Source organism: Hipposideros armiger, unplaced genomic scaffold (assembly GCF_001890085.2).
Source record: "Hipposideros armiger isolate ML-2016 unplaced genomic scaffold, ASM189008v1 scaffold_117, whole genome shotgun sequence".
In the NCBI taxonomy this organism is placed as follows: domain Eukaryota; kingdom Metazoa; phylum Chordata; class Mammalia; order Chiroptera; family Hipposideridae; genus Hipposideros; species Hipposideros armiger.
In genome coordinates this window covers 358,464-430,218 of record NW_017731467.1, presented here as the reverse complement: position 1 = coordinate 430,218, position 71,755 = coordinate 358,464, and the positions used below count along the sequence as shown (strand labels likewise).

At 41.3% G+C, this 71,755-nt stretch overlaps 2 protein-coding genes and 1 long non-coding RNA gene across 4 annotated transcripts in view; 1 reads left to right on the top strand and 2 right to left on the bottom strand.

The window, feature by feature from the left end:
* Positions 1-11,858: 11,858 nt before the first annotated feature.
* Positions 11,859-52,867, bottom strand: AGXT2 (alanine--glyoxylate aminotransferase 2). 2 transcript variants are annotated; one of them, XM_019647886.1, is made up of 14 exons: positions 52,699-52,867; positions 40,230-40,315; positions 38,572-38,756; positions 35,601-35,724; positions 34,225-34,319; positions 32,497-32,590; positions 31,753-31,846; positions 27,832-27,932; positions 27,166-27,258; positions 22,696-22,828; positions 21,090-21,181; positions 19,377-19,526; positions 17,525-17,623; positions 11,859-13,362 (listed from the first exon to the last, which is right to left on the bottom strand). In XM_019647886.1, exons 1-14 carry the CDS (start codon positions 52,781-52,783, stop codon positions 13,255-13,257), a joined length of 1,539 nt encoding a protein of 512 aa, XP_019503431.1. In that variant the 5' UTR covers positions 52,784-52,867; the 3' UTR covers positions 11,859-13,254. The 2 variants fall into 2 exon arrangements, with proteins under 2 accessions (XP_019503431.1, XP_019503430.1); XM_019647885.1 differs by having other exon boundaries at positions 40,230-40,318; positions 52,699-52,866.
* An 8,316-nt stretch (positions 52,868-61,183) lies between these two features.
* The window catches only part of PRLR (prolactin receptor), a 22,441-nt gene continuing 11,869 nt past the window's right edge, over positions 61,184-71,755 (bottom strand). The window contains exons 6-7 of the mRNA XM_019647884.1: positions 71,383-71,452; positions 61,184-69,609 (exon numbers count right to left, since the gene is read on the bottom strand). Coding sequence (XP_019503429.1) covers positions 68,587-69,609; positions 71,383-71,452 — 1,093 coding nt within the window. The 3' untranslated portion in view covers positions 61,184-68,586. The remainder of the gene's footprint in view (positions 69,610-71,382; positions 71,453-71,755) is intronic.
* LOC109385511 (uncharacterized) overlaps positions 64,012-71,755 on the top strand; it is a 13,763-nt gene continuing 6,019 nt past the window's right edge. Inside the window, exons 1-2 of the long non-coding RNA XR_002124637.1 lie at positions 64,012-64,101; positions 69,114-69,168. This is a non-coding gene — a long non-coding RNA (uncharacterized LOC109385511). The remainder of the gene's footprint in view (positions 64,102-69,113; positions 69,169-71,755) is intronic.

Below are 71,755 nucleotides of genomic sequence, written 5' to 3'. Positions count from 1 at the left end.
AGCACTGATGTGGACCTCTCAGTTTATCTATCTAGTTCAACTTGCTCATTTTACAGATGAGAGAACTTGCTTCAGGGAGAAGATTCTTCCCCTACTTTGATCATGGCACTCAGTGAGCAGTGAGCCTGGCACCACTGCTGGTGCTTACATTTATTAATATATGCATTGGTACCTTCTCTTGTTCCAAGAAGGATTCAGGACCACTGTCTGGTATCAGGAAACTCATACGTGAAGAAAAGACATGAGTTCTCTGTGCTACAGCAAACATGTTTTTTTTTCTCATCTAGACACGAAGAAATGAGTCTATTTACTTTAAAGCAACTAAATTTCTCCGTCATTACATTCATTTATGCAATCTAAATCTCTATGTTAACTTTTCACTCTGTTCTTGCTGGAAGAAATGCTCCCCATACAGAAGTATATTCTTTTTTTTTTTTTTAAGATTTTTTTTTGGGGGGGAATTGGGGGATGGGAACAGCGCTGGGGAATTGGGGGAAGGGGAATAGACAATTTGCTGTCCTTTTGTTCTTCAGTCTAGTTGTGGAGGACGTTGCTTCACTGGCCCAAGTTGGCACCATCATTGTGCTCTTCCCGGGCGAGGCAGATCAGTCGCCGGCTTCTGGACGGCCGCTCACGGCGGCTGCTGGCCACTCACGCTGGCTGCTGGCTACACACGGTAGCCCATGGCAACCCACTGCAGCAGGGGCTGCAGCCCATGCTGTCGCCGGCGACTCATGGCAGCCCAGCTCCAGGTTGAGCTGTTGTTCAGCATCTTAGCTGTAGAGGGCAGTGTCACTGGCCCTCATATATGGGATCTGAACTGGGGCCTCTGGTGTCCCAATCCAGTCTTAACCAATGCGCCACTTGGCCAGCCCCAGAAGTATATTCTTTAAAAATATTTTAAAATTCTTGTAAAATTTACCATTTTAATCTTTTTTAAGTGTACAATTCAGTATTATTAAGTACATTCACAATGTTGCACAAGTAACACCACTATCCATTTTCAGGACTTTTCCATCATCCCAAATAGAAATTGTGAACCTATTAAACAATAATTTCCCACGTTCTCCCGCCCTCCCTCACCCCCCAGCTTTGGTAACATCTATTCTACTTTCTATCTCTATGAATTTGACTACCTCAGTACGTCATATAAATGGAATCATACAATATTTGTCATTTTGTGACTGGCTTACTTCGCTTATTATAATGTTTCAAGGTTCATCTATGTTTTAGTGTGTGTCAGAATTTCCTTTGTTTTAAAGACCAAATACTATTCCATTGTATGCTGTTCCAATAGTATGTCACATTTTGTTTATCCTTTCATCTAATGATAGCATCTGGGTGGTTTTCACCTTTCGGCTATTCTGAGTTATGTTGCTATGAACACGATTGTACAAATATCTGCTTGAATCCTTGCTTTCAATTCTTTTGGGTATATACACAGAAGTGGAATCACTGGATTATATGGTAATTCTGTTTAACTTCCTGGGGGAGTACCATACTGTTTTCCATAATGAAACCCTAGCAATGCACAAGGGTTCTAATTTCTACATGTCCCCACCAACACTTGTTCTTTTTTTTTTTTTAAATAATAGACATCCTAGTGGTATAATAAATGGTATAAGTATTATCTCATTATGGTTTTGATTCTCATTTCTCTAATGACTTAGTGATGTTGAGCATTTTTTTAATGTGCTTATTGGCATTTATATACATCATTGGGGAAATGTCTATCCAAGTCCTTTGCCCATTTTTTTTAAAGATTTTTATTGGGGAATTGGGGGGATGGGAACAGTGCTGGGGAATTGGGGGAAGGGGAACAGACAAGTTGCTGTCGTTTTTGTTCTTCAATCTAGTTGTGGAGGACGTTGCTTCACTGGCCCAAGTTGACGCCATCATTTGCGCTCTCCCCGGGTGAGGCACATCAGTCACTGGCTTCTGGACGGCCACTCACTGCGGCTACTGGCCGCTCACGCTGGCTGCTGGCCGCTCACGCTGGCTGCTGGCTACACACCGTAGCCCATGGCAACCCACTGCCACAGGGACTGCAGCCTATGCCGTCGCCGGCGACTCAGGGCAGCCCAGCTCCAGGTTGAGCTGTTGTTCAGCATCAGCTGTAGAGGGCAGTGTCACTGGCCCTCATATGTGGGATCCGAATCGGGGCCCTCTGGCGTCCCAAGCGAGTTCCCAACCATCGCGCCACTCGGCCGGCCCTGCCCATTTTTGAATTGGGTTGTTTTTGAGTTTGTAGGAATTCTTTATATATTCTGGATATTTAGCCCTTATCAGATATATGATTTGCAAACACATTATCCCATACTGTGGGCTATCTTTTCACTCTATTGATAGTGCCCTTTGATGCACAAAAGTTTTTAATTTTAAATAGGCCCAATTTATCCGTTTTTTCTGTTGTTGTCATACCCAAGAAATTATTGTCAAATCAGATGTCATGAAGATTTTTACCTATGTTTTTTTCTAAAAGTTTTATAGTTTTAGCTCTTACATTTAAGTCTTTAATCCATTTTGGGTTATTGTTTTATATATGTTGTAAGGGAAAGGTTCAACTTTATTCTTTTGCATATAGATATCCAGTTTTCCGAGCATCTTTTGTTGAAAAGATTATTCTTTCTCCATTGAATGGCCTTGGCATCCTTGTCAAAGATTAATTGACCATATATGTAAGGGTTTATTTCTGGGCTTTCTGTTTCATTCTATCAGCCTATATGTCTGTCCTTATGTTAGAACCACACTGTTTCAATTACTGTAGTTTTGTAGTAAGTGTTTTTTTTTAATTAGTTTCAGGCGTACAAAGCAATATAATAGTTAGACATTTAAACCCCTCATAAAGTGATACCCCACGCCACAAGCTACCAGCCCTTTGACATCTTATATAGCTGTTAAAATACCATTGACTATCTTCACTATGTTGTACTCCATATCCTATGACTATATATATATACCTATATATTTAGTTATAGCTGACATTCAATATTATTCTGCTTCAGCTTCAGGTGTACAGCGCATTGGTCAGGCATCTACACAGTCCATGACATGATCCCCCTGATAAGTCCAGTGCCCATCTGGCAACTTACATGAACTTTACAACATTGTTGATTATATTCTCCATACTATATTTACTACCAATTTGTATTTTTTCATACTTTTGCCTTTTTTACCCTGCCCCCAATCCCATTCCCATCTATCACCCTGATAGATCTAGTACCTATCTGACACCATACCTAGTTATGACAATATTATTGACTGTATTCCTTATGCTTTACCCTACATTCCTGTGACTACTGTGTAACAGCCAATTTGTACTTCTTAATCACTTCCCCTTTCACCCATCCTTATACCCCCTCCCATCTTAAAGAAGTCCCTCTAAAAGTCCTTATAATACTGTTTTGGTGGTGATGAACTCCTTCAGCTTTTTCTTGTCTGGGAAGCTCCTTATCTGTCCTTCAATTCTAAATGACAGCCGTGCTGGGTAGAGCGATCTTGGTTGTATGTCATTGCTTTTCATCACTTGGAATATTTCCTGCTACTCCCTTCTGGCCCTCAAAGTTTCTGTTGAGAAATCAACTGACAGTCTTATGGGGGCTCCCTTGTTGGTAACTAACTGCTTTTCTCTTGCTGCTTTTAAGATTCTCCCTTTGTCTTTAGCCTTTGGCATTTTAATTATGATGTGTCTTGTTGTTGGCCTCTTTGGGTTCGTCTTTTTTGGGACTCTCTGCACTTCCTGGGCTTGTATGTATATTTTCTTCACCAGTTTAGGGATGCTTTCTGTTATTATTTCTTCAAATAGGTTTTCAATTCCTTGCTGTCTCTCTTCTCCTTCTGGTACCCCTATAATGTGAGTGTTGGTATGCTTGGTATTGTCCTGGAGGCTCCTTAAACGCTCCTCAATTTTTTGGATCCTTTTTTCTTTTTGCTGTTCTGATTGGGTGTTTTTTGCTACCTTATCTTCTACATTGCTGGTTGGATCCTGTGCTTCATCTAATCTACTGTTGATTTCCTGTAATATATTCTTCATTTCCATTATTATAGCCTTTATTTCTGACTGGTTCTTTTTCATGGTTTCCATCTCCATTTTCATGCTGCCTATCTCTGTGTTGAAGTTCTCCTTGAGATCATTGAGCATTCTTATAACCAGTGTTTGCAACTTTGCGTCTGATAGATTGCTTATCTCTGTTTCACTTTGTTGTTCTTCTGGAGCTTTATTCTGTTCTTTTATTTCGGACATGTTTCTTTGTCTCCTCATTTTGACTGCCTCCCTGTGTTTGTTTCTGTGTATGAAGTAGGGCTGCTATGTCTTTCCATCTTAGTAGAATGGCCTTATGTAGTAGGTGTGCTGTGGAGCTCAGTGGCATAATCTTTCTGGTCACCTGAGTCTCTTGTGTGGGTTGTGTGAGCCCTCCTCTTGTAGTTGAGCCTTGGTTGAAATTGCACATCAATGGGAGGAACTGACCCTTGGACTCACTGGTTGTGAGGACTGGCCATGACTATAGTTGAAGAGTTGTTGTGCAGGGGCTGACCCTACAGAGCGGGATCTGCCTCAGCAGCACTGTGGTGCCTGCCCAATCTGCCCCTTGAGTGTGTCATACTTAGAGGTGGCTGGATAATGCTCCAGCTCATTTTGAAGCTGGCCACTGGGGGCTCCAGCCCCAGGACCACCTTGGAGGGGGTCTGCTGTAGGTCAAGTTCAGCCACAGCTCATGCCCCACCCAGGGCCACCTGGCAGGAGCCACAAAGAAATCCACAGATGTCTGCCTCCTGTGCTGTGCTTGGAAGTACCTTGAGAGTCCAAGCCATGAACCAAGGCCGGCTGATGCTAGTGCCAGAATTACGGGTGCTCAGCCAGAGGTACAGGACACACTCAAGCCAGATGCTGCTTGTCTGGCTTCCATGAACTTTTTTTTTTTTTTTTAAAGATTTTTATTGGTGAATTGGGGGGATGGGAACAGTGCTGGGGAATTGGGGGAAGGGGGACAGACAAGTTGCTGTCATTTTGTTCTTCAGTCTAGTTGTGGAGGATGTTGCTTCACTGGCCCAAGTTGGCACCATCATTGCGCTCTTCCCGGGTGAGGCAGATCAGTCGCCGGCTTCTGGACGGCCGCTCACTGCGGCTGCTGGCCGCTCACGCTGGCTGCTGGCCGCTCACTCTGACTGCTGGCTACACACGGTAGCCCATGGCAACCCACTGCCACAGGGACTGCAGCCCACGCCGTCGCCGGCGACTCATGGCAGCCCAGCTCCAGGTTGAGCCGTTGTTCAGCATCTTAGCTGTAGAGGGCAGTGTCACTGGCCCTCATATGTGGGATCCGAACCGGGGCCCTCTGGCATCCCAAGCGAGTTCTTAACCATCGCGCCACTCGGCCGGCCCTGGCTTCCATGAACTTTTGAGAGACCCTAGGAAAGTCTGCTACTTGAGCCAAGGCAGGCGGTCTGCATGAGAAAGCCACTGGAAGAGGCCTGGGTGTGACCCAAAGTTGGGCGGGGCCGGGTCTCGAATTGCTATGGTGTGGTGAAGGAATAATGGGGACTCAGATATGTGGGAAGGGGGAGGGTTCAGCAAACAATGGCTTCCACCAGCTCCTCCATCCAAGAGAAAGCTGCCTCTCTAGCTCCCCATCCCTAGCCAGACAACTCAGTTCTCCACCATATGTCCCTGCTGCCTTTCCAGCTGCTGCCCCAGCTCTGGAGCTCAGAGGGAGTGATTCCACTGATGGGTAAATCCCCACACAGTCCCTTTAAGAGGAGAGCCTGGGAGTGCAGCTGCACTGTCTCACTCAGTCACAGTTTCTACTCATTTTCACAGCCATAAATTATGGGGACCTCTCTCTCTGGCACTGAAACCCTGGCTGGGGGTAGGGCTGGGATCTCTCTCTCCTCTGGGAAATGGGGGAGGGTTCTCCCACAGCTGAAATATCCCTCCTGATCTTTAATGGTCACATGCAGGTGTGGGACCAGCCAGTTCTGTGTCTCTGCCCCTCCTACCAGTCTGGAAGTGGCTCCTTTTGCACGTCCTTATCTGAAGGGCTTCAGTTCAGTTTGATTTTAGGCAATTATCAATGATGGTTGTTTTGTAGTTTAGTAGTAATTTTGATGTGGTTGTGACAGAAGGTAAGCACAGCTTCTACCTATTGCACAATCTTGGTTGTCTCCTCCTGTAGTAAATTTTGAAATCAGGAAGTGTGAGTCCTCCAACTTTGTTCTTTTTTTTCAAATATAGTCTTTAAAAATTGTGCATATGACGGCATGCATATCTGAAAGATACCTTTGAGAGTAGCAAAATCATAATTTTCAAAACTTTACTACAGAAACTATTATAAACTCTTTTCTTCCCTTTCTTTGCTGCACTAAAAGGATTGAATGAAAGTACATCCTGCTTCCTTGCACCAAAACTGATCACCTCTGCCCACCATCCCTCTGGGACGGTTAGAGGCATAAGGGAAGAGCTGGTTGTGGGTGTAAAAGTTCTATTTGAAGAAGTGTGAGAAGAGGGGATGGTCAAGGAAGGCAGTGTTCCTGGGAAGGGAAGGAGCTCCCTGCTAAAAAGAGGATGGAGGGTGGGATATTGTTAAAATGCATGAATGAGTGAATGAATGAATAGAAGCAGGGAGTTTACTGGACAGCTCCCAGGGTCTAGGAGTTGATTTCAGGAATGTTACAAATAATTAAGAGGGCCTTCCTGCTCAGGTTGGTAGGAATGCCTGAGGAGCTTGGATCAGGCCTCTGCACCAGATCTTGGTGGGTGGTGGTGCTGAATAGAACTAGCTGGAGACTAGCTCAGCTGGAACACTGGCTTGTAATGACATCTCTGCTAGAGTTCACTTACTATATTGATTTTTCTCACTCCCAGTACCATCACAGGAAGAAAAAAAGATCCTAAAAATATTTTATTTCTAGCATAATTTCCACTTTCTCCTCCTACCTCTTGCTTTTTAAAAATTTGCTTCAAGTAGCAATCAGTGATGCCTGCAAATTGGGGCTTTTAGCTAAGCCAGAGAAAGAGTTAGATAACAACAGACACTGCTTAAGTCTGACATGGATGAGGATGAGGTATTGACTGTCAGTCTGGGCGATGTGACAAGGGAGGAAACAGAACAATAAGCAGGACCATGGAGGCCAAAGTGTGCCAAGAGCGAGCAATGACACTGTCCCAGTCAGCCATGGCAGCCCAAGCTGGGACAGTTAAAGGAGACAGGAAAGCTGTGATCAGTCGGTAAATGGGGCAGCACAAAGGAATGGCAGGGAGGTAAGCGAACATCATGAGTTTGCAAGACTAGTTAGGGTGGGTGGGGGAATTACTGGCATCAGATATGGACAGCAAAGAAGGCAGTTGGCTTAAATACTATCTCCTGAGGCCAGGACAGCAGAGGTGCCCCAAGGAGGAGGAAGGGGATGCAGTAGGTACTGGGGGAAGACGTTCAACGAATTGCTGACAACTGGAGTCTACAAGCCAGGCAGACGTTGCCTTGGAGATATGTTTGGGAATTCTCAGCATCTGCATAGTAAAGCCAACATGGATAATGGATGAAATGTACATATAAAGTATACAGAGAGGAAAAAAGAGGTCAAGGTAAAAACTTCTGGGGCACACCAGCATCAGGGAGCAAACTAAACAAAAACCAATGCACGACATTTCTAAATACGTATTTTTAAATATATTTTTATGTTTTTAATTATATATTATACATGTTTCTAAATATACATATGTATGTGTATATATATATAATACACACACATACATATAAATACACACACACATACATATGAAAGCCATATCAGATGGCTAATTGTTTATTTCAGGGGGGCTAATTTCTGCTTTAAACTGTTGGTAACACTGTAGCACACAGCACCGTTAGGAGTTAGTATTTACCTTTCTGTGAGGAGCCTTGCATTTGGCCTTAAGTATATGAAGATGGAGAAGACAAGGCTACCCTGCCAGTAGTTTAGCGTCTGGTTAGCGAGATGAGAGAGCCAAGCGCCACCTGAGGAAGTTCTGTGTTAAAAGAAAAGTGATGTAAGGAAAGAGTTCATATTAATTGAGCAGGTGCCCATGTATTTTCTTATTTAAATCCTCACAAGGTTTCTATGGGGTTACATTATCCTCTTTTTGGACCCAAGCAAGCTTCAGCTCAGAGAGGTTAATTTGCCCAAAACAAATCACCACGAGAGCTTGTGCAGCCTCCCTCCATTGCATTGTGTTGCCCCATCTAATTAAAAGTTTGTGTTTACATCAGTTGCTCTCTGCAATGACCTCCTCAACAAGTTCCTGATTAAACTGTGTTCCTGACATCTCTTTTCATGGCTGTTCTCAGCATGGATGACTAGCACGACGCCTTCTGTTCTACCAGTCAGACCCAGGTACACCTACTCTATCTTCACTAGACCTGAAAGGATTTGTAGAATTAAGCTTTTGTTTCTGTCTTCACGCCTACTAAGTTAGGCGGGCCTTCTGCTTTTGTTGAGATACTTTGTGTTGTAGGATGCTCTACTCCCGTTTTTAATGGTGGCGAAGCTATGTCATTCTCATTGTTTGTGCCTTAGTTGGAAGTGAGGCTTCAGCCTGCTGCTTTTAAACGAACTTCTGAGCAATGGCTATGATGCTCTGGCACGAACGCTCTGATGATGAAATGGCGAAGGTCGTGATGTTCTCTAGTATTCTTTTGTTGTTCTTAGCAGGAAAGGTGGGATTTAAGTGGGACTTACAGGTGGAAGAAGAATTAAGTCCTCTCATACTTTTTGAGGTTAGCTTGAAGTACTGAAGAGTCGAAAACTATGCTGATGTAAAAGATGGAGCTTCGTAACATAAGAGCATAGTGTATTACTGTATTACCAATTTACGAGTGTTATTTTCCATCTCTTTATAATAATTATTGATGGTGTAACCAAAGCTTGAAGTGAATCTTTTTTAAAAAGTAACTACTTCCTGAGTGGATTGACATTCCAAGGGTTTTCGAATAGTTGCCAACATTTTAATGTTATCTTCTAATCACATGATTAACTGTCAATATGTTCCTTGTGTGGAAAAAAGTTTACTTGAGCTGAGTGTTCATTATCTTTACTTCAGACAGTTTTTACAAGAAAGGAAGTAAAAGAGCTTGGCAAGAGTGTGGGCTCCTTGCCTTATGTCATCTGGCTTACATCCCACCTCCTGTGGGGAGAGCAGAAAATGGAAGGGAGAGAAATGACGGTGCTAAACGCCTGCCCACGGTGCCAAATGGAAACAAGTAGGAAACCATCATGTTTATAGACTAGTGAAAGAAATGAATACACACTCTTGGGCCACCATTTTTTCCCTGGCTGCTCCCTGCCTCTGATGGTTAATGCATCTTAAATCCCCAACTGCTTGTCAGGGGAGAGGAGCAGTTTATCCTGACCAACAAGCACTCGGATAGAGCCATGCAACCTTCATAGTCAAGGAATGAACCCCAGGGCCTGGCTACCTTTCAGAATTCCATTGCTGGCTTTTACTCTTCACTGTTCCCCGGGGTGGGAGACTAACAGGGGATACATACACAAAATCCTGTAAGACTCAGGAAGCCACAAAGATTGTGTTCTATGAATTTATCTGACCGATAAAACCCTTCAGCTCCCTTCCTCCAGGACATGATGACCTGGCACTGGCAGGGGCCTTGGCTTTTTGTTCTGTTTTAAATTTGAGTTTTATTGTTTTCTCTTCCAATTTCAAAATGATTATTATTGATTTATTTTTAATGTCCTTTCATTTTAAGATACAAGAAAAGGAATATTGAAAGTGGGAAGGCCTTGAAGAATAACTAAGAAGTAAGGGTTGGCTTTCTTGTCCAATCTCCCTGACCCCATAGTTTCCACTGACAAAAAGAAAGGGGAGGAACAGTCCAGGTAGAGTGAACTACAGGAGCAAAGAACCAGCATGTGACATGGAAAAAAACATCAGGGGTAAAGCTGGAAAGATTGGTTTGGGGACAAATTGTGAAGGGTCGTAAGTGCCATAATAGTTGGAGTTTGGACTTTGCTCCACAGGCAACAGGGAGCCCTCAAAGGCTTCAAGAGATAAGAGATGTGATCATATTGATCCTTTTAGTAAGTGACTTTTTGGTATTAGTGTAGAAGGGTTAGGAAGGAGTCCAGGATACCAGTTAAGGGACAGATGATGATGGCCCAGAATAAGGCAGAAAAATTATGTTATAGAAAGTATTTATGAGACTTAGTTATATGAAGGGCAAAAAGATAACTTGGAGAAAATTAATGACCTAAAGTTTGAGCCGAAAACAAAATGTGTACAATTAATCAAAAATGGATTCATTGGAGAAGAGATATTTAGTGTGTTTTGTGTTAGAAATGTTTAATTTGAAGTGTCCTTGTGACAGCCAAATGAATGTGCCCAGGTAGTTAGAGTCTTGCGGTTGGGCTCAGAAAAAAGGTTGAGACTGAAGATAAATATTTGGAAGTCAATCAGCATGGGCAAGATAGGTGAAATTTCTGAAGTAGATGAGGTTCCTACAGAGAAGAGAGCATAGCATGGAAGAAGAGATGGCCCAAGACAGAACCTTGTAGAGGAGGGGTTGCCAGGACAGAGAGAGAGAGAGAGAAGGAGCCACCTGAGATATAAGGATCACATTGCAGAAGCCAAGGAAACTTTATTCAAGAAGGGGCAGTTGCTTAGAAAGAACATTCCAAGAAACACTAAGTTTTGACCATAAGGAAGTCTCTAATGGCCTTTTGAGAAGGCAGTTTCCAAGAAATGAGAGGCAGGAATGAGATTTTAGGAGTTGAAACATAGATAAGGAGGCAAGAAAATATAAATGGAGCCCCCAAACTGCTCTTGGGAGATTTTGTAGTGCAGGAAAGAAGAGAAATGTAGCTTTCAGGGGAGATATTGCTATTTGCATAGTTCATTAGTTTGGAGAGCACTTTTTTTAAAGATTTTATTGGGGAATTGGGGGAGGGCAACAGCATTGGGAAATCGGGGAAGGGGAACAGACAAATTGCTGTCCTTTTGTTCTTCAGTCTAATTGGGGAGGACATCACTTCATTTGCTCATGTTGATGTTATCATTGCACTCTTCCCAGGTGAGGCAGTTGCTCACCAGCCATTGGACGGCTGCTCACTGGGGCTCACAGCAGCTCATGCCCACTGCCGCCCAGCCCCACTGCAGCCTACGCCGTCGCTGGCGACTCACGGAAGCCCAGCTCTAGGTCGAGCTATTGTTCACCATCTTAGCTGTAGAGGGTGCAGCGTCACTGACCCTCATGTGGGATCCAAACCGGGGCCCTGCTGCTCAGAGCTGGCATCCCAAGCCAACTCCTAACCAATGCTCCACTCGGCCGGCCCTGCAAAACACTTTATATCCATTACCTTACTCAATTCCCAAGACAAGTCAGCAGGTAGGAAGGGCAAGTATTGATGTATCTGGGAACAAAATGAAGTTCAAAAGCGGTTAAAGCTTGCCCAAGATTGTCTATAGCAAATGAGTGGAAGAACTGACTTTAGAATTCAGATCATTTTGCTCTTAATCCAATGACCTTTCCACTGCGCCAAAACAGAGCATTCCAAAGTGTTTGCAATCTTTGTTTTGTTTTTGCTTTATTTTATTTATTTGTTTACTCATTTGTTTGTTTTTTATTAGTTTCAGGTGTACAAAACAACCTAATGATTAGACATTTACATCCCTCACAAAGTGATAACCCCAACAAGTCTACTCCCCATCTGACACCATACATAGTTATTGCAATACCATTGACGATATTCCCTATGCTGTACTTTACATCCCATGACTATATCTATATCTGTATCTATATCTATATCTAACTATATCTATATCTACATCATCTATATCTATATATCTATATTTTAAAAAAAATTACAGTTGACATTCAGTATTATTTTACATTAGTTTCAGGTATACACAGTGGTTAGGCATTTACATAAATTACAAAATGATAAATCTAGTGGTTCGCTGTATTTGGACATTGGACACTGGAGGACATGGACGTCTTATCCACAGAACAATGGGGAGCAACTGGAAGGCTTTTTGCAAAGGAATGTCATGTTTAAGTCAACGCTTGAGGGTGACAAACCTGGCAGTGACGTATAGGATGTGTTAGTGGAAACAGTCACCTCAGGGAGTAGACCTTTAGGACATGGCTTCAAATAGGGACAGCTTAAATTACCATCGCATTGCATGCTGAGAAAATGATTTTCCTTTCAGTGCTGTGGGCCCTCTTTGTTTGTGTTAAGGAGAGGGTCGCACTTTGCCAGTATCTTTTAGCAACATCCCCCAAATACTCTCTCATTTCCCTTTAGGACAAAGAGAGAATTAGCCTCAGGCTGAGAACAGCTGCAAGCTACCTACTCTCACTAGAACTGAGTTACATTGCTTTGCATTCACTCTATTTTCATGATTACTTTCTAATTCTGACAAGTAGTACTGATTTCTCATTTATTATAATTATGGAAAGGTTTTGATCAAACACATTCAAGTGAACAAAGTCAAATTAAGGACAAATATTAAGTCAATTCTAGGACAGGTGATATACACATGGGCGGAGCGGGGGCGGGGAGGGAACCCATGATGAATGTGCATTCTAATGACTGAATTTTGGGAAATTCTCATATCAGAGACAACTGCAATAGGAATAATGAGGGTTTAGTCCATAGTGGGATGATGACAGTGGAAATGGAGAAGTCTCTGATAGGCATTTTAAGAGAGTTAAAGGATTTTGGGTGTTTTCTACATCATTTCTCAGGATGCTTATGGCTGCAATGACAGAAAACTTAAATCAAAAAGACTTGTGCAATACAGTGAATTTATCATCTCATATACCAAACAGCCCCCAGACAAGGCTGATGTGGTTGGAGCAGTCCCATCATGACATATGATGCTTCAGTGCAAGGAGAAAACATTTCTTGTGGAGATGAAGAGCGAAGGATGAAGAAACCTTTCCTTGAAGCCACCTCCACCAAAAGGTTTTCCTTCAGGATTTATTGTCCTATAATACATCACATATCATGCATAAACCAATCGCCACAAAGGGACATCAAATTACCATAACTAACCTAGACTAATTAGGATTTATTCTCTGCACTAGTGATAGATTTCCTGAAGGATGGATTTCTCAACATAATAGAGGCTCTGTTAACAAGTATGGCTTGTAGGCAGTCACCTTTTACAACTTATACCAGCGATTCTGAAATTCCTCAAATTAGCTCCTGAACATAAGTGGGACGTTCTTGAGGCTTATGGTTTTATAATTTTTTAAAATTTTATTTGGCTCTTCTCTCCATGTGTTGAATTAACGCAGAACGAAATACTTCCACTGCAAAATCAACTTCTGGTTTAGTGATGCACATCGGGGGCGCAATGCGGAATGTCTGAGGAGACAAAGGGAAATAGAACAACGATCATCAGAGACTCAAATGGAACTTCAAGGAAATGCACTAAACTAAGAACCCCAAACCTTGCTTTTATGACATGTCTTATATTTCCCTCATGATGTCCTTTCTCCCTAATGCTGTACCCAGGCCATTTAACCTCCTGTCTCCTAAAAGTTCTGGTACCATCAGGTTCTGCTCCTTTGCCTTTTTGTCACCTGCACGGTCCTTCCACTGTCTTCACTGAGGTCTTAGGTACCCACCTACACTCCGTTTCCGCCATCACTGAGGGTGACCTCAATGTCTGTGTGTACAACCCAACAATCTAGCTTCTCGGTTTCTTGATGGCCACAGCTCCCAGAACCTTCATCTCCTCTCCTCTTCATCTGCTCACACCCAAGGCCAGCGCCATGAGCCTCCTCTCCACTAGGAATAATTCAATTTCTGATTCCCATTACGTCTGCCCTTTTCATGAAAACTTTAGTCCCTTCACCCCTCCATTAGCTTCAGATCTATCACCCCACTCAGCCCTCTTCCTTTCTTTTCTGCCCAGCTTGGAGCACATGAGTGATGGAACTGCTCTCTCACCTACCCCCTCACTTTGCTTGCATCTCCACCCGTCTGCTTCTGCGCCCACATGCCACGTCCCAGCCCTGATCGAGGCTATAATTGAACAGCTTTGCGCCAACATAGGTAGTTGAGAAATGTTAAAGAAAGGCGAGCTGCTGGGCAGACTGACACCACCAGATATGCAGGCTCTCTAACTTCTGCTGCTCCCCTACATTTTTCTAGTTCCCTGTCAGCTTCCTTTCCCATTCTAAACCTTTATGATTCTCAATGTCCTTGCTCGACGCCTACGCGCCTGACTCTATTTCATAGACAGTCTTTCCTCGTGCTTCTCAGAAACTGTCACGCCATATTTTTCTATAAACCTCTTGTTCCTACATCAGTGCTTGTTTCCTGGCCTGAAGGTTCAGAGAATGAGGCGTCTCTACTATGCAACTCCAAAATTTTCACCTGTGCTCTTGGACCTTGACACTCCCATCACCTTGACTCTGGGAGCCATCCCTGTGTTCTCTTGCATCTTCAAATTTTCTTTGACTGCCCCTCCCTCAGCCTATAAACAAGCAGGCTTAAGCTCTCATCACCACCAACATCCAAATTACACCAAATAAAAATCTGTTGACTCCCCCTGGCCCCTTCTCACTACCATACAAATGCTATCCTCTTCTTTTATCCAAACTGACTAAAAAGACCGGTGGATGCTTCTTGGCCATCATTTTTCACTCTGCCTTCCCTCTGTTCAGTCTTGACCTACTGAGGCCTGGTTTCTGCCCCTAGCCCTTCTGACACCACTCTAGCTAGAGATACCAGTGATCTGCTTAGTGATAGAATCCAATGGCATGTTTCTATCTTTGTCCTTCTTGGGCTTCTCTGCTGCACTTGGCACTTCGGTCCCTCCCTCTTCCTGAACCTCCCCACAGTCTTGCATCCATGACTGCACACTCTCCTAGCTCTTGTTACACCTCTCCACCCTAGGTTTTGTCACCACCTAGGAACATTTTCCTCCCCCTGCCCTTTCAAGGTTGGTGTACAGGTTTCTAGCCTCATCTCACTGCATTTTTCATCTAGACACAACCCCCAGGGGATGTCTTCATGTCACCACTTGTATGCTGATGACTCCCAAATCGTGATCTTCACTGCAGCCCTTTCCTCCGAGCCACAGACTTGTCTGTAGAAACGGATGCCCATAAACCCCTGAAATGGAGCATGTTGAAAGCTGAACTAATCCTCACCCTTCCTAAGGCAAGTTAGATGTGAAAGATTCGTCCTTGACTCTACTACATTCTTCACATCCAGGTCCTGTGCATTTTTAAAAAAGTTTTATTTATTTATTTATTTATTTATTTATTTATTTTTATTGGGGAACAGTGTGTTTTTCCAAGACCCATCAGCTCCAAGTCAAGTAGTTGTGGAGGGCGCATCTCAGTCAAGTAGTTGTTTCATCCCATTGTGGAGGGCATATCGCAGTGGCCCATGTGGGAATCGAACCGGCAACCTTTGGTGTTATAAGCACTGTGCTCTAACCAACTGAGCCGACTGGCTGCCCCCCAGGTCCTGTGCATTTATTGCACTTCCAGGGTTGTTTTCAGAGCATCTCCTCTATTACTACCACTACTGCTCAAGTTCAAACATCATCAGCAGCCGCCCCCTGGACTTCCTGTCTCCAGCCTTGACTCCTCAGGCTTATCCTCCTCAGAAGACAGATTCGGATATCAGACTGCCTGAGTTTGGATCCTAGTTCTGCCACTTACTAGCTGTGTGACTTGGGCAATTTACTTAACCTCTCTGTGTCTCTTTTTCTTCATTTGTAAAATAAGGATAACAACATACTTACTTTTTAGGCTTGTTGAACACATTAAATGAGCCAGTACATGAATACTGTTTAGAACAGTGCCTGACAAGCAGTGAGGCTGCTTATTATTACCACTCACTGCCTCAAGCCGTATGCTCCAGTCACACTCGTGTGTGTGTAGCTCTTTGCCATATTTCTACATGTCCTCTGAGTGTTTATCTCATTGCTTAAGTCTCAGCTTAGTCAGAAAGGCTGGCCTAGGAGTCCCTTCTTGTTCCCTCTATAATACTCCTTTTTATAGCTATGGATGAGTTTACTATGTTGTATTGTAATTTTCTGTTTATATGTCTGTCTCCTGCCAGCTCCATGAAGTGTGTGTGTGTGTGTGTGTGTGTGTGTGTGTGTGTGGCACCAGATCTTATTTACCATTGCAGCTTGAGTACCCAGCATAGCAAATGCTGATCAGCTCTTAAGTGTTTGCCAGATTACTAAGGAATAACTAAGCAAGTAAACTAATCATTGTTTTATGTCTTTATAAGTTGCACATCTTAGGATTTTTTAATCATTATGTTGTCTGATTTGTACAGAAAGATTTTGCAATCAGGATGAGAAAAAAATTCACCAAGCGTGTCCTAGCGTTCATTTCGGTTTTGTGGGTACAGCTTGGTCTGGGCCGAGAGAGCATTAAGCCTATTTGTTTACAGGCTGAGGAGGAGTTGAGGAAAAGTTGCAGATACAAGAGAACACAGTGATGTTTCCTTGAGTGGGGGTGCAGGGAGTGTTGAGGGTCAAGAGCATGGGTAGAAAAATCTAGATCTGAGCAGGAATGACACCTCATTGTCTGAAACTTCAGGAAAGGAGGCAAGAAATGGATGTGGGGACAGGTGAGTTTATATAGAGATCTTGCCTAACAGCTTCCATTTTCTCTGAGAAGTATGAGGCAAGAGTAGTCTCCAAAGTAGAGCGAGACACAGGAATGGAGCAGGGAAGAATGACTGACATTTCAATTGGGAACAAAAGATGACTAAGAACAAGAACAAATTAGTGGAGAAGCAGAAATTACCCTAAATCTTAAATCTCTGCCCCAGAACCAATCCCTGGTGAGGGGTCTAGGGGCTGATTACTTTCCCAACATTAGCAGCAACCCATGCTCACAGGCAGGGCAGCACCATCGCCCCGGCTTGGCTTTCAGTGGAACTGTTCTTGGCTCCCAGCAGGGGAGCGCGGAGAGCTTGGTCTCTGCATCTCCCAGCCTGAGGGTGAAGGGCCCTGGGAGTGACTGATTTTGAGCTCTGCATCAGGGACCGGGCCAAGGTAGTCCCTCAAGTCTCCTGCAGGGTCACCTGGGCCTGCCAGCCCTGTTAGGTTGTGCCAGGCCACGGTGCCACTCAGCCTTAGCAGGTTCAGGGATCACAGGGTCAGAGCCCAGGGCTCAGACAAGAGCACTAGGGTTGCTCTTACAGGAGTTAGAATTAATTCACACATGGGACAAATTACTCCGTGACTGTTGTGACCCTATTATGACCTCTACTGTAAATCCTCTGGTTTGTACATCTCGTGTATGCCTCATTAGCCTCTCCTCTGTATCTAGTCCCCACAGAACCGCGAAAACCAAACCGTTTGAACACAGCGCCCCCTCGTGGCCCAAAGGCCTCACTGACACTTTCTTTTGAAAATGTCAGAACTATGCCTTAGGGGAACTGGGGCTTGGGTCCTTTAGCATAGTCGTAAAGGAAAGTGACCAGCATTGGGACATCAGGGAGATGCCTACAAAAAGTGGTAGGTAAAGGCCAGCCTTTCTCTTACCTGGGAAAAAATGCCACCTCTGCCAATTAGAAGCCCCATGCGTTTGCAGTCCTCGTGGATCTGATTTACTTCTTCACGGGGAAGAGGCTGGCGACTCATCTGTAAATACATTTAAAAATATTCTTATTTGGTGTTTGAATAGTTAAAGACATTTTCAAGAGAAAAAGAAAAGCAACTCAAACAATCCATGCTCCCCTCTTGCTCTTAACCTCTTTCTCCCTCTATAATTGAATAAAGCTATTAATTGCTGGACTGGATTTTTTGGGGGCATGCTATTAAATATTAATAATATTTATTATTGATAATATTCAGTATTTGTTTTAATCCCAATTCACCCCAAATTCCCAAAGACAAAATGAAGTTGAATCAGACAGCTGGTGAATCTTGGCTTTGCTAAGGCTGACCTGGGAGCTTGGTTCTTTAATGGCGGAATTTGGAGTCTGTGTCATTTATGTGGAAATTCTCCTCAACTCTTCACTTTGTTTTGTTCACGTGGAGAGCTTATTTCAAAGTCCAGGAAATGGGTCAGAAGTTGTACAAGGTACAATAGCCAACTTTCCCCTGAGCCACAACATGGCCTGGGCAGCTGGGGTGGGCCCATTTGTCCTGACATTCCCTGCATATGGAATTTGTTTTCTCCCCCAAGACTCAGTCCCCCAGGGTTAGGAAAAGCAAGGGCTTTGGGAGCTAAGAGGCTGTTTCAGGTCACTAGACATCTGAAGTTTGTCTCTCCCTGTGGGTCCAGACATGCCAGCACCCCTGACATTGGTCTGGGGGCTTGTGGGCTTTTTGTGTGTCTCCTGTATTCTGAGTCTGTGAGTACATGCTCCTTGCTCTAGCTTAGTGGTTTCAGGTCTGATTGTGTGTCTACATTACCTGGAAGCCTTTTCAGACTACAGATATTTGTGCCCCACGCCAGGCTTATCGGTTTAGAATATTTGCAGCAGGGCTTAGGCATCTGTATTTGTAAAATGCTGCTCAGGTAGCTGGGCTGAGAACTACTGCTATGATCCTATCTTGAGTGCCCAGTGCTGTTGCCGCCACTGGTTTGTCTCCTGTAGCACAGCTACTGTTGCTCTCCTCAGAGGATCTAGGCTTTGCTTTTATGGAGGGGAGGGACAATTTCCTACAGACATAGAAGTAAGGATCCCAGTAGAAACAAAGGGAAGGATTTGAGAGACATGGCAAAGAGACCATCAACAGCACTGGACATTAGAAATAAGGGGAAGAGAAGCAATCATAGGTTATTTTGTGGTGTTGAGGGTGGGTAATTGGGAGAACAGTGGAGGGTAGAAACAGAAGCAGTGAACTTGGGAGGAAGAACTGGTGTGGGGGGTAATGCTAAGTTCAATTGTTGTTGTGTTGAGTTTGAGGTCACGGTGGGGACTGTCATCAGAAAGTCACATTCCTCCCTGTTTACTTGGGAGATTGAAATCCATAAACAAACAAACAAACAAAAACCACAAAACCCTATAGATCTTTAACATCCTCACCCCAAACCATCACCATAACCTTTTCCTGGCTCTTCTCCTTTATTTCTACTTGCTCTTTGGGCCACCATCTCTCTCCCTAATTAATTTCCTCTCTTCTCTATATTTGTAATTCTAAATCTTCAGTCATCACTGATGTTCTTTGCCTCGTCTGGCAAGAATAATACTGGTTCCCTTTTCCAAATGACCTCCCTCACCCCTCTAGATAACTTTTGACGACCTGCTAGCATTTTGTTCATGTTCAACACTCTTGCTGTCCTGTGTGCTCTCTCCCTGAGAATGAATGCGATGAGCTTGCACAGATGCTTCCTACTTTAACCATCGCTGTCCCACAAACCCACAGAAAGGGCAGCAGAACCTACCTTATCCTTCACCATTTCTATTCCTATCATGAGGCCTTTGCCGCGGACATCCCCGACAATTTCAAATTCATCCCGCAGTTTAGCAAGCTTCAGCAACATATAGGTGCCGACTTCTTGACTGTTTTTCTGTAGATTTTCTTCTTTAATCACCTGTTGAGAGAAAGACACCCCCGCCCCCCCAAAAAAAGTTCTAAAATTGGTTAAGAAACATGGAGAGGCAAATGTGTATGACCTTCTTTACAGAAAATTGACCAGACAAATGGAACCTGAAGTCAAGGGTGGCCATACCATGTACTACAAAAAGATTAGCATAAAGAGAAAAAAGGCCTTGGTAGGAGGGACACTTTCCCCAACCCATCCTCATCTTCAGGGAATTTAAGAAAGAATAGAAAACATGTTTCAATGCAGCCTGTAACACAGATTCCATAATCCTGAGGTTTATTATTGCCAGGCTTTGCTAAGACCTGGGATACAGTGGTGAATAAGACAAATGCTCTGAGGAAAGAAATATCACAGATGCTTGCCCTACTGGGGGCTTGTTGGCCTTTTCAGCTGCCAGACAGACAGGCTGACATTGCCCACATGCCTCACTGCAGGGCCCTGGCCTCTTGAGCTGAGCAGAGCTCTGTGTGGGCCCAAAGTCAGGGCACCTGAAGACAGAGGAGGATTTTCACCTACTTGGTGCTCACAGCAGAGACCTGGGATTCTCGATAAGGTACATGTAATATGCTACGTTTCTATTTAGCTGATAATAATTGCAGGACTCCAGGAAAAACCTTGATGTTTTTAAGACCTTCTCTGTCCACCTAAATCCTCACTACATTCTAAATTGGCTGAGGTGACATAGCATTTAAAAAAAAAAGAGTTGGCAATGTCTACAAAATGAAATAAATGGCACATTTCTACCCACACTTTCTCATTGAATGATTTCATTATATTTGAAGATACTTTTTAATTAGGGCAGCTTTTACTTATTTTTTATTTAGAAATACTTTTAAATTTAAATTTTTGAATAGGTGAATCATGTGTGTGGTTCAAAAATCAGGAAGTGTAACAGTGTATGGAGTAGAATAACCCTTACTGACCCCTGCCTCCCAGCCCCCAAGTCCCCCTCCCCACAAACAACAGCCGGTATTAGTTTCTTGACTATCCTTCCAGAAATGTATTATACTTATTTAAGCAAATGTTATTATGCATATTAGCAAGGACATTTAAAAAATATTTTTCTACAAATGAAACCCCAGGCGAAAGCAATGGAGTGGGGCTGAACACCACCTGAATTACCTAGCTGTAATCACACAGCACTCAGTTTCTCTTCAGTCTTTTAATTTATGACTGCAAAAAAAAAGGAAGGGAGAATATATAAAACAGGGCCAAAACTAAACTGAAATCAAGGATAGCAGTTGATAACTATCCACAAAATACCACTTAACAAATTTCAGTGCTACCGGCTAGCTAGGGGAATTCTTTCATTTCCCATGCATGTGAGGTTTACTATATATTTCTTATTCAGTAATTCAAGCTCCAAAACTAGATCTTAAAAAAAAGTGCAGGTGTCAGAATAATAACTAGACATCTAACTTAAATTCATGAAGTAGAATTTACTCTCCACTTTGATAATGTAATATGATAGAGTTCTGATACCGGGTGTGTGTGGCTTTGAAGTAGTCATTTTGCGAAACGAGTGACGTTACTTTGGCTGCTGGCATGTACCTCAAGCACGGCGGATCCAATGGCGCAAGCCATGGGGTTCCCTCCGAAGGTACTGAAGTGTAACACGCTTTTAGCTAAAGACTTGGCAATCTCTAGAGGGAGAAAATAAAGGTGGATAATGAGTGACAGACACATCATCTACAATCTCCCATCACAACATTTGGATTACATTTATGTTCATGTCATGGATGACATCATGTCCAATTCATTCTTCGCTCACCAGATAATGGAGTTTATGGATGGAATTTTGCCCTTCCCCCAATTCATATGTGGTAGCCCTAACCGACAATGTGACTGTGTTTGGAGACAAGGCCTTCAGGAAAGCATTAAGGTTAAATGAGGCCATAGGGTGGATCCTAATCCAATAGGACTGGTGTCCTCATAAGAAGAGGCCAGAGCTCGCTCTCTCTCTGCAGAAGAGAACACGTGAGGACATAGCAAGAAGGCGGCTATCTGTAACAGAGATCTCACCAGAAACTAATTCTTCCGGCACCTCGATCTTGGACTTCCAGCCTTTAGAACTGTGAGAAAATAAATGTCTGTTGTTTATGCAACCCAGTATCTTGTGGTATATGTGGTATCTTGTTATGGTAGCCCTAACTCGTAATACAGTGGATAAGGAAAAATTGCTTATTTACTCAATGAGAAGTTTGACAACAAAATCTTTAATGGGTTGTCTGAACTGAAAAGGACCTTAAAACTCGATTTATGGGATTTACATGGAGATCTTCATTAGCTAAAACTATTTCTTTTTGTCTTCTACTCTCGGGACTAAGAAGGAAATATATTTAAAAAATTACATCAAAGATTTAGTAACATAATTTCTGGATTGTTTCAGGGTGAGTATATATTCAGTTCATTATACTTGGCCTTCTACATCCATATTTTTTGTACCTTGAGTAATTCAGCAAAAACAATGAGCTATCACAAGGCACTTAAATATCCTTTAGCACCTCCGAAGTGTGGGAAAAACAAATGAAATAATTTTAAGATTTTCAACACTAAATGGTTCATAAAAACAATTTTCTATAAAACCTAACTAAAATGAAAAATTCAGTTAATTCTAATGTTCACTTCATAGAATGTCCTGACTAAGTGAGACTGTACTGTATTTGGCTGTTTTGTGGATAAGATATCAACAGAGAAAACTATTGCTCTGGACCTTGAGTTTAGAGCTTCTTGGTATGGCAAGACCAAGTAAGAACTTCCTTCCGGAATATGAATCCCTTGGAAATTTCAGGGTTGGCTTCAGGTTGGTTACAAAGGATCTCTTGTGTTGGTCTTATTTATGTGACACATTTCCTTTACCTCGTCATTATGGTCGAACCCTGCCTTTCATTGTGGGGCAGGAGAATTCATTTTCCCTACCAGCAAGAACAAAGAGCTGGCTTGCTTTCTTCTGTTCAGGATGGGTAGGAGACAGATATGGGGGCTACGCATGCTTTCCTGTCTGGAAGACAGACGGTTTCTCTTTTTCACTGCTTACGAAATGGATGTGTTGTCCCCGTTGCTGTTCCCGAGCCACACAAATTCCAATACATGTGTTTTTTACCATTGCTGATACAGGTGGCCCAGAAGCAAACACAAACTGCCCAGGAGGTCCTACCTGGACTTGTCACAACTGCTGCCATGGGAAAGCCATTCGCGATCCCTTTAGCCATGCTGACAATGTCTGGCAGAACGCCGTGGGTTTGGAAACCCCAGAAGTGAGAGCCCAACCTTCCAAACCCTGTCTGCACCTGAAGGAAGCAAATCCAAAATGATTGGAAACCTTTAAGAAACGCTGGTTTTTCTGACTTTCTGATCTCTTCACTTTTATCTTCCTCCTCTCTCCTCCTCAATACTGTCATCGCAGCCACTGTCACCGCTGTCTTTGTACTATTATGGACAAAGCACTTAATCTGTGCCTGAGCTTTTAGGCACCCAAAACCATTTACTAGCTTTGTGTGATTCTGGATCTGTTTCTTAAGTCCTCTGAACCTACGATAACTCTGTTAAATAGCAATACTAATAGCAGTATATCACAGGGATGCCGTGAGGGTCATATAAAGGATCATTATGAGTAGGCGTTCTTAATAAGGGTCTCCTGTGTGCAGGGTGGCAGGGGAGAGGAGTGGCGAGGTGGCGCCTGGCCCGGCTGGCTGAGGCAGGAGTTACAGTAAGTGCATCAGGGCTGCGGCACCTGCTGCCCGGTGCAGATAGGCTAGTCATGCTCTTTCCTGGAACCCCCTTTTTCTCCCTGAGAATTACATCATGAGGAGGACCTAGCTGAGCCAGTTCACTCAGGCCTGGACTGAGTTGACCTCAGTTGTTTTGTGTATGCTGTTCCCTCTCTCTCCTTGCTGCTTCATCTCACTAACTCCTCTTGTCCTTCGAAACACAGCATTATCATCATTTGGTCTAAGAAGATTTTCCTGAGCCCCGTAGGGCCCCCACTCAAAGGCATGCTGCCCTCAGAACGTCTCACCTTGGACTATTATCACCAGTGTCCATGTCTGATGACAGGGACAGTATCTTATTCCTCTTTCTATCCTCAACCCTTAGCAGAGTGCCTGATGCCACTCAGTGTTTGCAAAATGAACAAAGGTGGCAGCAGTGCCTAACTGAAGCAAGCCACGTAAACATTTCCATGCGTATTTCTGCCAGAGCCTCTCTGGTGAAGCTTTGGTGATTTTTGTCTGGCTCTTAGCCTCTTGGTCTGTCTGTCTATCTCTGTCTCTCCACACAGGCACACATTGCAGGGCACTGCTGCAGAGGCAGATTTCAGGAGTTAGAAGTAGGTGATGGTAAACAGCGTAGAAGAGCTTCGACACGGGAGTCACTCTGACCCGGCCTGGCGTCCTGGGTCTCCCGCTTCCTAGTTATGGGCCTCTGGGTAAGCTGACGAATCTGCCCAAATGAGACAGTGTAGGAGGAGCTCATGGAAAATCCATTCAGTTTGTCTTCTTGCCTTCATTTTTTAACCCCATCTATCTTCAGTATCATAAATAAATGGTAGAAAATCAGAATGCTTGGATAATGCATAAAATTATGTAGGACAATAAGCCATGTTTAGTCACCTAGGAAATATCAGTTTTATAGACGCTTTCAGTAGAACAGAGAAGACTCATTTTAAGGTTTATAAACTCAAATTTCTTTGGAGGTGAGGAGCACATATGCGTGAGAAGCAGGCCAGGTCTAGGACAGTGAGCAGGCCTGGGGTGTGCACGCCCTGCCTTAAAGTGGTCACTTTCAGATCTAAACCAGTCCATGCCAGACCAGACTGGAAAAGACTGGCTTCCCAGGTAGCCCCAATTTTAGCCCCAAGAGGCAGCCAATTTTCTATCTTTGGTTCCAAATTCCTCACTTTAATGAAGAGAAAAGCAAGGTGAGCTAACTCCGGTGACTTGTGTAAGATGACTCGGTGGCAGCACTGGGCCCGCACTCGGGTTTTCCATCCCCTGATTCTTCTTTTCGTGCCTGCCTTTGCCTTTCCACACCACTGACACCACCGTGCTGTCATTGAGAGGCAGCCTGGCCCCGTGGTTAACGTGGTCTGGAAGCCCGGGTTTGAGTTCTGTCTCTGTCCCTACTAACCGCAGGTGATCTCACCACCTTGGACTTCAATTCACTTATGAGCATCTATAAAACGGGAATAATAACAATTGTACATGCCTTACAGAATTGTAATGAGAGTTAGCTGTTAATACATGCAAAGCATTACCAACAGTGCCAGACACACAGTTAATACTCAGCAAGTTCCAGCCATTCTTAGCTTTATCTAGTCATGAGGACCTTCCTCCTTAAGGTCACTTTGTGTTAGTTTCCAATTGCGTTCTTGAAAGTGACAAAACCACATAGCTTAGAAAATTCTGAAATTCACATTTTCTTTGAATTCTACCTCCCCTCTAATTAGTGCAACTGCGGCAACTTCACTGTGCTGATTCTGAAGGTTAAAGTTGTTTGTTCTCACAGATGTCATTCATTGTAAACTGACTGAATGTACTTTTCTGTTTTTTCTTTTCTTTTTAAGATTTTATTGGGGAATTGGGGAAGGGGACAGTGTTGGGGAATTGGGGAAGGGGAACAGCCAAGTTGTTGTCCCTCAATCTTAGTTGTGGAGGGCGCAGCTAGCTTAGCTCCAAGTCCAGTCGCCATCCGGCCACCCATGGGCAGCTCGTGGCTGCTCAGCTCAAGGTCCCGTGTTCAATCTTTTTTGTTTCTTTTTCTCCCTTTTCTTCTTTCTTTCTTTCCTTTTCTTTCTTTCTTTCTTTTTTCTTTCTTTCTTTCTTTCTTTCTTTCTTTTTTAAGATTTTATTGGGGAATTGGGGGAGTTGCTGCCCTTTTGTTCTTCAGTCTAGTTGTGGAGGATGTTGCTTCACTGGCCCATGTTGGTATTATCATTGCTCTCTTCTTGGGTGAGGCAGATCGGTCGCTGGCCATTGGACGGCCATTCGCAGTGGCTCTTGGCAGCTCATGCCGGCTGCTGGCCACTCAAGGTAGCTTACGGGAGCCCACTGCAGCCCCATTGCAGCCTACGCCATCGCCAACGACTCACGGCAGCCCAGCTCCAGCTCGAGCTGTTGTTCACCATCTTAGCTGTAGAGGGCACAGTGTCATTGGCTCTCATGTGGGGTCTGAATCGGGGCCCTGATGCTCAGAGGTGGTGCTCCCAAGCCAACTCTTAACCAATGCACCACTCGGCTGCCTCTGTGTTCAATCTTAGTTGCAGGCGGGCATAGCCCACCATCCCATGCAGGAGTTGAACCAACAACTGTTGTTAGGAGCACGTACTCTCACCAGATGAGCCATCCTGCCACCTGTTGGCAGCTCAGCTCTGGCGCAGCTCCTGGCCTATGTGGGAATCGAACTGGTGACTCTGTTAAGAGCTTGTACTCTTAACCAACTGAGCCACTCGGCTGACCCTACTTTTCTTTTTTTTTAAAATAACAGGCTAACTTTCTTCAGCTAGGACTTTGATTAGCTCATGTTCCCTAAACCTGTACCAGCAGGTTGGGAAGGGGGGATGGGCATGGAGGAGGAGCTGGCCCACGCTTCCCTGTGCAGTACACTGGGGTTGTCCCATCCTCCTGGGATGACAGAGACCTGGTTGCACATGCAGAAACTGCAGAAGACACTGCAGGTACTGGGGGAGCGGGGAGGGCCCAATGTTTGCAATGGGAATGTTTAGTTGAGGAAAACTGTTCAGGCAAAGATGGCACGACAGAAATGAGTGTGAAGCATACAAATTCTCCCCCTGTTCTTTGTGGGCCTAATCATTGTTAGAATCGTGATGAGTGAGCCATGATAAATGAACCGGGAGCCCTTCTGGGGGCCTGGCGGTCGTCCTCTGGGCTTTTGATCCCCACTATTCTCAGCAGGCAAAATGCTTTCTTTGCTACACGCTGTTATGAGGTGTGATCAGTACATTGATCACTTTTAAAAACACACAGGCTGGAGATCACAGGGCCCATGAATTTTGTTCCTTTCAAAGTCATCCCCTTGGTGGTACTATAGGCTTGTTCCAACAATACTGACTGAATGCCAGCGGTTTTAGAATATTTTGGAAACTATTTTATTTTATTTTTTGAAATATCTGCATTGGTGGTGCTCTTCAGACTTAGAGGCTGACTTTTTTTTCTGTTTTAAATATTATTTCCATACAAGTTTTGTTATTAAGATAAGATGAATGCTGCCAGGCTGGTTAATACTATTTTGGCAAAAACTATCTGAAGAAAACTTGGTTATGAGATTACATTCTCTATGTGGTTTTTAAGCTGTCCCTGACATATCCCCAAATACGAAATTAAAAATTATTTTGAGCGATGGTAGCATCCCCTATGCCTATTAGCAGCTTATTTGATAGACTTCAATTTGCGTGTTTAAATTCTGCAGTATGTACTTGTTCACAGACCAACCAACCCACTAACAATCTAACCAGCCAACCAACAAAAGCTTCATTAACTTATACCCGCATCTTGAAATTTCCACACTAGGTGTTTTCTGCCTGGAATACAGAGAAGCATTTAAAGAGGCTTCTGCCTGTGCCTTTCCTGTCCCTGTTGTATCACATCACACCTATTCCATGGCCACTTACTTCGTCCGCGATGCACACGCCTCCTCGCTCTCTCACCAGCTCAAAGGCTTCCTTTAGAAACCCCTTTGGGTACTGAACAAATCCGTTCACCCCCTGCAAAGGAACACAGCAAGAACACCTATAACAATAGCACAGCCCTTTGGAAGTACTAAAAGGGGAAAATAGGTTATCATCATTATCATTAATAGTACTAGCAATTTTTAGAACAGTCTCTAGAACTGGTTCAACTACGGGTAACAAAAGAGACCATTACTCTTATGCCATGCCTTCTGGGAAAAGGATGCAAATGTATTTTTTTTTCTGAGATTAGAAAAAAAGTAGATGAAGGGGATTTAGCAAGATTATACAAAGGCTCCTCCTGACAGTGTGGGTGTTATGCAACTAAAATCATTGGGGATTCCTTTTCTTTAGAATTTTAGGAATTCAAAAGTTTCATGTACGCATATCTATCTGTTCAGCCTGGGAATGCAGGAGATTTTTTTTTTAAAAAGGTCAATTGAAAATCAGGGGTTCTTTTTTTTGGGGGGGGGGACCAAGAGAATGAATTTGGAGAGGGACATAGTAATGGTTACTTAAATAATTTTAAAACTCTCTAGAATGTTGTATGAATTAAAACCTGATAATTTAAAAGTGAGCTCAATTAATGTCTCAGGCTAATATACCCACCTGAATTGGCTCTGCAAAAAAACCAGCAATTGATTTGGCCACCGAAGTATTCAGAGTATCTTTGAACTGTTCAATATACTGGTCCTTAGCTTGGCAGCAGTCTGCAAGTAACAAACAAAAAAGCAAATAAATAAACCAACAAATTTGAGGATGGGAGAATGGCATCCAGAAGAATGGGAAAAATGATAGAAAAAAAGAAAACAGGATGAGTAAATTGACTAGAGTCTCTCAGAATACAGTGAACCAGGATATGAGGATATAGATTGCTAAAAGAGGTAGTACTTTCTGTCAGAATGACTTGTTTTGGCTGGGCTCAAGCAGCCAGACTAAGACAGCCATAAAGGCATAAACAAACCACTTCAATTGTTTCTTCTGGGAAAGAAATTCCCTGAAGTATCATTGAGTCTGGTATAGATAGCTGTTTCACCTAACTATACACATCCTCTCAATTGGATACATTCCATTCAAATGTAATTGGGGTGTGGATTTAATCTATTTGAAAATAATTCTATTTATCTTTCATTGCTGCTACTTAAGCTCATATGCAGTTTTAAAGTTACACAGTGTCTCAGTCTTTGGAGTTAGCAAGTATGTTTATAGAACGGTTAAAATTCAGTCTGCAGAAGAATGTGCTAGAGCCACATGACCTTCATCTACTGTAGCGAGTGAGAGGAAGCGTTCTCCTCTGGAATTGCAAAGATCCCAGATGTACTGGGATATACATAATCGAACCTTCAGAATTTCTATCCACACCTGCAATTTGGTTCTAAAGAGCACCACAGAGGAGTCTTTGAACTTAAAGCTATATCCATGGGCAGCAGAAGGGATCAAGAGGGAGATGTGGATGTGATGGAAGCCCCACCCCCAGCGACAGTGAAAGCAGTCTGGGAAGCGATTCACGGCCTACCATCTTAATCCTTGCTTAGAGCATGACTGTAGCCCTGGCTCCTCCTGATGGCTAGAGATAAGGAATAGAAATGTTCAGTCATCCCCTTCAAGACTGAAGCACAAATCTATTTTATTCTTCAGCTTTTTATCAAGAAATGAGAAAAACATTACCTGGCCCCAAACATATTTTTAGGCTACAAGGGATATTTGGGAAAGCTTGCTTGACAGAGGTACCTGGTATCTTTGATTAGCTAGAGTTGGGGGTTGGTGTATGAAGGAGGAAGTAGTGAAAAGAATATCAAGCCCAGAAAGCACATTTTTTTAGCATCAGTTTCATTATTTGGTGGGCAGGATGTAGTAGACAAATCTATGCCTCTAGAGATTGAAATTTCCTATTTTTATTAAGAAAGAAAACAGCCTAGGATGGCCCTAAAGGATGGATTTGACATATGTTCAAAAGACATAGTTTGGAAAGTTAGCAAGCCCATTTGCAACTAGAAAAATCAAAGGGTGGTGCAAAGTCAACCCCAATGGCTTCAATTTGGACAAAACCAAACCAAGAGAAGGTTTTGCTTGAACCTGTGCTTGACCTTCCATGATTGTTTTTCTCTTGCTGCCTACATGTTCGGTGATGAGAGGAGTCATCCATAGTTACCAGCTTTTTACTTCATGTTGCATTTACTACATTGGCTCATTGCTGTAATTCCAGGTCAGGCTGCCTCTGGAGAGAGACTTGGTGTCACCATGACAACATCAAAGCTGTGAGGAGTGTATGGTCTGCTGGGTAAAACCCAAGCAACAGAGTGGAGATGGGGAGTTTTGTTTTAGCTGGTGGTATAGAGAGAGTTAAGCAGAGTGAGGAGCCAAGGAAGGAAAAAAATATTTAAGGGAAAGGAAAGTTGTCTTGCAAAAGATGAAGAAGAATGACATGATCAGTACCATGTCTGGGATATTGTGGAGGCAATGGGGGTTGAGAGGGGAATTTCATCTGAAATCCAGGGCCTGGAATGAACACTTGAAAAGAAACATTTCTGAGGAGGGGATGAAGGAAGATAATGAAATCTACCACATAAACATCTATATTAGGCTCACAAAATGGACCACTGCTTATGCCTATGTGGGGAGTGATGACATAATTCTGAGGTAAAAAACCTAACAAGATTGGCATTTGAATGAACCCTAAGAGGAACCCAGAACTAGAACCTTCTATACTCAAAGTACTTTACATGTTGGAATGCCTTTGTAAACATAGGAATACACCTTTTACAACAAAGACCAAATACTTCTCAGATCCTAAAAGTATTAGAAGAGGATGAAGTCCCTTTTTGTATTCCAATTCTGTTTAAAGATATGATATCAGTCTTGTCTCTTGAAGATATGAGTTAAGAAAACAGCTGACTTCAGATATGCCAAAGACAGCAGCAGTTCAGAGAAGGAGAAATGAATGTCTGTCACTGTCATTTAGCCTCCAGATGCCGCTAGAGAGATGACCATGGGGTTCTGGTATTTTCTAGTTGGCCTAAGGCAGAGGAGAAGGCCTCAAAGTGTGAGGAGGCAGAGAGGATGGAGGAAGAGGGGGACACTAATGGTGGGGAGGAGGAGATGACCGCCTCTTGAGCACTTCTGCCTACTGGGCTCTGTACTGATGGTTTGCAGTCAGATCGAGGCCTATGAGGTGCGTGAGCTGGTTTTAGTTCTTGATGCCATATACATAAGGTATACAGATATGGCTATATTTGGTGTTGCTATGATCCACCCTCATCTACATAAAGCTCTCTTGCCTAAATCTCATGAAGCCCTGGGATAAGGAGTCAGGGAGGCAGGTGTTGCTCTCTCCATTTTACAGATGAGCAAATGGAAGTGAAAGATGGATCTTTTGCTTGTAGCTGAACCATGGCAAGGCTGGGAGTAGAATCCAGGTTTCCTGACTGTATGTGTCTTATCAGTCCTGGTCAGCAGAACAGGGGTTATTTTTAAGCCTGGGTTCATCCTGCTGCCACATCAGTGTGAACAAGGTGGGGTCATAGGGTGGGAGCACTGGCTTGGGGTCAAGTCCTCGCGGTCCTTCCTCCTAGGTGCGGACTTCAGTATCCTCATCTTTTCAATGGAGTGTGAATGACAGCTTTAAACTTCCTTACGGCTTTGAGTTCTGTGACCATGACATCTTGTTCCAATGCTCATTCTTTCATCCTCCTACCTCCATTTGCTATGACCCATCTGAATTTGAAGATGACTGAATTTTCTCCCTTTTAAAGCTGATTTTTAAGACTTCCATTTGCATTCTTTCTCTCAACCCATTGACGCTTACTATTTCCTTAAAGACCTTTCGGCCGGAGCATCTAGTTCTTTTCCTTCAGCACTCCTTAGGAGCAGCTATTCCACAGGTTCTGAACTGTGGTGACGAACATGAGGCGGGACTTAGCAAAAAACTGATGCTGTTTCCGTACCTTTTCTCCTTCATGTTGGGAATAGGTGAAGAATGCAAATACAATGCGATGGATAAATGGAAGCTTTCCTTGTGAGAATGCCTTCAAAACTTTTGCAAGATGTTAGGAGCCTTCAGGAATGGCCTTGTGTTTTGACAATATCTGTCAAAACATCTCATTTTGGTTGGCATTCTGCTTCCCTGGGGGGGCCTCTTGACTGGAGTTTTGAGATTTCTAGAAGTATTCTTTGCCCTCTCCTCTCCTTCCCTTGGTAATTGGTAAAAAATTCCACCAACCTCGTTTTCTTTTAAGATTGACAGCACAGTTATTGCTAATAGTGCTAATAGCGCTTCTTTAATTACCAGGTGACAGTCTATTTTTAGCTTCGCTCTGATAGCATGAGGCGCTTTTCCTAACAGCCAGATAGCACAGTGGCGGTAGGCATGAGAAATGATTCAACGAGGGGTTGCTTTCTAGTTTTGTTTCCTTTGGATTTTCCCTTTCCCACTTTTTAAAATCTGTTTACTCAGGAAGGGTTCAGCCTTTCTCCACGTTCCTTATCCCTCCTGACCTTCCATCATGGGCCTCCCTCCCTGCCCAGTGGGACCTGGTGCACAGCTGCATTTCCTAATTGTTTGTACTGGAGAATCTCGGCAGTGGCTTCCTCCCCAAGGGCCACGGAAAACATCTGGGCACATTGTCTGCAAATGACAAAAGAAGAAGTTTGGCAAAACGTGAACACAAGACAGCCAAACTGGGAGAGCATATGTTACCAATCAAGGCAAGGGGATTTTAAATTTGATATCGATATTCCTCCCTTACTCCTTTCCCACTTAAGATAAAAACCTGTTATTCTGCTTTGAAGAGAGATAATTCTTTTCTTAGAAATAGTTATGTGGGCACTCTACAAAGGAAACTGATTTCAGTGTCAGCCTGGAAACAGCTTGCTTAAGTGTTTGGTGGGTAAGGGCCTTTGAAAGAATAAGAATAATGAGGTATCTGATTCTGATGCTGTAAAAGTGGGTGCAGACAGAGAGAAGAGAAGCTAAGGACAAGGATGACTCTAGAAATGTTATGCATTCAGGGTTCTGAGAACTAATGTCAATGCATTTATTTGCAATTTATTTGATTTTATTTTAAAGCAAAACAAATGTTAAAAAACCCTCTGTTATTTTTACTCAGTCTCTGAAAGTTTTTCTAAGAAACATTTCTCCCAAATGGTCTTCAATACAATTAAGTCAAATTGCACCTCTGATTAATGATAGGCTTTCTATTAGTTTCTAATTCGAATGCCTGGAAAATCGGATCAATTACTCCATATACCCAACAGCCTTTAAATCTCAAAACTCACTGATTGGCAGCCTATCCCAAGGGGCAGTTTCGTCTTGAAGGACACTATGTTTGACAAGTTAAGTGTGTTAGGACTGCATCCATGGTAGGCACCTCTGCAGAGAAAAAACAGTGGGAAGACAGAGTAAATTCATTGTTCTTTGATCACTGGCCTGTGGAACACGGGGTGAGGCAAAAGAGGAAATTCATGAAGGCCATGGAGATAAAATGGAGCACCATTAACATGCAACTCCAGTGGTTTCTAAGAAATCTTCTAAGTCTATGCCAGGTGAATATATTTATGTATCTTCCCTACTGGTGTCGTAGATTTGAAACCGTGAAAGGAATTTTGGAGGCCTTTTATCCAAGAACTCTGACCTTAGCACTTACCCTACCCTGTTCCTCTAAAGCAGGGAGACTCATCTTTCAGCAACATGCCCCAAATTATATATTCAAGGAGTGTTTGTCTTCAAAATAATTTCCTTGAGAAGCCAAATATTCCGGTGATGCAGCCGTAGCTCAACACCTCTGGGTGCCCCTCTTGAAATGCCTTATAGCTACTGTACTTGGCATATAAGAAACAGATTGTGGTTTTTTTTTTTTTAACCTGAAACAGTCATATTTGGTATCAATCATTCTAATCACCAGTTTTGGCTTCAAATGAGTTTGGGCAATTTCCCAGATCAAAACAACCCAAAGTGCAGATTTAGGACTATGTAGTAAGACTTCACAGTGGAATGGTCATACATCTTGTAAGAGAGAAGACACAAGCATGTGTGGAACCCCAGTAGCACATGACTGTTTCGAATAGGTTGATACTTATCTGGACATACATCGTCTGGAATGTTTATTTATTAAAACAATCACAATTCTTTATTGCCATATTTTATTGTTAGCAAATGTTTGCTCATCCCTGTAGTCATTACATGCACATTTTATGTGGAATGTGTAGTATTGAATGTGCTGTGGTAATCAAATCTTGTGGAAATCATATCTTCTTTAGAATCCAGACAGAGATTATGGTCAGACAGGTGAACGAATGGGACAATTTCTTCAGTCCATCAACTTTTACTATAACTCACTCCTGTCTTTTACATAAACCTTATTATAAGAGTGTTTAAATGTGCTATATAAAATTACCCAAGAGAGGCAACTATAAGCAAAATTCTTAGTTTTATATTGTTCTAATGCTCATAATTTAGCCACCAAGGGTTTATAATTGATAAATTAAATGATCAATTCTCAAAAGTCACTCAAAAGGAGCAGGAATATACAGGGTTAGATAGACATCCTCTGAACTTAAAAAGAATAAAAGGTGAGAAATCGGTGCAGCTGGCACTAAGAGATCAGTATGTGGCTCCGTATCGAAAGCAGAGACAAAAGTAGGACCAGTGTCATATGGTAGTCCTGCGCATCTATGAGGAAAAACCAGTCACTCACCATATGTTGTGGTGAAGACCACATCTTAAAAGTTAAAAAGCTGTCACGTGACCTTGAATTCCGTAGGAGATTTATGACATAACTAGGACTCCAAGAAGTTTGTTACCCTAGTCAGGGACTACTACCTTGGAGCACATCAATTTGGATCGGGTTATTGCATCACATAGTTCATTTGACTGATCCTGTCTTAAAACCAAAAATTAGAAACATGACCCTGGGAAATGCCCCTCCATGGTATATTTTAAAAATAGGCATTTAGTGTTGGGGTAAGCCAATGTTATTAAAGTTGGCTATTCCATGGTGTGATTACCTGAAAGAAATGATGTCTGTGTTATTTGAGTGTGCTCTGGCCATCAGCATGGCTAAGTCGTTGGCTTCTGAGCCACTGTTCATGAAGAAAATGACCTGGAGGGAAAATAAAGACACATGGCCTCCTGTTTTAATTTATTTCCTTCTTAGCCAATTCATGCAAAATTGCTAAGGACTGTGCGTCCCAGTCTCTGATTATTAAGGAGAGTTCTGGTCAGTCCAGCGGTCCCATCATTTAATTACTCTATGAATCCTATAGCTCTTCATTAGGCAGCTGCTAAATGCTAGACACACAAAAATGGCTAAGGGATTGTCCCAGTTGTGAAATATTCTGGACTTTCATTGGCGCTACTTGCTGCTCTGCTGAATGCTAAGACAGGGAGACTTGCTGAGGTGTACACAGCGGTTAGTGGCTGAGTAGATCTGAGGACCAAGTAGCTTGGTTTCTGACCACAAACCTCCCCCACATCTGAAGGCTTGAAACAAGCAGGCTCCCTAGTCCTGCCGCCCCAGAGGACTTCCCAGCCTGTCTGTTCAGTGTGTGTGAATGCCGAAAAAACAAGCAAACAAACCAAAAATGCTGCTCATCTTGGCAAAAAGAAAGGGGAGATCTGAAGGGTACTGGGTCCTCAGGCTCAGGTTCAGGGACTAGGAGGCGTGTACTGCTGACTTCCTTGCTTCTGCTCTTCCGTGAATATGGCTGGGCTGAATTTGGGTTGCAGCTATTCCAGCTTTTTTCATTTCTTCTAGATAATATAGTAAATAGAGTATCTAGATAATGTAGTAAAATGATGGTACTAGCTAACACAAGGTACTGTTCTAGGTACTACATGTGTATCAATTCATTGATTTCCTAAACACAAATCTTGAGCAACATTTTAATATCTCAATTCAGTTAAAAAATTCAATCACTTCAGAGGCAGAAAAAAATGTCATTGATCAAAAATATCTAAATGCATTCAGACTAAGTAAACTGGATGGCATATTAATTTTATTTTAAAATGGCTCCACTCTTTGTCAAAGAAGAAATGCAAATGACTTTGCAGAGGGGCTATGAAGCAAAGAGATAAAATCCTCTTGAGGAACATAAAGGAGAGAGTCAGGAGGGCAGGAGCTTCTGCTAAGTGATTTCTGCAAAGATGTGGTGGTGAGGAGAGCGGCCAAGGACAGGCAGAGCTGGTGAAGTAAACATTGGCTGTTTTCACCAGCAATTCATAGATTCCTTCCTTCTTGATTGCTTTCAAATGTGACTATTAGCTCACTATTTCAGCTGTTCAATGCACAGACCAAATTCCCTGCTCATTTTCCTGCTTCCCAGGGCAGCTCCCCTGGGATCATGATGAGACTCCTGTCCCTTTCATCTGGGAGCATTTATACCTTTAGCGGCTCAGGAAAAAGTGCTGAAAGCTTCTCTGCGTATTCATGGATCGAAGGGTGGAAGAAGAAGCCACTTGTGTGCCACAGGCGGCCAAGCTGCTTTTGTGCCAGTGCGTTTACCTTCCTGAATAAAGAGAAGAGCACAGTTACCCACACTGCTGGCGGGCATGTCCTTCCCAACACACATGCTGCTCATTGAACCCAAACATATGGCTATTCCTCCAAGAGTTTCAAGAGGCTGAGTTCATCCACACATGAGAAAGAACTCTTGACCACCAGAGATGCCTGGCAATGGGATGTATTGCCTCAAAAGGTAATAATTACTTCCCCAAGAGAATTGTTTAAGAGGAGACTAAATGATATCGCAGGATTTTAGAAAAGACATTCGTTTAGAAGGAAGTTTGGACTTAGGATCTCTTCTAACTAGACTTTCTTATTAACTACACTTTAAATAGTTTGGAAACTAAACACGACTCATTGTAAGCCTGGGTGTTGTTGTATTTTAGTTTTCTAAAGAACTACAGATCCATCAAGCACATGTATGCAAGACAAGATTAATACTTTTTCCTTCAAACGAGATCCCAATTTCTGGGACTTAGTGGTCAGTGTCGAACATTTTGTAACTTCATTACGAAACCACATTCTGTGAAAGAAGGTTCATGTTGAGGGACGGTAGGAACTCAGGATAAATAGATATGTGGGAACTAACTAGGAATGCTTGAAAAGACAGATCAAGATGTTTGATCTTGATCTAAAGGATAGCAATGACTGAAGTTTGTTACACACCAATCTGTTATTAATAACTGTCACATCAAAAAAATCAGCTCAGATGGGTCCTGGAAAAACACAATGTTCCCCTTCCTCAATTCCCCAACACTGTTCCCTTCCCCAATTCCCTCAAAAAGAATCTTAAAAAAAAATCAGCTCAGTGGTTAAACAATTTTGAGAAACGCCAGATCAAATAGATTTTCTTACGGCAGGACTTTTAGTACCTTTAATAGTCTTACGTGCACTGTTTCTCCCCAGAAGGGAGATATAGTTTAAAGTGTTTCCCACACTTATTTTTTTCACAGGATTCTTTACCAATGAACCTTTCTTTTGATCAGTGCTCCACGGAACTCACTTTAGAAAATTGTGAAATATCAATAAACTCTTAAACAGAAGAGACACTTGACAAAAGCATTATTTAGTAAAATAAATCTGAGAGCCACATGAGGGTAGAACGCAGGGGGAAAGACTGGTAATCATGAGGCCAACTATGACGGCATGGTGGTCTTCCAGGCATGGGAGGAGGAGACTTCCTAGGAGTTAGTAAGAATTAATGAGAGGGGCTAATACGAGAGGCATTTCAGGGGAGGGAAAAGCAGATCTTGGTTGACTATAGGAAATGAAAGGCAGGGAAGAGTCAAAGATGATGTCAACATTCTTGCCCGTGATATTGGGAAAACTCCAGGATAAGTTGAGAAATACAGCCAGTTGTTTAGTGACCCAGCTCCTAGCAGAGAATTTCTGCAGAGTATGTATCTCACGTGTGCTACGTGAATAAATGAACAGGTGGCTAGAAACAGTATTGTGGAGCGCGTGGTGGATTTGGTCTTGGTGATGTTGAATTTCAGCTGATGGTGGGATGTTATGGGGTGGGGTTGGGGGAGTGTTTTGGAAGCTGTGGGAAATATGGGACATCTTAATACCCACTCTGGATTTATTAGAGTTATTATCATAGCTTGGTGAGGGGTCAAGCCTGAAGAAATAGAGTTGGGTAAGGCTGCTGAAAATGTAGCAACTAAATGACCAGATGTGGGGAGATGGGGTGGACCTCTTCTATGAAGGAAATATTAAGGCACAAAGGGAATATAGAAAGAAGAGTAGGGGGCTAAGGAAGGAGCCTGGGAAACCCAGAGTCAGGGGGTCAGAGGGAGATCAGGATCACAAAGGTCATGAAGCTGGTAAGAGGGTTGATTAACAAGGACAATGTCCAACATTATTGGGAGGATTCAGTGAGAATGTTAAAACATTTCTCTACTTCATTTTTTTTTTTTACTTCTTTCATGTGTGTTGGACCTATGTTTTAAATTTCACTTGAAACTTATTCTGCATGTTCCTCAGGACCTTGCATGGGACTAGTGCCTCCTAAAGACAGGAATGGGAAGGACAAGGTTATGGGAGGAGCTGGTGCGGGCTGGACCCTGGAGTTAAAACTCACCCCTCACTGCCTGGCAGCTGCTTGTAGAGAATACCCTTTGGGCCTACTTTGACAGAAGGGCCCAAACCTATTTACTTAGACTTCCTGCTTTATTTTTGTCTCACTTAATGTCAATTTTATTGGCTAGATTATTAAAGGCAAGAGAAAACAGACATCAAAATGAGATGGCTGCACTGACACCAGCAGGGCCACAGGAGGACCTGCTGAGGGTATTGGTGGGGATGGGTTGATGATCAAGGTAGCAGAGAATGTCAAGATTAACAGATCCATCCTAATGTAAATTTTCAGCCATGGTTACATCTTCCTCTCATCGTTCTTTCCTTCCATCAGTCAGAGTAGGTGATAAAGATCCTTTGGCTAGAAGTGATTTTTCATCTCTAGCCATCCCCCATCCCACACACCTGCCCCGAGTTCTCTGAGACTCTCCCGTCTTCCTCTTCTTTCTGCCTTGTCCTCAGTGCATTTTCTTTCTGTGAAAAGCTGTTACTAGTGAGGAGAAACACACCACTCCATTCATATGGTACATGCCGCATTTCAGGTGCAACAAGAATGACTAAATCTTGTGTTGTTAAGAAAATAAAAAGTGCAGTGTTAAGACTGTTTTGTTGTTGTTGTTACCCAGGAAGTAGCAAAGAACATGTCAACCATAAGCTAGGATATGCCGAAGGAGGGAGAATTTTTAACCAGGGCTCTCAATCACTAACATGATCACTAGCCTGTTTCCCATATATTCTGGAGTGAAAAGCCCAGCATTTTAAGGATACTCACGGATGGCAGTGACCAACACCGACAGTAACAATCCCAGAAAAGAAATCCAGGTATCTGTTTCCCTCATAATCAAACAGCCACTCCATGTGACCCTGGTGGAGCAACAAAGGCTCCGAAAAATACGACACCAGCACAGGAGAAAGATGTTGCTTGTGGATCTCCAGGACACGGTCATAGGCGAGGGACTGTGGACAGATAACATTTCAGTATTTAAAATCTTCCCTTTCCTATCTCTACAGTTCTTCAGCAAGTCACTAGAGCAGTGCCTCGCCTCTCTACTGGCTGAGGGGTGAGGCCACGGTCCTATGTTCACACACGTGTGTGTTTGCTCAGTTTCTTCCTTGTAGGACATCAAGGTCCTTCCTCTCACATTGAGGGAATTACCAATGTGGCCCTCTGATCCCTTTCTAAATCAAACGTGAAAAAGGGGGCTGAAATTTTCTTCCTTTCAATGGAAAGCCTTGGCTTTGAGTTGATTCTCACTGTGAAAAACAAAACTTTGGAAGTAAATATCTGAAGTAATATCAGTTTTTTTTCTTTTTTTGAGAATAAAAAATAATAAGTATGCGTGGTGTTCATGTCTTCAATTTACAAACTTCTCTTCTATATTTCTCTTTATGGGTCCCTCCTGACTATTAATTCTACAATTTCTAACCTATGAGTATTATGTAAAATAAAAAGTTTGGAGAGAGAGAGAGGGAGATATTTATTAGCATGAGAACAAAATGATGACTATATATATATATATATATATATTATTATTATTTTTTTTTTTTAAAGATTTTTTTTTTGGGAATTGAGGGAGGGGAACAGCACTGGGAAACTGGGGGAAGGGGAACAGACAAGTTGCTGTCCTTTTGTTCTTCAGTCTAGTTGTGGAGGACGTTGCTTCACTGGCCCATGTTGGTATTATTGCGCTCTTCCCAGATGAGGCCGATTGGTTGCCGGTCTCTGGACGGCCACTCACAGCGGCTCTTGGCAGCTCACACTGGCTGCTGGCCACACACGGTAGCTTATGGCAGCCCACTGCAGCAGGGGCTGCAGCCTATGCCATCACCGGCGGACTCACGGTAGCCCAGCTCCAGGTAGAGCTGTTGTTCAGCATCTTAGCTGTAGAGGGCAGCATCACTGGCCCTCAGGTGGGATCTGAACCGGGGCCCTACTGGTCAGAGCTGGTGTCTCAAGCCAGCTCTTAACCAACGCACCACTCAGGTGGCCCCACTTTATATTTTTTGATGGAGAACTCAGGAACATTGGATCATGCATTGCCATATAGGAGACAGTCAAAATCAGAACATTTTGTAAAGTTAATATGTGCTGTCACATTTTGTGACACATGTACTTATGTACATGTATATCTATATCTCTAGTCCTGGGATACACATATTGTGTCTTTGTTGCATCCTCTGTCTCTCTGTCTCTTTATCTCTGCCTCTGTCTCTGTCTTTCTCTCACACACATGCACACCAATTCATATAATAGCTCTGAATGGAGTTAGGGGTTTCAGAGGCCCCCAGTGACCTAAAGGATAGACTATCTGGGATGGGAGGGCTCAGTGGCAGGCAGGGTCATTTGTGGGTCCTTTTGAGGGAAAGATTCATTTAGCCCTTTTGAGAAGAACCGCCTCTTCTGGGTTTTTCCAAAGCTCTGACTCTTACCTGGTATCTTTCGGGTGTGAAGTCACATGGAGGCATTCTGGGTTTAGTATGAAGACTGCGCTTGGTTACAGATGTCCAGAAAGCACCTACTGAAAGTGAAGTGAGTTAGGATTCTCAACTAAACATCACACAGGCTCGTTTGTAAAAATCACTTGTGGTTACCTGAATCAAGGTCCATAGGCAATTTCATTTCTTAGTTAAAAATAAATCATTTAAACCATCCTTTAGTTTGGATTTAAAAACTGAGGTATCTCAATAATAAATTTTCTGGAGGAAAAATAGAGTTCTGTTCCTCTCGAATCTAGTCAGGAAGGGCATGGACGATGTTGGGGGAAGTCACGGCTTCCCTCATCATGGTCCCTCACAAGTTTCGGAAGCTCCTCCCCGCCCCCAACTACATTTCTCTTTTCAGTTGATCCAGCTTCTTCCCGTGTGTTGTTGGAATAGATCCTCTTTGTAAATAGAGGTGCTTTCTAAACTTTGGGTTGCCCAATGCCTGAATCCCAGTACTTATCCCAGTTCCTGGTTCTGGGTTGACTGTCAATAAACAAGAAATGAATGGCTGTTGACAGCCCTTGTAGGGAATGAGGAGAGATAGGTGCTAGGCAATGTAGTATATTAACAAATACTGCATGCAAATAGATCTGGAAGAAAAACCTTCCTCCAAAACACACTAATACAAAGAGCTTGACAACACAAGACCATGACAAAGCAAAGACAAGCTGACCCAGAGGAATCATTAACTATTTAGAGCTAGAAGGGACCTTAGTTTTGTATGTGTGTGTGTGTGTGTGTGTGTGTGTGTGTGTGTATGTGTGTGTGTGAAAATGCTCATATTATAGATGAGGAAGTCAGCCTAAAGTGGTAAGTTAATTTGTTCAAGGTCACCAAATTAGTTAGCTGCATGCAGAACAAGAACAAAACTCCAAGTTCCTGACTCCTAGCCTAGTACTTTTTCACTCATTCATTGGCTACCTTTCCCTTCCCCTGCTAGCACAGATTTTGACATCTCTATAGCATTGCAATGGAATAATGAAGCCAGAGATCAGGGCTGGAAAAGTACTTTTTAAGTACTTTTGGAAAAGAATGCTGCTAATTTTTAAGTGCTGATATAAATTTGCAGGTGGAGAGGGCTGAGGAAATGATGTCTCTTCTTCAGCACAAAGGTTTGAATTCATGGGTGAAATGTTGGTATTTTGTGTGGTTATGAAGTCACAGCCCTGAGAAACACAATGAACAATTGTGTCTTTAAAGGAAGCTGAAAAGTAATAGCTCTAAATATGTTTTCTTTCAAAGCGGTCTCATTCCCTTTTCTGCTCTAAAGAATAACAAACATCATTAATTTGCTCTTATTTTAAAAGCAAGTAGCTTTTGGCTATCCATGTGCAAAAATGACCAAAAATGATAGCTTAGGTTTTCTGAGAATTTCACCTTTTGAAAAGCTTTTCATTGTGTCCCTCTACATTAGTTACACTTCTGAGATGAAAAAAAAATTATTCTGAATGTTTCTAAGAATTCAAATTCCCTTCACTCTTTCAGTCTTATTTTCCTATCTGCAAAATTGGAGTTGCCCATTGAGAAGGCTATACACTCTCTTGACGTCAAGGATATAGGAATTATGAAAGTAGGCTGTCTGGGGAATATAATCAGTAATGTTGTAAATATTTTTAGGGGGCCAGATGGACTCATGTCTTGTTAGGGAGACCACTTCATAGTCGGTGTAGAGGCCTGACCACCACACTGTATTTCTGAAGCTGATGTTGAATAATATTGTATGTCAATTAAAATTATATATACATATAGTCACGGGACACGGAATAGAGTGTGGAAATGGAGTCAATGGAATTGTAATAGATAAGCATGATATCGGGGGTGGGAGGGCAGTGGATGGGAGAGGGGGGTTGTTTCTGTGTGAGGGGTGAAAAGGATAACTATTCCATTGTTCTGTACACCTAAAACTAACAATAAAAAAAACAAAAAAAACAAAAAAGAAAGTAGGCTAGAGGGGCAAGAGATTTGAAAAGAAAGATTTGATAAAGGAAAGCCTGGGTTTTAAATAGTCAAGGCAGACTCATTCATTCATTTGTTCATTCATTTATTTGTTCATTCATTCATTAGCCCAACTGATAGGAATATGACAGTAGAATGAGGGGTCCAAATAAAATACATAAAATCCTGTTCTCAGGAAGAAAGAAAATAAAGACAGAAGGAAGGCAGGGAGGAAGGAAGGAAAGAAGAAAGAAAGAGAGGAAGACAGATCGCAAGCAAGTAGGAAAAATAATTAGCCAATAAGTGAAATAAGTCTAGATAACATCTCAAAAGTCTATTGCCTTTCATATCTCCCCTCTCATTAAACAATCCACACTCAAAATAATTGTAATAATAAGGATCGGTGGACAACAAACAAACAAAAATACTTTGGTTTTCATTATTTGCTAGGAAAAAATTAAAATCTAAATATGTAATTACCTGCATCCTTTAAAAAATTATATATATATATACAGATATATTTAATTATAGTTGACATTCAATACTATTCAGCTTCAGCTTCAGGTGTACAGCACAGTGGTCAGGAATCTACCCCATCCATGAAGTGGTCTCCCTAACAAGACAAGTGTCCATCTGACACCCTACAAAATCTTCATAACATTATTGATTATATTCCCCAAACTGTCTTTCATGTCCCTGTGGCATTATTGTGGCTACTAATTTGTACTTTTTAATTCCTTTACCTTCTCTCCCATTCCCACCCCCCTCCCATCTAGCAATCATCAGTTTTTTCTCTGTATCTCTGACGCTATTTCTGTTTAGTTTGTTCACTTATTCTGTTCTTTAGATTCCACATATAAGTGAGATCATATGGTATTTGTCTTTCTCCGTCTAACTTATTTTGCTTAGCATAGTGTTCTCTAGGTCCATTCATATTGTTGCAATTTGTAAGATTTCATTCTTTTTTATGGCCAAGTAATACTCCATTGTATAAATGTACCACAGTTTTTAAATTCAGTCGTTGTCTACCGATGGGCATTTCAGTTGTTTTCCAGCCTTGGCTATTGTGAATAGCACTGCAATAAACATTGGGGTGCGTATATTTTTTCAAATTAGTGTTTTGGATTTCTCTGAATAGATACCCAAGAGTGGAATTGCTGGGTCATAAGATAGGCCCATTTTCAATTTTTTGAGATACTGCCATACTGTTTTCCATAGTGGCTGCACCAATCTGCAGTCCTACCAGCAGTGCCTGAGGGTTCCTTTTTCTCCACATCCTTGCCAACACTTGTTTGTTGATTTATTGATGATAGCCATTCTGACCATAGTGAGGTAGTGTCTCATTGTGGTTTTTATTTGCATTTCTCTACTGATTAGTGATGTCGAACACTTTTTCATATGTCTGTTGGCCATCTGTATGTCCTCTTTAGAGAAATGTCTCTTCATGTCCTCTGCCCATTTTTAAATTGGGTTGTTTGTTTTTTTGGTGTTGAGTTGTATGAGTTTTTTTTATAAATTTTCAATATTAATCCTTTGTGCGATGTATCATTGGCAAATATCTTCTCCCATTCAGTAGGCTGCCTTTTTGTTTTATTGATGGTTTCCTTTGCTGTGTAAAAACTCTTTAGTTTGATGTAATCCCATATGTTAATTTTTTCTTTTGCTTCCCATACCCAAGGGGATATATCAGGAAAAATATTACTAAGGGTAATATCTGCAAATTTACTATCTATATTTTCTTCTAGGAGTTTTATGGTTTCCGATCTTACATTTAAGTCTTTAATTCATTTTCATTTTGAATTTATTCTCGTCTATGGTATAAGGAGGTAGTCCAGCTTCGTTGTTTTGTATGTGTGTCTGTCCAGTAGTCCCAGCACCATTTATTAGACTGTCTTTACCCCAATGCAAATTCTTGCTTCCAATGTCATAGATTAAATGACCATATAGGAATGGATTTTGTTCTGGGCTCTCCATTCTGTTCCTTTGATCTATGTGTCTGTTTTTTATGCCAGTACCATACTGTTTTGATTACTATAGCCTTTAGCATGATTTGATGTCAGGTAGTGTGATCCTCCCAGTTTGTTCTTATTTCTTAAGATTGCCGTGGCTACCTGGAGTCTTTTATGGTTACATATAAATTTTAGGATTATATGTTCTAGTTCTGTGAAAAATGTAATTGGAAATTAGATAGGGATTGTGTTGAATCTATATATTGCCTTAGGTAGTATGGACATTTTAACTATATCAATTCTTCCTAACCATGAATTGCCTTCCTTCTTGTTTTGAGGACAACATAAGAGTTCAAGGTTAATAAAACTTCTCTTGGGTTCTTGGAAATTGTGTGTGTGCGTGTACACACATAGGTCTGTTTGTGTATGCATGCATGGTGGCTGTGTGTGTATGGGAGCAGACAGACCCACGGGGAGTGAGAGAAGGGATAACTGAGATCTGAGTTAATAAAATTGAATCCCAGGTCTATTTCTGTATAGGCATTTTTTGTTTCCTTTGCATCATTTAAATGGTCTGATGTTGCCTTTTTGGGCGGCTAAAGACAGATGACAACTAATGATTTTCATCCAATTCACCAATTTCCACTTCAATTCACCTGGACAATTCAACTTAAAAGCAACATTTCATTTGGAGAACCCCACCACTCTTACATAATAAATGACAAGTGGGTAAGTAAATTTAGTTTCCCCACTGCCTAATTCTCACAGAGTTTCACAGCAAGTGCATAACCTTAACTTTTTTTTCTTTCTCTCCAAATCGATCCAAAAGTGAAAACCTGTTGGGCAAGATTAGGTGAGAGAAATCGATTTTTTGTGGCATTTGAAAATTCTGGGAGAAATTCTCTTTGTAATGATAAAGATTTTTCTAACGTCCACAACCAGCTTTCAACACAGAGAGGGCATTTATCAAGGCCTTCCTTACTCGAAAAAAAAAAAAAAAGAAAGAAAAGCCTATAAAGTATTTGAAAATACACAATGGACACAGTTAATAGAACATTAAGGTGATTTACTAAAATGTTAATTATGCCTTACTTCTGCCTAGCATATTAAGTAACTTTAAAAAAACTTATCACTTTGGTTATCTCATTTGATAATTGGCATAGCCAATGCTTTAGGAAGATTTTATCATTTCGCCTTAGAGCTGAGGCTGACATAGATTAAAGTGAGGTGTTTGTAGTTTTGAGGACCTCCCATAGAGTGCCATGCCACCTCATGGAGGTCTGTTGAGACAAAGGTGAGGTCTGAATAAGTGAGGGCCCGTGGTTGGTTGGGGAGAAATTTTTTCTCATCTGCACCCTGCTGAGCTGGAGCTGCCAGCTCCCAGACCTGGGAAGGCACCCGTTTTTCTTCTTAAACTGTTTCACAGCCTGCATGATCAAAGAGGACTCTAGTAGTGGATGTTCAGTATCATCCAATCCCCCATCACAGTTAATAGGACTCTAGTCTCTGTGGGGAACCAGCTCTGCCGAACCATGTTCTCTGAGTGACAGGATAATAATACACCAGGTGCCTGCTTGCCACCAGGGCTGCCAGGGGAAGGGTATGAGACCCCTGATGGGTGAATGAGATGTCCTCTCCTTAGGGCCTGAGAATATGACCCGGATGGAGAGAATAGCTGGCAGCCCTCATCAGAGCCACAACGTGCTTAGGAAGCATTTCCTGCCTGGCCTTTCCTCGTGTCACTTCATGCCCAATCCTGCCCACCTCCTCACCCTTCTATCGATTCTTTCCACCCTCTCCCTCCCTCCATAGCCTTCCAATAAACACCCTTTTGCTTAAGTAAACCAGGCCCAGTTGCTGTTGTTCGCAAGTGAGAGCGCTGCCTGATCCTGAGGCTGGCAGCCGTCCTTCCTTCTGTCACTTTTGGGAGCAGGCCCTCTCTGAGGTTGCCCCTCCTGGCCTTGGCAGGGATTAAATCAGTTCTGCAGGGTCTGCAAGGACAGGCAGGAGTAGTGTGGGCGGGAGACCTCCCTTCAGGGCTAATTGTAATGTTCTTCTTAGAAAAGGTGTTGCAGGAATCATGGGAAGCTTCTTATGGAAATGGGCATTATTGGCCATCACCTGCACCCCGGTGCACCCCTCCTTGTGGGCGAGAAAGGCGATGATAGGAACATGACACATTTGAGCACATACCCCACCTTCCTGGAAATGTTATATGTTTAACAATTGTTAGCTGATTAGTGAGAAAGAAGGCACCACGGTGCTATTTTCTTCACTTTTATACTGAAAATAAATTGCTCCTGGAACTTTGCCTACATATTTAGCCCTAAACGATTGTGCACATCAAACATAGGCAAGGCTGAATATTTTATGTACACATTATCATCCAGTGTACAGGTTGGTATTACATGAGGATTGTGACATTTATTTCTGTGTATCTGACAACACTTAGCACCTGGTGGTCTCCCTATCTGACATAGTCCCTGCCTCCTCCTCCCTCCAGTTTATCTTCCTACCCCGTCACCCTGATTTGGCTTTAGTCATGACATGTATCTCTGTTGGATTTGTTTATTTATTTTTTACTTATTTGTTTACCATTTATGCTCAGCCTCTCTCACTGGGATACACAGTAGTTTTGCTTTGCTTACTGTGGCTCTGTTTACGGTACAGGTGCATAGCGGGTGCTCAAATACTTTTTTTTTAAATTATTTTTTTATTTTTAAATTACAATCGACATGCAATATAATACTAGTTTCAGGTGTACAAGTCTGGTACCCATTTGACACCATACATGGTTATTACAATATTATTGACTATATTCCCTGTGTTGTACTTTACATCCCCATGACCACTGTGTAATGACCAATTTGTACTTCTTAATCCCTTCACCTTTTTCATCCACTCCCGCAAACCCCCTCCCATCTTGCAACCATCAAAATGCTCTCTGTATCTGTGAGATTGTGTTTTGTTTATTTATTTTGCTTTTTAAATTCCTCATAGAAGTGAAAGAATATGATATTGTCCCTCTCTGTCTGACTTATTTTACTTAGCAGAAAACCCTCTAGGTTCATCCATGTTATTGCAGATGGTAAGATTTTATTCTTTTTTATAGTTGAGTAATATTCCATTGTTATATCTACCACTTCTTTATCCATCCATTCATTGATGGACACTTAGATTGCTCCCATATCTGGGCTATTATAAATAATGCTACGATGAGCATATGGATGGCTATATCTTTACAAATTAGTGCTTTGAGTTTCTTCAGACAAATACCCGGAAGTGGGATTACTGGGTTCTTCTTTGTTTCTTGTTATAACCTTTGTTTGTTAAGTATTACTACCCAGCTTTTTTTCCCATTTCCATTTTCATGAAATATCTTTTTCCCAGCCTTTTAATTTCGGTCTGTGTATTTTTTATTTTTTTTTATCTGAAGTGAGTCTCTTGTAGGCAGTATGTGTAAGGGTCTTGTTTTCTTATCCATTCAACCAACCTATGGCTTTTTTTTTTTTTTTTTAGAATGCTGTTTACTGGACACTCACAGGACATGTTCACAGTATTTGTTTGAAGTTATGTGCAAAACACATTCTCTCATGTTCCACCTGCTCTGCTTTTCTTTTGTACCTGTTGCTACAAACAGGTACCTATGTATCTTAAAATCTACAGTTCTCAGTTATTATGAACATGCAGACAAAGTTTTAGGGACTTGCTTGGAGAATCTGCTTCAAAATATGGATTAAGAGTCTATGGACTAAGTCACTAAAACATTGAAAAACTCATGGGGGACCAAAGCAGAGGAAGGCAACAAAATCAGTTCATGAATTTGGGACTCTGGCTTCCAGGGGAGCAAAGAACACACTGAAAAACATTTTTTGATTCTTCCTGTTTGAGAGAAATGTATTGTGTGCTGAATTCATGTTTCTATATTTACCACTGTCTATAAGTCACTAAAGATCACCCTATGTCTTTTAATTGGAGCATTTAATCCTTTACCTTTAAAGTAGTTGTTGATAGATATGTAGTTATTGCCATTTTATTTGTTTTTAATCCTTTTTTTCTTTATTTTTTCTTTCTTTCTTATTTGTCTTAAAGAAGTCCCATTAACATTCCTTGTAATACTTGTTTGGAGGTGATGAACTCCTTTAACTTCCTGTCTAGGAAGCTCTTTATCTGTCCTTTAATTCCATATGATAGGTTTGCAAGGTGGAGTAATCTTGGTTGTAGGTCCTTACTTTTCATCACTTTGGATATTTCATGCCTTCTGTTGAGAAATTAGCTGGTGGTCTTATGGGAGCTCCCTTGTAGGTAACTAACTGCTTTTCTCTTGCTGCTTTTAAGATTGTTTCTTTGTCTTTAATTTTTATCATTTTAATTATGATGTGTCGTGATGTGGGCCTCTTTGGGTTCATCTTGCTTGGGACTCTCTGAGTTTCCTAGCTTTGTATGTCTATTTCCTTTGCTAATTTAGGAAAGTTTCCATCATTATTTTTTAATCTTTATTAAATTTATTGGGGTGACATTGGTCACTAAAATTATATAGGTTTCAGGTGTACAATTCTATAATACATAAACTACATATTTCCTTGTATGTTCATCATCCAGAATCAGTTCTTCCATTACCATGCACTTGACCCCCTTTATCCTCTTCTACCACCCCACCTCCCCTTACTCTCTGGTAACCACTAAACTGTTGTCTGTGTTTATGATTTTTTGTTTATTTGTCTTGTTCATTTGTTGCTTTCAATTTTATATGCCACATACAAATATAAGTGAAATCATATGGTTCTCGACTTTTATTGTCTGATTTATTTCACTTAGCATGATAATCTCAAGATCCATCCATGTTGTCACAAATGCCGTATTCATCTTTTTTTATGGTTGAATAATATTCCATTGTGTATATACATACCACATCTTCTTTATCCAATAATCTGTTGAAGGACACTGTATTTCCATGTCTTGGCCACTGTGAATAATGCTGCAATGAACATAGGCGTACAAATACCTTTATGGATAAATGTTTTCGAATTTTTTGGTAGGTATCCAGAAGGGGGATTTCTGGGTTGTATGATAATTCTATTCTTAATTTTTTGAGGAACTTCCATACTGTTTTCCATAGTGGCTGTACCAATTTACATTCCCAGCAGCAGTGTTTAAGGGTTCCTTTTTCTTCACAGCCTCTCCAGCACTTGTTATTACTTGTCTTGTTGATAATAGCCCTTCTAACAGGTATGCAGTGGTATCTCATTGTGGTTTGGATTTGCATTTCCCTAATAGCTAATGAAGTTGAACATTTTTTTCATATATCTGTTGGCCATTTGTATGTCTTCTTGGGAGAAGTGTCTGTTTAGGTTATCAGCACATTTTTTTTAAAAGATTTTATTGGAGAATTGGGGGAGGGGAACAGCGTTGGGGAACAGCATTGGGGAATCGGGGAAGGGGAACAGACAAGTTGCTGTCCTTTTTTGTTCTTCAGTCGAGTTGTGGAGGACGTCGCTTCACTGGCCCATGTTGGTATTGTCATTGTGCTCTTCCCAGGTGAGGCAGTCACTCACTGGCCATTGGATGGCCGCTCACGGCGGCTCGTGGCAGCTCATGAAAGCTCACGCCTGCTGCTGGCCAAACCGACTGCAACCTGTGCTGCCACCAGCGACTCATGGCAGCCCAGCTCCAGGTTGAGCTGTTGTTCACCATCTTAGTTGTAGAGAGCGCATCGTCACTGGCCCTCATGTGGGATCCGAACTGGGGCCCTGCTGCTCAGAGCTGGCATCTCAAGCCAACGCCTAACCAACATGCCACTCGGCCAGCCCTCATCTGCACATTTTTTAATTTGGTTGTTTTTTTGTTGTTGAGTTGTATGAGTTCTTTATATATTTTGGATATTAGCCCCTTATCGAAGGCATTGTTTGCAAATATGTTCTCTCATTCAGTTGGTTGCCGTTCTGTTTTGTTGATGATTTCTTTTGCTGTGCAGAAACTTCTTAGTTTGATATAGCCCCATTTATTTATTTTTGCTTTTACTTCCATTGCCTTTGAGGTCAAATTCATAAAATCCTCTCTGAACCCAAGGTCCATAAGTTTAGTACTGATGCTTTCTTCAGTGCAATTGATTGTTTCAGGTCTTATGTTTAGGCCTTTGATTCATTTTGAGTTGGTATACGATGACAGATAGCAGTCTAGTTTGATTCTTTTGCATGTGGCTTTCTAATTTTCCCAGCACCACTTATTGAAGAGGTTTTTTTCCCCCCTCCATCGTATGTTTTTAGTTCCTGTATTGAAAATGATCTGTTTATATATATGTGGGTTTATTTCTGGGTTCTTAGTTCTATTTCATTGGTCTCTGCATCTGTTTTTCTGCCAATACCATTCTGTTTTGATTATTATCACTTTGTAGTATCAAGTCAGGGAGTGTGATACCTCCAGCCTTGTTCTTTTTTTCTTAGGATTGCTGTGGTTATTCAGGTCTTTTGTGATTCCATAGAAGTTTGATGATTTTTTTGTTCTATTTTTTTTAAATGACATTGGGATTGCATTAAATCTGTATATTGCTTTGGGTAATATGGCCATTTTAACTATGGTGATTCTTCCAATCCATGAACACGGAGCGTCATTCTTAGTTACAGGACTTCTGTTCATCTAGACTTTGGGCGATTCTCAATAATGGTTGTTCTATAGTTTATTTTCAATTTTGATGTGGTCCCAGGAGGAGGCCAGCACAATGTTTACCTACTCTGCCATTTTAACTGGAATTTCTTGTACTCAAATAGTTTTGATTAGGTATATATTTTGCACACAGCTTGGTGTGTTCAATGAGTGTGTGTTTAGATGAACAAACATAAGCAGGCATATATCTATACCTATATCTATCTATATCTATATCTATCTATCATCTATCTATCTATCTATCTATATCGATATCTATCTATATCGATAGATATAGATAAATAGATAGATAGATAGATACAGTACCTAAGAAAGTAGAAATAAAGCCCCAAAGCGTTTTGAAAAGCTAGGTAAAAAGTATGACATTCATGTATATGTGGCATGGGTTTGCAAGATTACTTCTCCTCTGTAGTTTCCTTGGCAGAGCTATGATAAAGAGTCCCTGATGAATTGATCAGCATCTCTAGGCACCAAGCCTCACCTGCCATTTCTAAGACACCTGCTACTATCATCAGCTCAGCTCCACAACCATCATGGGTTAGGAAGAGAAAGGGGGAGGGGACTGTAGAGAGGACTTTTTCATTTGTCAACAACTGGTACTTTCAGCATAGCATCCTCCTTATTGAGCATAAAACTCTGGATATAATTCTAGCTTTTTCTCAGAAAATGTTGAGGTTAAATGAAGTTCTGGCAAAAAAAAAACTATGACTGGAGGAAGAGAGCGCTCCAATCAGGACTGGAGGAAGAGCAAGAAAGGGTCTGGTGGAGTCATCTGACTTTGGAGGCAGGCAGACATGGCTTTGAATCCTAAGTTGTTACTTCTATGTTTCTGACTTTGATCAAATTTCTTAATTATTCTTTATTCTTCTGACTCCTTTTCTGTGAATTGGGGTAATAGTACTCACTGATAAGTTCAGTTGAAGATAAAAGGAGACAATCATTTAAAGCATCATATATGTATTAAGTTTCAAGGAATTGCAATTGTCTAGGGAATAAAAAGCAAATAGGAGAAGAAGAAAGAATAGAGAAAAAAGGAAAGATGAGGAGAAAATGAAATTAAAATTAATTATAATAGGAAATGGAAAAAGGTTTCCTGTTCCCGATTAGAGCTTGGGAGGCATAGAGTTACACTGTGGCACATAAACATGCAGCTAGCTACCTATGCTCATGTTTGCATGAGGGAAATTGGTAAGGAGGTGGTGGGGTTCTAGTGAAACAAAATACATGTGAAAATGACAAGCACATGCGACATAATACATGAATGCACTAATGGCTGGCTACACCAAGTCTCCTGATGTTTTCTGTTCCTGCTGGAGACAGAAAAGAGCCTGAGTGGGAGCGGAGGGCTCAGGGTTGCGTTCTAGTTTCTTGGGTGTCCCTGGGTAAATGACTGCACTTCTCAATGTCAGTCTCCTCCTGGGGGCCTGGTGGAAATACGTGAGGATGCCTTATGTCTTTTAAAGTTGTCAACCTTAAATACCTCTATATTGCATTGAATATTTTACTTTAAATTGCTTTTCTTTCATTTCTTCATTATATTACAGCTAATACCTCTATATTGCATTTAACATTTTACTTTAAATTGCTTTTCTTTCTTTTCTTCTTTATATTACAGCTAAGGTGTCATGCTGCTTTTATTTTGAAAGTGTGTATAGTCAGGTTTTATTATCCATGAATTTCATTTTATGACAGAAGGGGCATTGAAAACTACTGGATGTGAGAGGGGGGCATTGGATCTGTGTTAGATGGCCTGTCTCTAAGACCCCAGTCAGGTCTAACATTCCAGAGTTCTAGGCAACAGTTTCCAGAACACAGCCCTTCTCGCTCACTGGCCTCTACTGACCCACGACTCCCTGGTCTCCACTCACCGCTCAGAGGACACTTCTTTCGGATCCTGGGAGAGGAAGTCTCCAGGTGCAAAGTTCTTGGCAAATGTCTCCAGGCTAGAGTCATGTCTCTTAGTCAGGAAGCAAATCTCTCTGGAAACAGTTCGGAGGAAGGGCTCCAACTGCTCACCCACCGGCTGGACTTTGAGATTAGGATGGAAGGGGCGGAGCTCAAGGGGGAATCCTGGAGTGGTTACTGCCACCACTTCAACAAGCGCAGAGAGAGCTCCCAAGGCTGGCATCAGTGCCTTCAGGAAAGAGTAAGAAAGGGAGTGGTGGAAGGAAGGAGGGAGAAAGGAAAGAGGAAGAAGGCAGGCAGGCAAAGTGAAGGGCTTCTGCACTAGTTTTGTTAGTTTTGTGTTCCATCAGGGTCTCATCAGGGTGGGTTTCTCTCTGCAGGAGGGTGGTAATGGCTGTGGGGGGATGGTCAGGGATTGAGAAGGAGGCATGTAAATAAAAGAGAGAGAAGGGGACTATGCATGAAGTGAATGGATAAAGAAATTGGTATTGGTATTGGGGGGTTTTAGAGCAAGAGAAGAGGGATTAATGGGGAAGGGGACATTCCAAAAGGGAGGAGAGGGCCACCAAATAGCTAGGGAAGGCTCTGGACAGCTGTGCATCCCTTTAGGTACCTGAATGAGGCAAAAAGTTGAGAGCTGAGGAGTTAGGGTGCTTTATTTTTATTATGTTTTACTTCTCTAAATTCCCAGTTGTCATTCCTGCCTCCACCTCCCCAATCTCCATAAGCAGTATTTAGTCTGTTTAATATATATGTTTTTGTTAGTATATATTCATGTAAAATGTGTATTGTTAGGAGTGAATGCATTTTTTTATTTATATAAGTATGTGTCGTATTTTTCCCACTCAGAGCCATGTTTTTAAGATCCACCCAGATTGCTCTGAGAGTATCTCTTCCAGATTTCCAACTGCTGCCAGTGGGAGTCAATGTGCCTTTGCTTGGCAGTGCCAAAGGGGGACAGTGACAAAGGCAATTGGAGCTGGGGGGTACAGGCATATGGGTGAGCACCATACAAGGGAGACAGTTAACTTGGTCACATCCCCCACCAATATCTGGAAAACAACCTTTTACCCCAAATGCCCACAGGAGGCAAGGGTACCAGCTAAGCCCAGGAAGTGCTCTAAATTCGATGTAAATTGTCCCCTTTTGTGTGGGCTCCCAGCTCCCAGCCCATTCTGCTTTGGGGGCAGTGGGGAGTAGTTATGTGATCTAGCTCGTCATCTGGAGTGGTAGTGACCCATGTCACTGAGGCCAGCGATGCACAGCCTCTTACTGGGTGTCCAATCTGTCATGGACTGAGGTGAGAAAATGCTGAGTTCATGAAGCTTAGCACATGTTCGTCAACTCCACCGGGCTGTGATCAACCTTGTCCTGGTGAACACAGCAGGTTGCAAGCTTCTGTGACCTGAGATTTTTCTGGGGCTGTAAATTCAGAGATTGTTATGGTGAAAGGCACCCAGTGACATGAGAAACTGCCTAGGGTGGAGATGCAAAACACTGCTTTCTGAATAGCTGCGAAGTGAAAAGTTGTGTCTTTTTCTGATTACCATAACAATACATACTTTTTAATGAAAACAAACTCAAGCCTAGAAAAGCGTAATCAACAAAGTAAAATCACAATAAATTTGACCCTTATATTTTAGTAAAGACTTTTGGAAGTCCTTTTACATGTGTAGACCTGTGTATATACATGCCATTTTACAAACTGCTTAGTCAATAGTATAGTTTTTCATGAAAAAAAAATAGATCCGAGTCATCTTTCCAAGTTTCTTCATAATATTTCATTATATATTTTATTTCATTTTAGGAAGTTCTTGGCCACCACTTCTTCAAATATTTCTTCTTTTCTGTTTTTTCTTCTTTTATTTCAATTACACATATATTGCACACCTTTTGAAATCATTTCACTGTTCTTGAAGGTTGTTTTATGTTCCCCCCCCCGCCCTTTTTTCTCATTGCATTTCAGCTGCGGAAGGCTCTATTACCTATCTTCAAGCTCACCGAGTCTTTCCTCAGCCACGTCCAGTCTACGGATGAGCTCATCAAAGGCATTCCTCATTTCTGTTACAGTTTTTTCATGTCTAGCATTTCCTTTGGACTCATTCTTAGAGTTTCCATCTCTCGACTTACATTACCCATTTGGGATTACACAATGCCTACTTTTCCCATGCGAGTCCTTAACATGATTCATAGTTATTTTAAATCAGAGGGTTCGACTATCTGTGTATATCTGTCTGGTTCTGATGCTTGCTTTGTTTCTTCACACTGTGTTCCCCCTCTATCATTTTAGAATCCCTTTCAACCGTTTGATGAAAGCTGGACTGGCTACATTGGTAATGTTGAGATGAATATGCTTTTAGTGAGAGGTTTTCTATCAGTCGAGTTGGAAGTTGGATGTGTTGGATGTTTGCTTTAGCAATAGGTGCCAGTGATTCAGGTGCCTTCAGTGCCTTCATTTCTGTGTCCTCTGCTGTCTTAAGGCTTTCCTGAGAACTCAAATACAGTCAGCCTCTGGCAGCTCTTTCCACTGTAATCCACTTTATTGTCCTGGAGCCCTAAAATCGTATGGTCAGATCTAGGTTCTTGAGTGGGCCTATGTCTCTGGACTGTGACCTTCACAAGTGTTTCCCCAGTAGTATAACTTGAAAAAAATAAAAAAAATCCCACCCTCTGCTCACCCCTTTGGCCTCAGTTTTTCCAATCTATTTCCTTAAATCCCTTATCCCTGTTGAGTATGTTCTTTTTGTTTTTCCCTCCCTTAGATGAAACAGGAAGACTAGAGGGGGCTTTGGGGGTAATGTCTTTCACACAGCTGACATGGGGCCCTGGCGAAGCCGTTTCCTACAAAGAATAATCTTCGTTAAAGTGAAGGCTCTGAACCCATTTCCCAGTGATTCCCCTCCCCCTTCCCCAGCCAGAGCAATGAAGGGCTCTTCGCCATGAAAACCTGGTGCTGTTCCTCCAGGTAAGGCCCATAAATTTGGGGGTTCTCCGGAGGCTGTGGCAATCAGGGAGTTTCTCATTCTCACTCCAGCCCACAGTAGTCCTCCAGCAATTTGTCAAAATTACTGTTTAAGTGTTCTTACCAGTTATGGCTCCTGTGGCTTTAGCTCCAGGTTAAGCAGGTCTCGGCTGTTGACTCTCAGGATTTGCCTGTATCTCTAGATTTCAGAGCGACAATTCACTCTGCCACCTAGTTTTTCTGATAGGGTCAAGAAAAGCCATTGATTTCAGTTTGTGCAGCTTCTTCTTGTAAAAATGGCAGTGACAACTTCTAAGCTTTTTCCACGTTGAACATAAAGCTACTAGAAGTCCCCATATATTTTATTTAATAAGTTCTTATTGATGGATAGCTGTGTTTTCTCCAACATTTTGTGCACTGTGCTAATTTTGTTTTTCTATGGATAAATTCCTTAAAGAGGGATTTCTAAGTTAAAATATACATACATTTTAAATGCACTCCAGTAAGACGGCGTCAATTTATAATTCAACGAACATTGCACAAAACTGTTTTCTAAGATGTTGAGTCTTTTGACCTTTTTAAAATTAACGTAATATCTACTGAATCTTTACACTGGGATGGGAGGAAACTTAGATTCCCCCCGGATCATCTTTCTCAGTCTAGAAGTCACCTGAAATATCAATCTAAGATCCTACCTTAGATTCACAGATAATATTCCTATTAAACAGATGTTATCTGTCAGCAATAAGGGACTTGAAGAGACATCAACTCTGGATATTTTTCTACCTTCCTGTCAAGCAGATCAGGTGTAATTTTCTCCATTTTATAGAAAAGCAGAGATGGGGAGCTACACCAGTTTACAGGGTGGTAAATACGAGGCACAGAACATCAATCTCTTGCTATCTCTTCCCAGATAAGAATTACGTTAAAGGTGCAGAATGTATTTCATCAGGTAGGGAAATATTGCAATGTCTCTTTAAAAAAGATAATTGGCAAGTGAGGAATCATGGAATGTCTGTTGTCATGTTAATGATTATAGAGGAGGTTTTTTTTCTGTTGTTTTTTTAAACACAGGTTCATCAATGATTTATCAGTTGAGTCATGAGTATAACTGAACTTTGTTTTTTGCCCCCAGCTCTTCTGCCAGTAACAGAGCAGGGTCTTGTAAGAGTTACTGAGAACAAATAACATTTTACCAAAGTGATTCTTTCCCTGTACTAATTCATTTTAGAAGTCATGGAATTGAAGGAAATGGAAAAAGTTTACAAGGATTTCAGATGAACTCTAATTTACACAAAACCTCATGTTATAGGTATTGCCTTCCACAGTGGCGGTACTGTGCAGGATGGCGTGTGCAGGATGGCGTGTGCAGGGTGTTCAGACCGAGGTGCAGGGATGGCAAGTGTGTTAGAGGAGAATAGCTGCAAGGAGATGTGGCTCAGATACTGTAACCCTGTGATCAGTTTCATGTAGCACTGGTTTTTTTAAAAAAGGTGCAAAGTCAGTCCTTTCATTTACTTCTTAGGACCAACTGTTTGGGCAAGGCTCATCAGGAGTTAAGAGACTTAATATTCTTCAAAAGTCAGTCTGGTGAGAGCTGAGGGCACATGGGTTACCGCAGCCTCCCCACTGCACTGTCATCCTCAGGAGGGAGAAAGCATGTCCCTAATGCTTACTGTATCCTGGCACCATGCCTGGTACACAACGCTTATCAAATGTTACTCCAGAATGGACATGGTTGATGACTGACAGTTAACTGGGGAAGGTTTGTTTTAAAAGGAGGCTCATGAACATCCAAGTCAAAGTCTTTTTGGTAGAATGTATGGCAGAAATATTGCTGTGCATAGTCTCCTCTGTTATCAGTTGGACTTCTCTAGTTGTTCACACCCCCGAATTTCACAACCAAAGCACATTGTGTCTTCCAATTATACCAGAATGAGATTCCTTAGAATTTGGCTCCCTGTGTCTAGGATTGTTCCCATATAGGGAAAGAATTGTCCCTAAACTTGGGCTCTCAGATACAACAAATTATCTGACTAGGACCTTTAATTATATCTTACTCCTTTAATAATTATTGCTATCGAATTGGCTGATTTAAGTTGCAAATTGCCAAGACATTTTGCAAATTGCAAAGTTTGCAAAAGAAAAATGAAGGAAAGGTACACCAGATGAGAAAAATGTAACTGATTTATCATCTAAAGGAAAAATGTGTAAATAGAATGAGAAAACAAAATCTAACTACAGTAGTCCCCCCTCATTAAAAGAGGGATATGTTTATTCCAAGACCCGCAGTGGATCCCTGAAACCACAGATAGTATTGAACCTTATATATATATACTATGTTTTTTTTCCCAATACATACATACCTATGATAAAATTTAACTTATAAATTAGGCATAGTAAGAGGTTAATGACAATAACTAATAATAAAATAGAATGATTATAACAGTTATAGAAGTTATGTGAATGTGGTCTCTCTCTCTCTCTCTCTGTCTGATAACCAAGCTGATAACCTAGACCTACTGAATGACTAACAAATGGGTAGTGTATATAGCATGGCTTAGCTGGACAAAGGGATGATTCACATCTCAGGCATGACAGAGAGGGATAGCATGAGATTTCATCATGCTACTCAGAATGGTGCACAATTTAAAACATGAATTGTTTATTTCTGGAATTTTACATTTAATATTTTCAGACTCCTGTTGACTGCAGGTAACCAAAAGTTCAGAAAGTGGAATGATGTATACAGGAGGACTATTGTATTTGCTGTGTGTAGAAGACACACTTAAAACATAATAACATACTGGGCTGGCCAAATGGCGTGATGGTTAAGAACTGGCTTGGGATGCCAGAGGGCCCCGGTTCAGATCCCACATATGAGGGCCAGTGACACTGCCCTCCACAGCTAAGATGCTGAACAACAGCTCAACCTGGAGCTGGGCTAGCAAATGCATTTTTTAAATGCCAGGAAAGATATATAATGGCTACATGATTACAGTTACCACTAGAGAGAAAGATAGAGAATTTGGTTATTGAGGGATATAAAATAGTGCATCTATAATATTTCATTTATTTAAAAATAAAGGTATGGAACAGATGGTAAAATGTATGGTATAATGTTAATATTTGTGAAACTTGGGTGTTGGTAATTGAAGCTTTGTTACAGTATCCTCTGTAATTTTCAAGTGTGTATAAACTATTTTATGCAAGAAATAAAAAATCATGAAAGAGAGATTAAATCACAGCTGGAGAATTAAGTGAAGATGGAAGGTAATTCTAGGTAAGGAAGAAGAGAACAAAAGAAAGTGTGAATCCTTGGCCCTGAGTTACATGGCTTAAGCTTCATTTGGGAAGTTAATTGTATGTCCGATTTGGAAAGTTTCCTTTTTGATTGTTCTTAGTTGTTCCCAGAAGGCTCGGGGAACTTCTGGGTGCTTCCAATCATGTTTGTGTTTTTAAGGCTTGGGTCTGGCAAATAAATAAAGACTAGGGGAAAGAGAAGATGTAGAATTTAGTTGGCCTGCAAGCAAGATGTCAGTTTTGATTTAGAATGAGTAGGAAAATAAAATGAGAGAATGTGTTGAAAGACATGCACAAAAAAAGCGTGCCTGAAAAAAAAAATGCCTTGGATGAGTGTTCTAAGACAAATATTTTAGTATGTGTCAGTGCATTTTATTTCCAGAGAAACTTAAAATGTCATTCTTTCCTTCTTTTAAAAAACACACCCTAATAAGTTTGTTGAAGCAAAGAAAAAAATGTCTCAAAGTTACATTTTATTTTTCAAGGAATACATGTTTCACATGTACATTCAAAGAGCCTCCAAAAAACCATTGCTCAGGAAGTAATTTATTGATTCAATTTAAACTAAGCATGGCTACCATTGCAAAAGCAGTGTTTGAAAAAGAATTGAAAAAATGCATCATGAGGTTACATGGTTCAGTAACAATATCGATATTGATCATGTGAAGTGAAACTATCAGCAAATGTCATTTAAGCTCATCTTGTCATTTTTAACAACGTATGGAGCCAATGTGTGTCACCCCTAAAAGTGTACCTGTGGCATTTACAAACTCTTTCAAACACATTTATAAATACAGTAATAAAGATTCCTGAGCTCCCTTTTCTTGTACCAGTGTTCACCAACCGACATTTATTTATGTGGTGCTTTATTTGACTGATGTCCCCAGCCTTTCTTAGAAAAATATTTTATCACTTTCATAAAAATATCTATGCTTCAGGTCAGTTTTCAAGCACACGCTTCAATGTGAACCTGATCATAACAAAAGAAAAATGCTTAACAGGGCATTAGCAAGGGCAACTGGAGTGGAGGGGTGGGGTGAGTGAGGAAGGTTGTAGAGAGAATTCCAGTTTAGCGTATATTTTGCAATGTCATGCACAGGCTCATTTTCATCTGTATGGTTTGCAGATACTCCCAGAGGTAAATTGGCAAGAACCTGCTTCTGTGGTGGGAAAGGACCCTTTTCGGGGCTTTTCAATAGCCCCATTTCCTATACTCCCCTCCAGTCCCATCCTACTCCCCACCCTCAAGATTTCAAGGTTTTCACTAAATGGAACTCATATCTCCCAACCCCTAAAAAAATAGGGGAGATTTACAATGCATAAAGCTTGGTTAGTAAGTCATAGGAAGTTGATGGGGTTCAAGCTTCAAATGCGATCCTGGCAAGGTGTGGCAGTATATAATTTCTGTTTTCTTTCAGAAAAGCACATGCAATGATTTTGGAAAACCAGCTGCATATTCTCTAGCTCCTCATAAATTATATGAATGTAGTGTCTGGTGACTGACACTAAATTTTGCAGCTTAAAGGTGAAAGTGTGCCCAAGTATTAAAGGCGGGCGGCACCAATGTAAGCATGGGAGAGTCAGTGTTTCTTGGACAGAAGTTAAGTTTTAGATTGTGATCCGCAAGAAATTTCTTGTTGTCTGTAAGACATGGCATTACAGAATTAGGAGGCAGAGAAGAATTTTTAAAGCAAAATCCCACACCATTTCATAATTGTGTAACACAAGCATGAACAGTAGGTGAAAATTTTAGCTCTAAATCCATTAAAAGTAAAAGGTTATCATTTTACACATAATCTGATGGATTTTGTCAAAAATGACATTGTTAGTAATATGGATGATTTAAACAATTCAAAATAATCCCTTTATTGTTTTATAATGGTTTGGTCTTTCCTTTATTTCACAATATTTAAATGAGCTTCTCTGATTTGATCCCCATGTCCATGGTTTCACTTTACTTTTGTTTTAGCAGCTTTTCATGTGAAAGAGATGGGAAAAGGACGGAAATTATGTTTGCAATCATATGGAAGGGTGAAACTAAAGGAGGAAAATAATTTCGGTTCAATTTATATAAGCAATTTCTGGATTATAGATCCTTTTGCAGCAAAAATTCTTCAGAAAAAATGCTTCAACGACACACATGTTATTCTGCTTAGTTCTATGTTAAAAAAAAATCGAGGGAAGGTAGGCAAGGGAAATAAACATTTATTGAGCCAGGCACTGAGCTGGGAATTTTCAACATGAATAGAAATACAATGACCATATTATACTGGGATGTCTAAGATTTAGTTTGGTAAGCATTGTTTTTCATGTGCAGTAAAAATGAAAACATTGTGAGAACAGCAGTTAGCATAATCTCCCATATTATTGACAAAGACTTAACTGTCCATATTGTCCCTTCAAAATAAAAGGAGACAAATTAATAAATCCCTGGAAAACATAAAGCACAATGTGCAATAACCAAAAAATGTACAGAATTAAAAATGCAAGACAAATCAGATGGCTATAGTCTTAAGGCTAAAAAGGAAAAAAAAATCAGCATTACAATAAGTACATGTAGAAATGAGTTTTAAAAATAAAAACAAAATTATTTCTGATATATGATCAATTTTCCCCATACCATAATATATTTGATGGCTAAAATCAAATACGGAAAGATTTATTTCTAGGGGGATTTAAGGAAATCAAATTGTGAGAGATAACATCATGATTTTTGGCATCCGCCTTAAGGGGCTTTACAGTTAGGAAAAAATCTGCACGCTGGTTTTGTTGGTTTTTCATTGGTGACTATGTACTCTTTCTGATCCTTATGCCTCATTGTTTTTATTAAATGTAAAAATGGTTATTGAGACAACCTAGCATAAACCTGCAAAGTGGTAAATTAGAAGGTATATTCTCATGTAAAAAAAAAACCAAAAACAAAAAAAAACATTCAACAACTTAATGTAACAATCACTTCTAATTCCCCACTTACTGTTCAAGAATTTTGCTTGGCCTTTCCCAGGGAAGAGAAAAAGCGGAGGTAGTGGTAGCTTTGAAAATATGGAACCTTATGCTAGTACATAGTCTTTACTTCAATATGGCTTTACAGAACACACAGACCACCCAACAGATTGGTTCTAGATTGCTTTGGTTTCCACATGAGACTCTTCGATTTTAAAAACAGATGATCAAACACAAAAGCAAGCCTCATAATGCAAATAACACTCAAGAAGTATCAAAGGTTACGTGAAGCAAAGCTGAGGGGTTGACTTTTAAACAGCGTTTGTTGTACTTTAAACACTTCACCGATCAGATCAGCTGTACAACGGCACATTAAATACTTCCAGACAAAGATTAAGAAGAATTAGTACATTCACATATTTTCTTTATATGATTACATATTTTTTTTAGTTTTGTTTTACAGATACAGACACAATCATATTGAAACTACATATGGGTAGATGTAAGTCATTGAATAATTATTTCATTTGTCTTACATGATGAGTTTCACAATATGAGGATTATATATTTCAATGTGACATATGTAATAGTTTTTGAACCACATAAAGCAATATAATATGAAATAATATAACAGTTTCTTTAAAGTCAGGAATATCACTTGGCAAATACAACAAATATGCCACTGAAAAAATAATGAAAGCATGAGATGTGACATCTTTCATTCTAAACAATAAGCAGCTTTGAAGAAAGGACATTAGGACAAGGAGGGGAGGTAGTTACTTTGAAAAACTCAAAATCATTTCATTAGAAATTTTATAAAACAAATGAATTCTCAGAGATATTTCTGCCATGTAGTTTTTCAATTTCAGATACCATAACAGAAAGATATTTTCCCCTAAGACTTGTGAAATTTGCATGGAAAAACTCAAAGACTGTATTTCGAAGTTTATCCAGGTGAAGCATAATTTGACCACAAATTATTAAAGGTTATTTTTGGCATTACTACTTCAGTAACCAGTTTGGAGAGTAAATTGGGTTTTTTTCTTTTTAATCAGAAGCAGGTAAAAATTAACGAGTATACTAAGACTACCTAAGGGCCTCTCTATTTATTGACCACAATCACATGAATGGGATGTTTTTCTACTTTACATGCCTCAATTCTTCCTGATTGAAATCAGAGCATAAATCAAAGGAATCGATGTGCACAAAACAGTGGTGGGCATATGGTGTTGTGAGTTATGTACATCTCTTAACTGTAAACTCAAATCACTGAATAAATTATAGACTCACCATGTCCAATACAATTTAGGTTGAGTAGGCTACTCTCTGCATTTTGTGGAATCCTGAGATGCCCAAACCTCTGGAAATGTCCTATTTTCTATCTTTTTCCTTTCATTGAAATAGATACCATGAAGGCCTCAGAACAAAAATCACCTTCCTGAAAAGCGCAAGTCTGGAGAGAAAGCTCCTATCTGATTCGCAGATAGATAGTATATATGCTAATCATGGAACACATCTGGGATGTAATTAATTATAAATAGAACTCCTGGTTAGATCATATACTCTCGAACAATTATTTTGTATTTTTAAGTTTCTGTTTAAGACCCGCAAGACCGAGTCATCAGTGTTGCTTGGGTTTATTAATGGCCTTTGAATTCATTAACTAATGAATTGAACTAGAATCACTAAACGTAAATCTCTGAATGAGGTAACTTGTGACCCTCAGCCTGGGCCTTGATATCTGTGTGGCTGATTTCACATTTGACTCAGTCTTTTGCAGGGCCACAATTATTGTTTAGGAATAATTTAGTTTCTTGCACTTCCTATGGTTGCTATAGCACATGATTAACTCTTAGGAAAAATATAGGCCCTGGAGTGAGAGGATGAACAGCTTGTGAGTATGGACAGCTAAGAAGAAAAGGAGCAAGGATGTTACATCAATCTGACTTGGAGAAAAGGATCTCTGCTTTTCTCTCCAGCACTGTCACAGCCGCACGCTGCATTCCTTCAGGTGAAGGACAAATCAGCAGCGCTTTCCTGAGTGCTCTTGGGCCTTTGACTAGAACCCCTGAATTTTACTTCGTTCGTGAGAAATCAAAGATGATTCTAGCTGTAAGAGGTCTTAGAAAGAGTTCAGGCCAACCCACTTATTTCACAGGTAAGGAAACAGGGGGCTAGAGTTTAAGGGACTCGCATAGTCACCTAGCCCGTTTAGCAGCAGCAATGCGATGTTGACCTGGAAATTGAGTGCTCAGCCCACTCTCCTAGCAATGTCACTATTGTGCTTGAGCTGAGAAGCAGAAAAAGAAATTTGTTCACTGATGTACACAAGACTTTCATCAACGGCAAATCTATGTTAGCAACACTGGGAATGGTAATCCAGAGTCATTTACTTTTTTTTTTTTGTATGAGTCCAAAGTTCCATTGTGTGGGCATTGTCCTTTTCAGGCCCAGGCATGCAATTCAAAACCATTCAAAAGGGCATCAGTATGTTTTTAAATTGAGAGCTGGGGTGGCAGGCTGAGCTCAAAATCCTAGCCAGAGTCAATTTCTTTTCAGACAAAGTAAGTTGCACTATTTATATCGGCTCTGTGGTAACTCAATTAAACAATAAATGTAAAAATCTGCTGCACAGTTGCTGGTTGGACCTTTGACCATTTCATCATTCCCTTCTGTCTTCTCCATTCATGCACACTCAAAAAGGTAAAATTTACTTTCCACTCAATACACTTTTCTTGTAAAAAGGAAACTTTGTTTTTATATGAAAGTAAAGAAAGGCACTTTGTAAAATGTGTGCAAATCTGTTTCTTTCTTGTCTACTCTGAGAAGATAGGAAAGTTGTTAGCAAAGGCAGGGCCAAGTCTTCCTGCAAGTGACCGGCAGCAGTGGCCTTCAAGAAAGAGTCCAATTCCCCCACAGACTCGGGTTGCTCCTGAACTCATAGGATTCTCTGATTCAGTTGGGTCACTACAGGTCTAGGAGTCAGACACCTTGATCTTGCACACATGCTGAGGGATTGACCCACTTTGAACCGAATTGCTGAAAGCAAGTTTTTAGTACATACCTGCCTATCAGGATGAGCGTTAGGCACTTAGAAGAATGAAGAGTGAGTGTGTCAAAGGTCAGTGACACAGCTGATAGCAACTTCTATTCATATTGAGGTGCCTACTACCCATTTGTAAAAACTGAGCAGAAAACATTTTGCGGTTTAGGTCATAAGCTTCTATAAATCACCCATTGGCTATCTCATTTCTATGTGCTTTGTAATTTGAATATTTAAGTATTTGTTTACAAAAATATGACTTTTGCATTTCAGAGCGTAAGGTTCTTTAAATCAACTGTGCAATGTTCGTAATACAGGAGAGAGAGAGAAAAAAAATACTAGAATCAGCAGCCAGATGTAAGAAAAGAGATTTTCTAGGGCTGTTGGATTCAGGAAGGAATAAGCATAGCTTGATTCAGCAAAAGGTTATTTTTCTAAAAATTAGAGCCACTTTCAATACGTCTTAAAAAAAAACAAAACCAAAAAAACTTATGTCTCTTCTTTCTCCACACATATTTGCATATAATCTTGGACTATGATTCTGTATCTACATAATTTATAAAATGCTTGTGCAATATGTTAGGGCCTGGAACTGATGATTTCCAAGTGAAATGCAGTAAGCACTGAAGAGTACTTGTATTTCTATGATGAAGGGCAGTTATTTATCAGCTTCATGAAGATATAAGGCGTTAGTTAAATTATCTTGGCTGGAAAACACTCAATGAGTCATGGAATCAAAAAGTTGGAGTTTAAAAGGGCATTACAGATTATTTGGCTCAAATTTTCCTTTAGAGGAAATTGAGGCCCAGAGAAGGGGGATTGATCTAAGGCGACACAGTTAGGGCTAGAACCTGGGGCTCCTGACCCCTATCTGCATCCTTCCACTTGATCAGCTGTCTCCTTGATAGAAAATATTCTAGACTCTGAAAAAAAACTTAATTCAAATATAGAATCTTAATTGACCATAGAATTATAGTCCTGGCTTTACTTAAGAAGTGTCTAATTGGTGTGTTTTAGGAATTTAATTCAGGTTGAGTCTTTAGCCTTGATATTTTTTTCAGATATGCCAAATTATATGTCAAAACAGATTATTTTAAAATTTTCAAACTATCAGAGTGAGAGACATCTTGGAGAAGAATGGACTATTTTGGAAAAATGTTAGTCTATATTGGCTTTGAGGGCAGAGTCTTTGGTCAGTGCCATTCAAAGTGGATTATGTCGCCCAACTTCTTGGAAGTTGTGTGTACTTTTGCAGTCATTCTCTACTATTATGTGAATCTTACACCACTAATAGATAAAAAAAAAAATCATGCCTTCTCCTTCTATACATTGTTGTTTAGTGCAAGTCAAACAGATTTGACCTGTACTTTCCATGAGAGGAGTTTCCATGCACTAAACTATCCTTTAGTGGAAGTGACCGTCTAGGGCAGTGCTTCTCAAACTTCATTGTGCACATGCATCATCTGTGGATATTAGTAAAATGAAGATTCTGATTCTGTAGGTCTGGGGCATGGGGGGTGAGATTCTGCATTTCCAAGCAGTGCCCAAGTGGCGCCATTATAACTGGTCCTCGGACAAGATTTTGAGTAACAAGGGTCTAGGGAATTGAATGAACTTGGACAACTTTCCAAAATATTTCCCTGACTCTTAAGATGTTTATATATTGGGAGACTAGAGCCTCAGATCTTTTACTTTTGCAATCCTGGAAGCTCTGGCAATGTGCTCACTTTCAAAGACCTCTGAGCCTAATTCCTGTCAACATGAGCTTATCAGGGTGGAATATTTAACTCACAGAGGTGAGCTCCAATTCTCTCTGTCCACCTACTGCGTGGACATGGTGGATGGTGGATGGATTTGCCATTAGGTGAAATGAAAAATAGAGGGAGGCAGTTCCACGGGTCATGGATGCTCTCTTTAAAATGGAGATCCAGACTGTTGACCACTCCTGGCAGCCTGCCCTTGGAAATGACTTGGAGATTCTTACCACCGTAGCCTGCTCTTTGTAGCTGTTCCCACCACTCTGCAGATGCTAGGTTTCTTAGAACTTTTATTTGGACACTTCTGACCCAAGTGTGTCCTCTGCCAAGGTTTTGCAAATGGATCTATTATACTCCAGAGAGATACTAACTCCTGGCTTTGCTTAAAATGTCTTTGCTGCCCAAGATTGCTCAGAAAAACAAAGCAAAACAAAAATCATCCTGTTAAAACAGTATGTTAGATGTCACTACTCTTTTCCTTCATAGTGGCTTCATGAATATTCACTCATGAAGAGCAGAGAAGCCCCAAAGTAGCTCTAAATTGCAGGAGATGTGATTTCTGGTTTGCGAAGAGCCCTAAAACTCTAGGTTGGTGGTCGTTGTTTAATGTATCCTGGAGTTAAAAGAATCAGATAAACTATACCACACTGTGTTGGAAATTGAATATTGTCATCCACTTCATATTCCCCAGTGGGGTTTGGGCTGGTATGGCATTTTACTCCACAAACAGGGATTGCATACACTACTATGTACTGTAAATACTCAGTATAGCCTCATAGCAGAAAATACTATACCCACTGAATACGTAAACAGCTGTACTGGGAACGTAGAAAATAGCCTCTTATTTTATCTAAGTGATAGAAAAATAGTTTTCAAAATACATTGTTAAACATATGGGTTTGTATTAAAGTAGAATTTGTATGTACAGTAAGGCAGTATCTCCATTAACATCCTGCTGTGATGATTTTTAAACTAGTTAGTCTTTTGGGATTTTTTTTTTCCATTACGAGAAGTCCAGGGTGTAAAATAAATTATCTATCATGCTTAAGTGAAGCAGGAAAACATTTTAGAAGGATTTACCACATGAAACTCATTTGCCTCTTGTGTAAGAAAATTCCACTTTCCAAAACTATATTCTCTAGAGGCTTTAGAATGAAATAGTCTTTTTTGGTTGTTGTTGTTTTTTTGGGGGGTGTCCTCTGAGGAGACCTGTTAAATCTATGCTTAACAAATCCAAACTATTTTAAGAAAAAAATGGAGGCATGATTTTTACTTGCATATCAGCAATGTACAACTAAGGTAATAGGAACTGAAGTAAACAATTTGTCAGGTGTTCTGGAATGCATTCTTTTAAAAACTGTATTTGGTTAATCCTAATAAAATGAAAGAGGAGTGCAAAGGTTAAGCAGTTGGTTTTCAAAAGGGGCTTCCATGGCACTTTTCTTATCTCCATCACTTCCCTGTGGTAAACTATTTTAACCATTTCCTTTCCTTCTGTCACATACCAAACCATGAAAGCCTTTTCCGGAGGCTATACCTATTGGGACCATCCTTCAGGAGTACCAAGCAATGTGCTTTTATTTCATGGAACACATCATTTTATAACTAACAGCAAAAGAATGAATCTACAAATCACAGGAAACAGAATGATTTGTTCTGGAATCAGCTGTTGGAGAAAGAGGCAACTGGTCGAAAATGGAGCATGAACAGGAGTGAAGCGTGCATTTTAGTAGTGTCATTCTAACCCCATTTTTGAACATTCTCTAGTAGCGTGCATTTCATGTACGCTTTAGTGTTACCTGAAAAAAAAATCACATTTTAATCAATCATTCCATGAATCAAGCTATCCCTGAAAGGAGTGCTTAAAACACGCAGGATCCAGGTAGTCCAGCCCACCCAGCTGGTGTTTGCAATTGCTTGGCGTCGCAGCGAAAGAGGCCACGTCTTTCTCAGCTTGACTCTGTTGAACGGATGATGCAGCCTCTGTGGCGGGTTCTTCAAACACAGCCAGGTTGTGAGCGCAATGATCCTGCACGAGCACCAGCATGCGGTTATCCACCACCCTGGACACTTTTGCGTACTCCTTACTGGTTTCCGCAGTGCTGGCCTTCTCTGGCTGGTTGCTGCTCTCTTTCTGTTTGGGAAGCAATGATAGTGCACCATCTTTGTCGATCTTGTGAATCTCCACATAATCCAGGAGTTTAGCAGAGACAAAGGGGGTTTCCTCCTGGGGCAGCAGCCACGCGGTGTCCGGGTCAGCCTGGGAATGGGAGCGTTCCGCCTCCCTCTGCTCGCCTGCCTTTTCCTCCCCTCCCGTCTCAGTGGTTTGCGAGGATTTTAAAGCCTGTTTGTCTGTTTTGTCCACCAAAGTGACCGATGCACCTGCTATGCCCATGGAGAGCTTACGCACATCACCAATGTTGTGGTAAGAAGATCTGGGGTTGTGCAGGGTCGGGGGCTGTGGTAAAAGCCATGCTGATTTGGATCCATTGGCATGGAAATATGGGATTTTGCCTTCCAAGCTTGTGCTCTGGGGCTCCCAGGGGTGGGTACCATTTGTTTCAGGACTCTCTGGCTTCTCAATGCCCTCAGAAGTGTGGAATGGGAAGGGATTTGCCCAGGGTTCCTCGCACTTTTCAGACAACAGGGATGGGCTGTCACAGCTGCCCTGGCCAGAGTCACTGTCGAGATCCAGGTGTGTGGGCCTCACACCTTGACCCGGGTATTTTTTTGAATGGGCTGGCATCAGTTGCTGGTCCTCACTGTCGATCACCTCTAAAAACTCCACTAGCAGGTCCTCACAGTCAGAAGAAGGGGGGAAGTCTTGGCATCCCAGGGCACTCAGTAGCTCTTCAGACTTGCCCTTCTATTAAAACATAGGCACAAGGAGAGATGGCTGTTAGCTTCATAACATTCCCAATAAGCATCACACCCCGGCCTGTGTTCATGACTGTGAGCGGGTGGGGTGTGGTAACAGCCTAGCAGAATTTCCCCATTTAGACATTTGTGTACCGGGCCATTTATAATCATCTCCCGGACTGCTACTTATCTAACATATTTCTTTACGTCAATTCGTATTTTAACTTAGTCTCTCTCTAAGCAATAATATGACCCATTTAATGGGCAAGTAGTATGTGCACAGGTAATAAACATAAAATCATGCAATAAGAAAAGTCTGTGAGAGATCTAAAATCACAGTGCTCATACATGCCTTCACCACCTCGGGATTCACTGGCTCTGAGGTCGGGTTGCTGGCCTCCTACTTTTTAGAGTCTGGAAGTAGTAAGTAGCGGCTCATTTCTTCCTTCTCCTCTGAACAACTGCTCTTCCTACCTCTCCCTTCCTTCCGCTCCTTTCTCTTCCTATCCTGCTTTTACCTCTCCTTTCCCTCTTCTCCGTTCTCCCCTTCTCTTCCTGCTAACACATATTCTCTCGCTCTCCTGCTATTCCTCTCCCTCCTCCTTCTCATCCTGACTCTTCTTCTCTCTCCTTCTTCCTCCTGCCTTCTCCTCTTGCTTTCCACTCTGCGTCCTGACCCTCTGACTTAGGTCAGGTACTGGTGCCTAAACCTTGGCTTTATCACTTATTAAAGGGTACCGACTTGGGATAAGCTACTCAATGATCCTCAGGTTCCCCATTTGTAAAATGAGAATAGCAGTGTCATAGAAGAGGGTTCTTTTGAGGATTAGAGGTAATGTTATTGAGAAACAAAAACATTTTTTTTTGACACACAAAAGAGTTTATCACTAAGTCTCTGTGGCCACAATGTTGAATAGATAGTAGTTAATTTAGTTAGCTGAGAGTTCATGCTGGTCCTATAAAGGTCAGTGCTAGAGACTGAACAGTGGGGTAAGAACGCTGAACTAGGAGCTCAGATTCCGGGGTGCTAGTCCCTGCTCTGATATTTGCAAAGTGAACTCAGTCAAGTCAAATTCTCTGGGAGCCACTCTTTACGATCTTGTGCTGTTAGCCTCGCAGAGGCTGGGTAAAGTGATATCATGAGCAGGTAATTGCTTTCATATATATCAGTATTAAGCTTAAGGTCAAATTGAAACTATATATTTCAACCTGCAAAGAAATTGAAAATGTTCTAACCTCTCTTTTCATTCAAAACACTTACATTTAATTCCCACTTGAATCAGCCCAAATGGGCCCTGGCAAACACCTGCCCCACTGCACTGATCCAGCCTCAGCTGGGGGCTCAAAAAGAGCCAAATTTGTCAAAGGATATTCTGTTACTCAGGCCTTATGTGAAGAGCATTCAAGCGAGAGCTAGAGCTTTTACCAAAGTGTGATTGAGGGGGTCGTGGTAGGTCCCTCTTTTGTATTAAAGTATTTATCCTCTTTCTAAGTTGATTATTTGTACAAAATGTTTATGTATGTGCATATGAACAGACTTGGGAAATCTAGCTTTACGATGTGTTTTCATGCTTCCTTGGCTTTCTTTCTTTCCCCTCTGACGTTTAGCGTCTGATAATAAATACGCATCTTTCTGTAAACACACATGCTTAGAGAGGAGGGATAGCTGGGTAAAGATGACTGGCGGCCAGGTTGAATTGATGGGGACTGTGTGTGCCCATGTAAAGGTAAGGATGACAAAGCAGTGAATCATAATACCTTTCCCACCTCTGGCGCTTACCTCCAGCAGATGAGCATCAAATCCTTTTATTTTTGGCCCAGGGACAGGTGGAAGGATGCAGGTCACCATGCTATAAAGTAAATTGTGAGATAGGATAAATGACTCATCATCTCATTTGGTGATTTCTGAAAGATTAGTGTTTTCTCTCAATAGCTGCTACATGGGCTCCAGTAGGTAGGGGTTCTGGGGATATGCGGAACTGACAAGCAATGGTGATGACAACTAATAGTTATAGAGGCTAACGTCAAAATTGGCTCTGGCTAACTGAGGAGGCTGATTTGGAAACTAGTGAATTATTTGAACTCTTTACTTCTCTTGATTTTAGCTGCTCTTGACAGATTTTTACTATTTCCCAACTGTCAGCCTCAGTTTG

Excerpts from the sequence above, each read along its gene's own strand:
- AGXT2 (XM_019647885.1), bottom strand. The coding sequence starts at position 52,783 with ATGACTCTAGCCTGGAGACATTTGCCAAGAACTTTGCACCTGGAGACT. Across the intron at positions 38,757-40,229 it reads TCACACCCGAAAGATACCAG|TCCCTCGCCTATGACCGTGT; the intron begins GTAAGAGTCAGA and ends ATCTGTCCACAG. Across the intron at positions 22,829-27,165 it reads GCGTGTGCATCGCGGACGAA|GTGCAGACAGGGTTTGGAAG; the intron begins GTAAGTGGCCAT and ends TGCTTCCTTCAG.